This window comes from Arachis hypogaea, chromosome 6, assembly GCF_003086295.3.
Source record: "Arachis hypogaea cultivar Tifrunner chromosome 6, arahy.Tifrunner.gnm2.J5K5, whole genome shotgun sequence".
Taxonomy (NCBI): domain Eukaryota; kingdom Viridiplantae; phylum Streptophyta; class Magnoliopsida; order Fabales; family Fabaceae; genus Arachis; species Arachis hypogaea.
Window position 1 is genome coordinate 92,823,907 of NC_092041.1, and position 72,089 is coordinate 92,895,995.

Below are 72,089 nucleotides of genomic sequence, written 5' to 3' on the forward strand. Positions count from 1 at the left end.
GAGGACGAAAAAATTTTTCAGTCTATACCTTATGAACCAAAATCGTATTTAACCTATAAAAGTATATATCTTTGAGAATAAATATCACAAATAAATCATAATGTTTATAATAAAATATAAATTAAAGATAGAATCAGATTTTAATAATAAATTATATACATATATATTATTTAGCCAATTGTTTTATATATCTTCCACGAATTATAAATTTGTATTAGAGTAATGTTATATCACTAATAAAATTTATAATTTTTAGTCAATAATTAATTAATACCTTAAATCATAAATATTAAATTTTATACTCTAAATTTTAATAGTTAATTTGAGTGAGTTTCTAATAAAATATCTTTTTTTGAGTTATCTTTTTTTAAAATTTTTTTAAAAAATAAAATTAATTTTATATTTAGATATCTCATGCAAACAGATATTTTTATCTATCAATTATGTTTGAATATAATAATAAAAAAATAATTTTTTGTTTATTTATTGTGTAAATTTTTTTAAAAAAATATAAATTATAACTTCTCAAAAAAAATATTTTTTTTATTTTTTTAGTATTTTTATTTTATTATTAAAATTTTACCAAACACGTTAAAAAATAAAAAGAATTATTTTATTAAAAAAATATTTTTCTATCAACTTATAACACCCAAACAAATACTAAACTTTCATCGTAATAATATATAAATAACATTACCCAATATTAATAAAAAGCATTAATTACTACTATTTTTCAATATATTTTGTAGCGACCATAAGGGAATAATAAATTGATGATGACAAAATATTAATGAGCTTTGTTGACCAAAATAAAAAAAAAAAAATTGTTAACGTGTAGAGGTTAACAACTCTAGTCTCTCTATATAAGTATATATACATGCGTGTATGTGTTGTATTCAGTATATTTAGTATTCACAAATACAAGTACTGTTTCTTTATTTGTTTGTAAGAGATGGCAAACTTGCACATGAAATTTTCTCTAATAATATGGTTGATGGGAGTTTCCCTCTTAGTATCGCTCAATGATAGTGGATTGAGCACAGCAAGCCCTAATGGAAACCATGAAAATTCTCTGCAAACCAATGATGATGTTCATCATGTTGCCAGAAAAGTTTCAAATGATCCAAATCTGTTGTCGCATTACAATAAGCAAACTGAAATGTTATATCATATTCAAAGAGAAAGTCCAGCTGGTCCAGATCCACGTCATCATGGCGGGTTTATACAATCCAAAAATGTTGATCAGAAAATTTTAAATGATCCAAATTCTGTATCGCATTACTATAAGCAAACTGAAAGCTTATATCATATTCAAAGAGAAAGTCCAGCTGGTCCAGATCCACGCCACCACCACCCAAAAGTGTTGATTGAAATATCTAAAACTTCAAAATGACAATCATATCAAAATATTGAATCCAAAAAATGTGGATTCAAAATATGATAGCTATATCCATTCTTGAATAATGACATATTTAGTCTGCTTAGACTTGTGGAGCTTGTAAACATGCTCAATTTGAGCTTTCTTTATGTGTACTTTGATACTGAATTAATAAGCAAGCCTTATAATAAATTCAAAATATTAATAATAAACTAAGAACTCTATCATCATATTCCTATTTCAAGGGTAATTTTTTACTTTCTAACTTGTTGACACTTTTAGCCAATGATCATAAATATAGTCAAGAGGGGTTAATTAAATAATAAAATGAATGATAAATTTTTGCCAAAGAAAACTTCAATTTTTTATGTTTTATAAACAAATTTCAAGTTTTACATTACGTTTAATATTTTTTCACATTACCTAAAATAGAGATAATTAATGTGCTCTAAATATAACCTTAAATAGCAAATGCATTAACTATGGATGAACCTATGTACAAACTTGTGAGGATAAATGATTCCACTAAAAAAATATATCTATACATATATTTGTCTCTACTATAGAATTATGTTTGTCCCACACATTAAAATAAAAATGATCTTATGAAATTTTTTGTCAAAAATTATTTTATTGAATTTGATTTCACATAATAATTAAAAAAATTTATCAAATTTTAATCTGAAAATATAAGATAATAAAATATATATTAAATCAATTTAATAAAAAAGAAAATATTGTGATACTATTCAACTAGTGAATTTAGTTAAAATTTATATTCTTAATTTTTTTCTAGTCAAATTTAATATTTATTAGTAAACTAAAGAATTTTGGACTACATATATTTTTTCATGGTTATTATTATTATTTTAAAAGTAATTTTGGTCTTTCTTTTATTAAATACTTGAATAATTGTTAAGTAATTTATAAAATATACAATAGGGATAGGAGGAGTTTGGTGCATAATTCTTCTCCCTAAAATATCTTTAATCATGTATAATTCCTAAAAAAGTGTTTTACTATTTTAAATATTCAATAAAAAAATTCCTTGATTACATGTAATCTATTTATATTATCATCTTTATTAATCCAAGATTTACTATTATTACATGTATTTAATTTATAAAAAAAATAAACGAATAATAACATTAATACCTAAATATATGAGTCTTAATAATGAATAAATAAAAATGATGAGTTTGGAAATTTCAAATTAATTTGATGATAATCAAACATTATTAAAATAATTAACTATAAAATTATTAATTTAAATTTTAGTTCACATTTGTTAATTAATAATTTTGGTGTTTGCAGATCTTGTCATTGAGCATAAAAAAACCTAAAGCCTAAAATGGTTGGCAAAAATAATCAGCATGGTACAAAAAATGCTTTAAAATATGTGGTTGAATTATTAATGTGATATTTGGGCCAGATTTTGTTGAACAAGCCCAAATCAAATCCTTGGTGAAAGACCAACAAGCTTGGTCCGATTTTGAAAAGAAAAAGAAAGGAAAGAGAAGTGGTTTGGTTACCACTCTCTTTGATCGAATTTAAATTTGATTAAATGGAATTAATACTTGCCTTGGTAACTGGAAAGAGAAAGTTTGAAATTGATTTGATTGCTATTATTACTTTACACATTACTAGGCATGGGAAGTATAAACCTAGCTCATTTTAATTTCTTCCTTAATTCCATTGAATGTTTTTCTTTCTTTTTTCTCCTCTCTCTCTAGTTTCGGTCATGTCATAAAAAATGAGAGGAAGCAAGTTATCAGAGATGAAGCACTATAGCAGTGAAGCTATGTGCAAACAAGAGGCCAAGGTGATGATGACTCTTGCAAAAGGAAGATCTACAGTATGGTGTGGCTGAGATTTTTACTACATATGATAAGATGTAGTGAAGAAGTCTCAAGATCACCATGCCTAAAAATGGAGGAAGATCTGTTTCGGCCAGAGAAGAAGATTCCTTGGGTATGACTCGTCTCTACTCTTTGATCAACCATCACAGAAGGTAGCTACTGTAGCTGCGTGGAGGGAGAGACAGAAGATAGAGCAGATGGAGCTATCAAGCATCAAGGACTCATCAAGGGTCAGGAATCCTTCTTGGGGAGAAAGTCAAGATGGAAAGCCCGGATTGATGAAGCTTGGTAAAAAGGATTGAGGTAGAGGTAATTGCATGTTGGTTTTTGCATTCGGTTCTCCTTCTTCTCTCTCTGTCCGAACCGGTTTGATGTTTGAAGAAGAAGAAGTTGGCTCGATTCAACCATTTCAACCTTGGAGGCTTCCCCTTCTATAATAAGGGTGAACAGTCAAGGCTTGAGGCAAAGAGAAAAGAGTAAAAGCACAAAGTTCTCATAGCTACCCAAGCTAACAGAAGTTCTTCTCCTTCAATGTGTTTCATATTGTATTTTTCTGTTTAGTTTTGTCTGTCTTGAGTCTCATGGAAAAAGACAAACAGTGAGGTTTGTATGAAAAAGCCATAGAGCGGAAAAAGGCAGAGTATGCAAAATTAAAAGAAAAAGTCATAGATGTCCTAGAGGTCCTTTGTACATCTGTGTTGTGTTTCATGATTCTGTAGAAATCCCCTTGCAAGTTGGGTTAGCACTTAGCAGTTGAAAGCTTGGCAGGTGACCAAGTCAAGTTCAGGATTGGGGATAAATTCTGGACTTGTCCTAGATAGGAAGGGTAGTTCCTAGGGAAAATTGGTGTCTGTAATCAAAGATGATATAGTAAAATTCCATCGTTGTTGTGATGGAGACTAGATGTAGGCTGCATTGCACTTAGCGGCTGAACCAGGATACTTCTTGATGTGATTCTCTCTTTCTGTTCTACCCCATTTTTGATTCTGTTACATAGGAGACAAAACTGAAAAATATATTCTCATTAGTTACGAGACAAAAAGAAAATGTCTCTTGACTAGTGACGAGACAAAAAACAAAAATATCTCCTAAAGTATTGTAAATGGACAGAAAGCATTACTCAGTAAAAAAGAAGCTAAGATTCAACCCCCTCTCTTAGCCACTGATAACTATAAAAAAAGTTATTTAATATTTAATATATAATATTTTCATTTTATATATATACTTTATAAATATGTTTATATAAAATTTTTGTTATTCTTATGTGTTATATGTTTGTCCTTATGAAATTTTTGGATTTGTCATTGAATGGCCAATCATAAGGATAGATAGTTGGAAAGTCCGTTGTCCGAATGAATTGTATTTCTGAGAGTTAATTTGGTAAATTTTTTATTTTTTAAAAATAACTTATAAAAATAAAAAGATAATTTTTTTAAAAGTTATAATATTTATATTTGATAAATTAAATTAAAAATAACGTTTAATAAACACAAATAACAACAAATGTGTTTAATAAAATAACTTTTAAAATTTAAAAATATCATAATAGACATAAATATAAAAAATTTTAAAATTAATTAATGTTTGAGATTATATTAGACTTTTTAATTTTAATAAGTATAAGTTATTTTTAAAAAAATTTTATTTTAAATACTTTCAAAAAAATATTTATTTTTTAAAAATTATAAATACAAACACATAATTTTTTTTAATTTATCAAACTTAAAATAAAATAAAAAATTTTACCAAACTAAATTTGAGTATTTTCTAAGGGCATCAGTTGAAAGGTGAGATTATTCTGCATCCCGAGATTGTGAGACAATTACTATAAATCCAAATATTGGCCATAGTTGGATTAACAACCTATATCATATTACTACTACCAGTTCGAGCCTAACATCAACCAGAAGTTCTTGGTGTAGGAACCGACTCTAAGGTGCGTGGTGATATTGGACTCGCAGTATCATTGTTTGACGTTTCGGTAAAAAAAAGGATTATCTATCAGACTGCAACATGTTTATAATCTTTTCATTTCTCAAAAGCATGCAAGTGATGAAACCACCATAAATAACACTATTATCCAGATTTAAGTGTGTCAATTTGTTTTACTTGAACTTTGTTCAACTCAAACAATTAAATCATTGATCAACCTTATATTGAAGTCTCAATTCGAAAATAGAAATCGCTAATCTTTTGAATTGTTATTAAGATTTAAAATACTCATTACAATATTTTGGGTCTGTGGTCACAATTTTTTTTATCACGGTAGAATTTTTTACCGTGATTAAAAAAAACTATGGTCACGATTTTTGGAAAAATGATGACTATAGAGTATTTATAGTTACGGTTGTTTTAAAAATGATGACCTAAAAGAGTCTATGGTCACGGTTTTTAGAAGTGACTTAAAGGGGTATATGGTCACGGTTTTCTAGGGTGACCTAAAGAGGTCTATGATCACGGTTTTTCAAAAAAGGATGACCTAAAAAGATCTATAGTCATGGTTTTGGGGGGTGACCCAAGGGGTCTATGGTCACGGTTTTGGAGGTGGCCTAAAATGGTCTATGGTCACGGTTTTTCACCGTGAATAAAAGACATCTATGGTCACGATTTTGAGGGGTGACCTAAAAGAGTCTATGGTCACGATTTTACGAAAGGGTGACCTAAAGAGGTCTATGGTCACGATTTTTTTAGGTGACCTAAAGGGGTCTATGGTCACGGTTTTGGGGGGTGACCTTAAATGGTCTATGGTCATGATTTTTCAAAAAAAGGTGACCTAAAAGGATCTATGGTCACGGTTTTGGAGGGTGACCTAAAGGGGTCTATGGTCACGGCTTTTGGGGTGGCCTAAAATAGTCTATAGTCACGGTTTTTCACCATAACCAAAAGACATCTATGGTCACAGTTTTGAGGAGTGACCTAAAAGAGTCTATGATCACGGTTTTACAAAAGGGTGACAAAGGGGTCTATGGTCATGGTTTTTCGGGGTGACCTAAAGGGATCTATGGTCATGATTTTGGGGGGTGACCTTAAATGGTCTATGGTCACGGTTCTTCATAAAAGGGTGACCTAAAAGGGTCTATGGTCACAGTTTTAGAGGGTGGCCTAAAGAGGTTTATGGTCACAGTTTTGGGAGGTGACCATAAAGTACGGTTTTTCAATCTTTTTTTTAAAACCTCTCCCCAATTCCCTCCCAAAGTTCTCATTCCCTCACTCGTCGTTCTTCACTTAGGAGTAAAGGGTGAAGATAACACTTGGTCAGACCAAACCGGAATTCGGCCGGTCAAACTAAACCGAAATCCGGCCGGTTCAAATGAAACGACGCCGTATCGCTTAGAGAACATTAAGAAAGCATGTGTCTGCCCCAATCCCTAGAGCTTCCTTTCTCCCTATGGTCCAGTTGTCTCTCCACTGTCCAACCGGTCGCTTCCAACCCCTCTATACACTCGCGAATCACAAGCTTCTCTGCATCGTTCGTTGTAACAACCTGAATTTAGTAATGGAAGAACTATATGTAATTTAATTTACGTAATTTTTATTATAAATAATTTATGATTTAATTCAAGTTTTTATTTTCAAAAAATAATTTATTAAGAATGACTAAATTGATTTTATAAGTACTTCAAATTTAAATTAATTAATATTTTTGTCTAATTAATATATATTTTTTATAATATAAATTAAAAATAATTATTTTTACTCAACAGTATATTAATAAATAATATTTTTAAAATATTTTTAGTAAAATATATTTAATTTAAAATTATTATTCTATTCACTAATTTTTTTTTAAAATATCTATTTTATCCAAAATTTTTTTATAAAATTTTTAATTTCTAATCTTAATTTTCAAATTGAAAATTACAAAGCCTAAGGCTAATGCCCGAAATCCCTATTCCAAAATACAAACCCTCAAACCCCCCGCCCCCCTTTTCATCGTAACATACGCACACCCCTACGGAAACGTAGAGAGAGAAAGGGAAAACAGAGAAGGGAAGAGAGGGGGGAGGAAGGAGATGGCGCCGGCGAGACAGGTAGCCGCCGTCGCCGTTGATGCTCACAAGGAAGAGAGGGAGAGTGAGGGCGATCGAGCTGAGGAGAAGCTGAGAGTGAGAAGATGCAAAAAGGAGGAGCCGTCCCGCACCGCCATTGCGTCACCGGCACTGTCACGCGATGGAGGAGGAAGCTGTCGCCGTCGCCATCGTGCACGAGGGAAAGAGAGAGGTTCGCAGTGGAGTGAGAGGGAGAGAGAGACAGGCGCGAGGGAAAAGGAAGCTGGCGACAGAGATGAGAGGGACCTTCGCCATCACCGCTGGTGTGGTCGGAGTCGCAGTTGTCGACGTCGATTGAAGGTGTTGCCGTCGTAGTGGAAGAAGCCCAGAGAGAGAGATGAACAAGGCCCGAAGAGAGTGAGTGTTGCTGCCATCACCATTGGAGATAAACCCAGTTGTTCTCTTGCTGCCAGAGATAATGTTGTCAATGCTCTGGCTCAATTATGTATCGTTACTGTCGCTGTTTGGCTGTTGTTGAGGTTTCCTACCATCACTGGAGCTGTCGGAGAACCACCGTGGTTGTTGCCTAGGAAACGGAACGAGTGTGGGGTTTCCTTCCCTGTTCTTCAAACAGGTTTCAATTCAACTTTTCCTTCGGAATTTCATCTGTGTTTTGGTGCGAAATTTACAACCACAAACTAACCGGCAAGTGCACTGGGTCGTACCAAGTGGTACCTCAAGTGAATGAGAGTCGATCCCACGAGGATTGATGGACTAAGCAACAATGGTTAGGTGATTTACTTAGTTAGACAAACAGAAAATGGTGTTTGAGAGTTCAAAGCGCATTAAACAGTAAATTCAGAATATCAGAAGACAGGCAAGTAAATAAATTGGGAATAAAATATGGAGAAAGAAGTTAAGGCTTCAAAGTTATCTATTTTCCGGATTGACTTTTCTGATTAATTTATTTTAATCATGCAAGATTTAATTCCTGGCAAACTATATATGACTAAACCCTAATTCCTTAGACCTTTTTAGTCTCCTCTAAAATTCATCAACCGCCAATTCTTTGGTCAATTAATTCCAATTAGAGGGTGGAGTTCAATTCTAGTTTATATGCCACAAAAATCCTAATTATCCAAATATAAGAGGATTATATGTCACATATCCCGTTAAATTCAGATAATTAGAAATTTAGGAAAATATGTTTTCAAGCTGTTATTCAAATAAAGAGCTTTTCCAAGTTATAAAAGAACTCAATTAGAAAGAGGGTTATACTTCCGTTCCACCCAATTTCATAAAATAAAGAACGAAAACAATTCTTGAAATATAAATCAGCACATGAATTAAAATAGAAAAGCAATAAAATCAATCCATACAATAGACAGAGCTCCTAACCTTAACAGTGGAGGTTTAGTTGCTCATGGTTCAGAGAGAAAAACTAGGATTCAGGTAAACTGTAATTTACAAAATGAGATGGAATAATCCCCAGAAGAGAAGTTTCTTTTCTCTTTTATATATAATCCTAATTAATTTAAAATCTAATTTCTAAAATTAAAATAATATCTTTTCCTATTTAAAAAAATAAAATTTAAATTTAAATCAGAATTAATTAAAGATCTTCGCATTGTAACGTGGGGACCACATGGCTTCACTAGGATCCACGCCTAACTTGGGAAAGAGCTGCGCCTTACTTGGTGTGTATGAGTAAGGCCTGCACCTAACTTGAGTGCACCTGCGCCTAACTTGAAGGAACCAACCAATCTTGCGTGTTGTTGTTGTGTCTTGCGCCTAACTTGAGAAATCTCAACTTAGGCGCAGCCTTGGCAGCGTGTTTGGAGAAGAAGTATAAACTATTATACATCGTTGGAAAGCTCTAGAAGTTAGCTTTTCAAAGCCACTGAAACCATGTCAATTGGACCTTTGTAGCTCGAGTTACTTAGGTTTGAGTACAGAGAGGTCAGGATTGACAGCATCATTCGCCTTCTTCTCTTTTTCTGCAGAAACTCCATCAAATCCATCCGAATGCTATCTAAAATAAATAGAATTGCACACGACTCAAAGTAGCATCCATATTGGCTAAAAGATAATTAATTCTTGATTAAACTCAACAAATTAAATGCAAATTCACTAGGAAAAAGTAGGAAAGATGCTCACGCATCATGTTTCAGATATAACTAGTATTTTTCTTGAGTTCATTTGGTTAATTGTCAGACTCTATGACATGCTTGTTAATGGGTGATTTTGCTGAGAATTGACTGCTAAAATTATTTGCAATTTCTTTTTGTTTATGGATATCACTGTTGGAGCTGTTTGGAATTGTTTGATTGAATTATTGACTGTATTTATGATTCGCTACTTTACTGCATGTTTTTTATGAATATGTTGCTGGAGATATTGGGTTAATCGTGTGATTGTGTTGAGAATTGGAAATACTCTACGTTGCTGACTGTTTTGTTGGAAAATTACTGCTGTTAGTTGTGTTTAGGTTAGAATGAGGAATTTTTTGTTAGAATTGGATATGTTGGATTGTCTGCTTGTGATTTACTGCACTTTAGACTAATTTTTGCTGAGAAAATGATGTTGACATTGCGGGATTATACTTGGTTACTGCTGGTTTTGGTGACTTTCGATGTTGAAATTGTTTCGGTGATGTTGATCGCATTAATTCACTGCATTAAGGTTGTTTGTGCTGTAAACTTGCTGCTGTTAGTTGGATTAGAGTAGAATTAGGATTTTCTGATGTTAGTTCATACATAGATAAACATGTTATGCTTCTTGAGTTAAATTTTAATTTGTTTGGATTGGCTTGATTGAATTGCTGCTGAATTACTGAGGTATGTTACTGATTTATGCACAATTGATGCTGATTTTGTGAATGGAGGTTGAATGAATACTTGGTTGTGATATTTGATTTGTTTAATGCCTTTTCACGCTAAGTGTTCGAGAAAAAAATTTCTTAAAAATTTTTTAATGAAATTTTTGGTTTAATGCTTGAAATCAATGTTTGTTTGCATGTGATTGGTATGCATTGATGTGATTGTAAATGTTTATTCTTGTTTATTTGATAGATGCTAAATTTGTATTGTTCTTGCTGACATTACTGAATTCATGTGAAAGGCTGCTGATTTTAACATTATTCTTCTTTTATCTCATGTACCAATTGTTTGATTATATGCCTCTATGCCTATTTTGTATTTTGAATTGTATGTTGTAGCTACCATATGATTTAGAATGTTTGATTTTCTTTGGCATGATTCATTGCTGAGATGAATATTTGTAGCTACTAATTCTTTGGCATGTTGTAAATCTTACTTTATAGTGGTGCTTATAATTATTCTCATTTTCTTTCCTTGGCATTATTACACTATTACTAGTACTAGGGTGAAATCTTACTTTGAGCAAATTTCTAACAGAAAACAAAGACTGAAAGTTGAAACTAATAATTTCATAATTTGCCATCATCCATTTTAAGTGTGGATGACTTGTTCAAATCACAAGATCCTCTAAGGTATGGGTTATGCAATGATGAGCCTTTATGTTGGGGAGAAAAACAATAAGGCTATATAAATAAAGTGGAGTGGATCTTGCTCTTCATAATTATAGTGATAGTAGTACCGTCCTACAAGCCAGGCTAATAAGTAATAATTGAGTTGCTACAAAAGTTACTGTTTTTCTTTCTTCTATTACTAGCTCAGACTAATCCTTGATTCACTACAGAATGTGTTGAGGAGATGTAGTAGCCTGCTACTGTCAGGTAATGTATGGCATATTTGACACAACTTAGTAAAATATATTATTTAGATTTACTTTATCTAATATAATAACTGTTGTAAACTTGTTGGTTGTGATTATATATGAGACAATAACTGATTCTGTTAAATGGCGGAGTCGTTTAGAGCTTTAAATGAGAAAGTTCTAAGTCTACATGCTTTGGCGATTGGTAACTACTTTTTTCTCAAATAATGCAACCAATTTTTGCTTTGGATACAACTTTTAATGTATACATGATGAGCGGATAATTTGTATGCTTTTTGGCATTGTTTTTAGTATGTTTTTGATATGATATAGTTAGTTTTTAGTATATTTTTATTAGTTTTTAGTTAAAATTCACTTTTCTGGACTTTACTATGAGTTTGTGTGTTTTTCTGTGATTTCAGGTATTTTCTGGCTGAAATTGAGGGTCCTGAGCAAAAATCTGATTCCGAGACCAAAAAGGACTGCAGATGCTGTTGGATTCTGACCTCCCTGCACTCGAAGTGGATTTTCTGGAGCTACAGAAGCCCAATTGGCGCGCTCTCAACGGCGTTGGAAAGTAGACATCCTGGGCTTTCCAGCAATATATGATAGTCCATACTTTGCCCAAGATTTGATGGCCCAAACCGGCGCTCAAAGTCACCCTCAGAAATTCCAGCGTTAAACGCCGGAACTGGCATAAAACTTGGAGTTAAACGCCCAAACTGGCATGAAAGCTGGCGTTTAACTCCAGAAAAGGTCTCTACACGAAAATGCTTCATTGCTCAGCCCAAGCACACACCAAGTGGACCCAAAAGTGGATTTTTACGTCATTTACTCATTTCTGTACACCTTAGGCTACTAGTTTACTATTAATAGGATCTCTTGACATTGTATCTGTACCTTATGACCTCATGACACTTTACACGATTTCTTTGTGTACTTTCCACGGCATGAGTCTCTAAACCCCATGGTTGGGGGTGAGGAGCTCTGCTGTGTCTTGATGGATTAATGCAATTACTACTGTTTCTCATTCAATCATGCTTGCTTCCATTCTAAGATAATACTTGTTCTTAACCCGGATGAATGTGATGATCCGTGACAATCATCATCATTCTCAACCATGAACGCGTGCTTGACAACCACCTCCGTTCTACCTTAGATTAAGTAGTTATCTCTTGGGTTCTTTAACCGGAATCTTCGTGGTATAAGCTAGAATTGATGGCGGCATTCAAGAGAATCTGGAAGGTCTAAACCTTGTCTGTGGTATTCTGAGTAGGATTCAATGATTGAATGACTGTGACGTGCTTCAAACTCCTGAAGGCGGGGCGTTAGTGACAGACGCAAAAGAATCACTGGATTCTATTCCGGCCTGATTGAGAACCGACAGATGAATTCCGCTATGCTGTGACAGAGCATATGCAATCGCTTTCACTGAGAGGATGGGAGGTAGCCATTGACAACGGTGAAACCCTACATACAGCTTGCCATGGAAGGAGACTTGCGTGTTTGAAGAAGAAGACAGTAGGAAAGCAGAGATTCAGAAGATGGAGCATCTCCAAACCTCAACCTATTCTCCATTACTGCAAAACAAGTAATCATTTCATGTTCTTTTGCTTTTCACAATCAATCCTGATAATTTCTGATATCCTGACTAAGATTTACAAGATAACCATAGCTTGCTTCAAGCCGACAATCTCCGTGGGATCGACCCTTGCTCACGCAAGGTATTACTTGGACGACCCAGTGCACTTGTTGGTTAGTTGTGCGGAGTTGCAAAAGTGTGATTGCAATTTCGTGCACCAAGTTTTTGGCGCCGTTGCCGGGGATTGTTGAGTTTGGACAACTGACGGCTTATCTTGTTGCTTAGATTAGGACTGTTTTATTTTTGTTGGTTTAGAGTCTTTTAGTTGAGTCTAGTTTCATATTCTAAGTTTGGTGTCAATTGCATGCCTTTGTTTTTCTTTTAATTTTCGCTTTTTGCATGTTCCTAGTCCCTTTTTGATTCATAAAAATTCTAAGTTTGGTGTCCTCTTTGTGTTTTTCCCTTAAAAATTTTCGAAAAAATTAGTGTTTGATTTTCTAAAAATTTTAAGTTTGGTGTCTTTTTGTGTTTTTCTCTTTCCTATTTTCAAAAATCAAATCTTTTTCATAAAAATTTTTCAATCATATCTTTTTAATTGCTGTTTTCAAAATCTTTTTGATTAACTAATTGATTCAGTTCTCAATTTGCTTTGATCTTGTTTGCTTTTTGATTTTCGAATTATTTTTTTTCTTTTTCTTCAATTTTCTTTTATTTTATTTTATTTTATTTTTTTTCGTTTAATTCAAAAAAAAACAAACAAAATTTATCTCTTTGCAATCATTATCATTTCCCTTTTGTCCATTATGGACTCAAGTGGGATCAATCAGTCCAAAAGGACTCTGGGGTCATATGCTAACCCCATTACAGCTGCATATGGGAGTACCATCTGTATACCTCCCATCAAAGCAAGCAGCTTTGAACTAAATCCTCAACTCATTATCATAGTGCAGCAAAACTGCCAGTATTCCGGTCTTCCACAGGAAGAACCTACTGAGTTTCTAGCACAATTTTTACAAATTGCTGACACAGTACATGATAAAGAGGTAGATCAGGATGTCTATAGACTATTACTGTTTCCATTTGCTGTAAAAGATCAAGCTAAAAGGTGGTTGAATAACCAACCTACAGCAAGCATAAAGACATGGAAACAGTTGTCAGACAAATTCCTGAATCATTTTTACCCTCCAAAATGGATGACACAGTTAAGACTGGACATCCAAGGCTTTAAAAAAGAGGATAATGAATCCCTTTATAATGCCTGGGAGAGGTATAGAAGTATGCTAAGGAAATGTCCCTCTGAAATGTTTTCAGAGTGGGTACAATTAGACATTTTCTACTATGGGCTTACAGAAAAAGCTCAGATGTCTTTAGACCACTCAGCTGGTGGATCTATACACATGAGGAAGACAATTGAAGAAGCTCAAGAGCTTATAGACACTGTTGCTAGAAACCAATATTTGTACTCTAGCAATGAGTTCTCTCCAAAAGAGGAGGTCATGGCAATAGTCACTGACCCTAGTCCTCAAGAACAGATAACTGAGCTTAATCAGCAATTGCTCCTGATGACAGAACAGTTAGCAGACTTTAAAGAGATGCTTCATGAAACTAAAGTTGCTAACAAGAGCATAGAACTACAGTTGAATCAAGCAAAACAGCAATTATCTAAACAGATAACAGATGAATGTCAAGCAGTTCAATTGAGGAGTGGGAAGACCCTGAATAACACTGCTCAAAAGAGTAAAAAGCCAAACAAGGAACAATTGACAGAGGACAACCAAACCACTGTTCAAAATCCCTCTGAGGACAGTAAAAGCCCAGAGAGGAATGTCATTGGCGTTCAAACGCCAGAAAGGGAAGGAAAGCTGGCGTTAAACGCCCATTCCTTGCCCAGTTCTGGCGTTCAAACGCCAGAAAAGGGGAAAAAGCTGGCGTTAAACGCCCAATTTTCACCCAATCCTGGCGTTCAGACGCCTAGGGAGAATCAGACACCTGAGAGTGCTGACAGTAATCCCTCTAACAAGGCTTCTTCAACCACTTCTGTAAGGAATAAACCTGCAGCATCTAAGGTTGAAGAATATAAAGCCAAAATGCCTTATCCTCAAAAACTCCGCCAAGCGGAGCAGGATAAGCAATTTGCCCGCTTTGCAGACTATCTAAGGACTCTTGAAATAAAGATTCCGTTTGCAGAGGCACTTGAGCAAATACCTTCTTATGCTAAGTTCATGAAAGAAATCTTAAGTCATAAGAAGGATTGGAGAGAAACTGAAAAAGTGTTTCTCACTGAAGAATGCAGTGCAGTCATATTAAAAAGCTTACCAGAAAAGCTTCAAGATCCAGGGAGCTTTATGATACCATGCACATTAGAAGGTGCCTGCACCAAGACAGCCCTATGTGATCTTGGAGCAAGCATTAATCTAATACCTGCATCCACTATCAGAAAGCTTGGGTTGACTGGAGAAGTCAAACCAACCCGGATATGCCTCCAACTTGCTGATGGCTCCATTAAATACCCATCAGGCATAATTGAGGACATGATTGTCAAGGTTGGGCCATTTGCCTTTCCAACTGACTTTGTGGTGCTGGAAATGGAGGAGCACAAGAGTGCAACTCTCATTCTAGGAAGACCCTTCCTAGCAACTGGACGAACTCTCATTGATGTACAGAAAGGGGAAGTAACCCTGAGGGTCAATGAGGATGAGTTCAAGTTGAATGCTGTAAAAGCCATGCAGCATCCAGACACACCAAATGACTGCATGGGCGCTGACATTATTGACTCTCTGGTAGAAGAGATCAATATGGCTGAAAGCCTAGAATCAGAGCTTGAGGACATCTTCAAAGATGCTCAACCTGATCAAGAAGAACTAGAGGAGGCAAAGGAATTTTCGAAAATTCCTCAGGAAGAGGATAAGCCTCCCAAGCCTGAACTCAAACCACTACCACCATCCCTGAAATATGCATTTCTGGGAGAGGGTGACACTTTTCCAGTGATTATAAGCTCTGCTTTAAATTCACAGGAAGAGGAAGCACTGATTCAAGTGCTAAGGACACACAAAACAGCTCTTGGGTGGTCCATAAGTGATCTTAAGGGCATTAGCCCAGCTAGATGCATGCACAAGATCCTATTGGAGGATGATGCTAAGCCAGTGGTTCAACCACAAAGGCGGCTAAATCCAGCCATGAGGGAGGTGGTGCAGAAAGAGGTCACTAAGTTACTAGAGGCTGGGATTATTTATCCTATTTCTAACAGCCCCTGAGTGAGCCCTGTCCATGTTGTTCCCAAAAAGGGAGGCATGACAGTGGTTCATAATGAAAAAAATGAACTGGTTCCTACAAGGACAGTCACAAGGTGGCGCATGTGTATTGACTACAGAAGGCTCAATACAACCACCAGAAAGGATCATTTTCCTTTACCATTCATAGACCAAATGCTAGAAAGACTAGCTGGCCATGATTATTACTGCTTTTTGGATGGCTATTCAGGCTACAACCAAATTGCAGTAGATCCTCAGGACCAAGAGAAAACAGCATTGACTTGCCCTTCTGGCATGTTTGCCTACAGGAGGATGCCTTTTGGTCTGTGCAATGCACCTGCAACCTTTCAGAGGTGCATGCTCTCTATCTTCTCAGATATGGTAGAGAAATTTCTGGAAGTCTTCATGGATGACTTTTCAGTATATGGAGACTCATTTAGCTCCTGTCTTAATCACCTAGCACTTGTCTTGAAAAGGTGCCAAGAGACTAACCTGGTTTTAAACTGGGAGAAATGTCACTTTATGGTGACTGAAGGAATTGTCCTTGGGCACAAAATTTCAAGCAAGGGAATAGAGGTGGATAAGGCAAAGGTAGAGGTAATTGAAAAATTACCACCACCTGCCAATGTTAAGGCAATCAGAAGCTTTCTGGGGCATGCAGGATTTTACAGAAGGTTTATAAAGGATTTTTCGAAAATTGCAAAGCCTTTGAGTAACCTGTTAGCTGCTGACACACCATTTGTGTTTGACACACAGTGTCTGCAGGCATTTGAGACCCTGAAAGCTAAGCTGGTCACAGCACCAGTCATCTCTGCACCAGATTGGACATTGCCATTTGAACTAATGTGTGATGCCAGTGACCATGCCATTGGTGCAGTGTTGGGACAGAGGCATAACAAGCTTCTGCACGTCATTTACTATGCCAGCCGTGTTCTAAATGACGCACAGAAGAACTACACAACAACAGAAAAAGAGTTACTTGCAGTGGTTTATGCCATTGACAAGTTTAGATCCTATTTAGTGGGATCCAAAGTGGTTGTGTACACTGACCATGCTGCTCTTAAATATCTACTCACAAAGCAGGATTCAAAACCCAGGCTTATCAGATGGGTGTTGCTTCTGCAAGAGTTTGATATAGAAATAAGAGACAGAAAAGGGACAGAGAACCAAGTAGCTGATCATCTGTCCCGAATAGAACCAGTAGCTGGGGGGTCCCTCCCTTCTACTGAGATCTCTGAGACTTTCCCAGATGAGCAACTCTTTGCCATTCAGGAAGCTCCATGGTTTGCAGATATTGCAAATTATAAAGCTGTGAGGTTCATACCCAAGGAGTACAGCTACGTGCAGAGAAAGAAATTAATTTCAGATGCCAAGTACTACCTCTGGGATGAACCATATCTCTTTAAGAGATGTGCTGACGGAGTGATCCGCAAATGTATACCCAGAGAAGAAGCACAAAGGATCCTATGGCACTGCCATGGATCACAGTATGGAGGACATTTTGGAAGTGAGCGAACAGCCACTAAGGTCCTCCAATGTGGCTTCTACTGGCCTACTCTCTATAAAGATTCCCGAGAGTTTGTGCGTAACTGTGACAGTTGCCAAAGAGCTGGTAACCTGCCTCACGGATATGCCATGCCTCAACAAGGGATTTTAGAGATAGAATTGTTTGATGTATGGGGAATTGACTTCATGGGGCCATTCCCACCATCATACTCAAACACTTACATTCTGGTGGCAGTGGACTATGTATCTAAGTGGGTAGAAGCAATTGCTACACCCACTAATGATACAAAGACCGTACTGAAATTCCTCCAGAAAAACATTTTCAGCAGGTTTGGCATTCCCAGAGTGCTAATCAGTGACGGGGGCACTCATTTCTGCAATAAACAGCTACACCTTGCTATGGTTAGATATGGAATTAGCCACAAAGTGGCAACTCCGTATCATCCACAGACAAATGGGCAAGCTGAAGTCTCTAACAGAGAACTAAAAAGAATCCTGGAACGGACTGTGATAGCCCGAAGAAAGGATTGGGCAAAGAGCTTGGATGATGCTCTGTGGGCATACAGAACAGCATTCAAGACTCCTATAGGAACCTCTCCATACCAACTGGTGTATGGGAAGGCCTGTCATTTGCCTGTGGAACTGGAACATAAAGCCTACTGGGCAACTAGATTCCTAAACATGGATGCACAGTTAGCTGGTGAAAAAAGACTGCTCCAGCTAAATGAGCTAGAGGAGTTCAGACTCAATGCCTTTGAAAATGCAAAAATTTATAAGGAAAAGGCAAAGAAATGGCATGACAAGAAGTTGTCAACCAGAGTCTTTGAGCCAGGACAAAAAGTCCTGCTCTTCAACTCTAGGCTCAGACTGTTTCCAGGAAAACTCAAATCCCGGTGGAGGGGTCCGTATGTGATTACAGGAGTGTCACCATATGGATATGTTGAGCTTCAAGATATTGATTCTGACAAGAAGTTCATTGTTAATGGACAGAGAATCAAGCATTATCTTGAAGGAAACTTTGAGCAGGAATGCTCAAAACTGAGACTTGAGTGATTCTCAGTGAATGTCCAGCTAAAGACAGTAAAGAAGCGCTTGCTGGAAGGCAACCCAGTCATTAGTAGGTTGTATGATTTGTTCTTACAGAGGCAAGTATCAAAAATGAAGGAATTCACAGAGTTACAGAAGGATTCAGCTCAAAAAGCAGAGAAAATGAGCTTACTGGAGAAAAAACGCCAGTAAGGGGCATTTTGGGCGTTAAACGCCAGAATGGGTACCATTCTGGGCGTTTAACGCCAGGAATGGTGCCATTTTGGGCGTTAAACGCCAGAATGGGCACCATTCTGGGCGTTTAACGCCAGGTGTGCAGCATCCTGGGCGTTCAGAAAAACGCCCAGTGATAAAGGTTTTCTGGCGTTTAACGCCAGCCAGGGCACCTGGCTGGGCGTTAAACGCCCAAAAGGGGTGCCAATTGGGCGTTAAACGTCAGAATGAGTGCCATTCTGGGCGTTTAACGCCAGAAAGGTGGGGGGACCACAATTTTGTTTTCAAATCAGATTTTTTTCAAACTTTCCTTTTCTCACTCATATTTTTCTACAAAAATACATTTCAATCTCTCATTATTCACTTTCAAATTTTCAAATATCTAAAATCACTCTTCAAATCTCTCAAATCATTCCCAAATTTTGTTCAAAAACTCACTCTTCTTTCAATTTCTTTCCATATCTCCTCAAATCTCCTTTCAAAATTTTCTTTTTTTTTTCGAAAATCTCTTCCCCCCACTCTATAAATAAACGTTTTCTCACCCCTCATTCCCCACACCATTCGAATTTCCTCTTCCTCTCTCTCTCTCTTCTCTTCTTTCTTTTCTTTTTGCTTGAGGACAAGCAAAACCTCTAAGTTTGGTGTGCTTTTCCGTGATCACTAAGCCAAGATTTATCAAGATCATGGATCCTAAGGGAAAACAAACCAATTTAAGAGGAAAGAAAGAGACTAATCCAAAGAATCTTTGGAATCAAGAGAAGTTCTTAACCAAAGAACATGAAGACCATTATCACAAAATAATGGGTCTGAGGTCAGTGATCCCGGAAGTTAAATTTGATCTGAAAGAAGATGAATATCCGGGGATCCAAGAGCAAATTCGAAACAGAGGATGGGATGTTCTGACCAATCCTGAAATAAAGGTTGGAAGGAACATGGTTCAGGAATTCTATTCTAATCTGTGGCTAACAGATAAGCAGAGAATGACTGGAACTGCTTACCATACCTACAGAACCATGGTCAGAGGGAAAGTTATGTACTTCCATCTGGACAAAATAAGAGAAATCTTCAAACTACCTCAACTGCAAGATGATCCTGATTCCTTCAATAGGAGGATGGTGAGAGCAGATAAAGGGTTGGATCAAGTTCTAGAGGACATATGCCTCCCTGGAACTAAGTGGATAACCAATTCAAAGGGTGTCCCAAACCAACTCAAGAGGGGAGACCTCAAGCCAATTGCAAGAGGTTGGCTAGACTTTATTGGGCATTCCATATTGCCCACTAGCAACCGTTCTGAGGTCACCATCAAGAGAGCAGTGATGATTCGTTGCATTATGCTTGGAAAAGAAGTGGAGGTCCATCATGTGATTGCTTGTGAGATCTACACAATTGCAAATAAGAATTCCACTGAAGCCAAATTGGCTTACCCAAGCTTGATCTCCTTGCTCTGTAAAGAGGCTGGGGTGAAGATGGGAGTAGATGAGTTCATACCCATTGAACACCCAATTACCAAGAAGTCAATGGAAGGACAAGTGCAAGACAACTCCATTAAGAGGAGGGCACAGGAATTCCTCTCTGAATTCCCAAGAATTGACTACTGGACCAGCCTAGAAGCATCTATCTCCAAGTTGCAAGAGACTATGGAGCAACTGAAGGAAGAACAGCAGAATCAGAACTGCATGCTCTGCAAATTGCTGAAGGAGCAAGAGAAGCAGGGGCGTGAACTCCAAGAGTTGAAACGCCAAAAGCTCTCCTCTCAAGCTGAGGGAGCATCCACTTCTCAAAATCAAGGTTGTTGAGTCCTAACTCTGTGAAAATCTCTATCATTAGGAGCCTATGTTTTTGCGTTTTCTTTTTCCTTTGTTTTGTTTTCTATTTTTATTTTTTTTAGTCTTATATCTATTTTTGAGTCTTGTTCTTAATTCATAATTAATAAAATTTAAATTTTATGCCTTAAAGATATGAATGTCCTATGAATCCATCACCTCTCTTAAATGAAAAATGCTTTAATCACAAAAGAACAAGAAGTACAGGATTTCGAAATTTATCATTGAAACTAGTTGAATTAGTTTGATGTGGTGACAATACTCTTTGCTTTCTGAATGAATGCTTGAACAGTGCATATGTCTCTTGAATTTGTTGTTTTGAGAATGTTAAAATTGTTGGCTCTTGAAAGAATGAGGAAAAAGAGAACTGTTATTGAGGATCTAAAATCATTAGACTGATTCTTGAAGCAAGAAAAAGCAGTGGATACAAAAAAAAATTTCGAAAAAAAAAAGAAGAAGAAAAGAAAAAGAAAAAGAAAGAAATAAAGTTGTGATCCAAGGCAAAAAGAGTGTGCTTAAGAACCCTGGACACCTCTAATTGGGGACTCTAGCAAAGCTGGGTCACAATCTGAAAAGGTTCACCTAATTATGTGTCTGTGGCATGTATGTATCCGGTGGTAATACTGGAAGACAGAGTGCTTTGGGCCACAGCCAAGACTCATACACTAGCTGTGTTCAAGAATCATTATGCTCAACTAAGAGAATCAATAACACTATCTGAGTTCTGAGTTCTTATAGATGCCAATCATTCTGAACTTCAAGGGATAGAGTGAGATGCCAAAACTGTTCGGAGGCAAAAAGCTACTAGTCCCGCTCATCTAATTGGAGCTATGTTTCCTTGATATTTTGGAGTCTATAGTATATTCTCTTCTTTTTATCCTATTTTGATTTTCAGTTGCTTGGGGACAAGCAACAAGTTAAGTTTGGTGTTGTGATGAGCGGATAATTTGTATGCTTTTTGGCATTATTTTTAGTATGTTTTTTATATGATATAGTTAGTTTTTAGTATATTTTTATTAGTTTTTAGTTAAAATTCACTTTTCTGGACTTTAATATGAGTTTGTGTGTTTTTCTGTGATTTCAGGTATTTTCTGGCTGAAATTGAGGGTCCTGAGCAAAAATCTGATTCCGAGACCAAAAAGGACTGCAGATGCTGTTGGATTCTGACCTCCCTTCACTCGAAGTGGATTTTCTGGAGCTACAGAAGCCCAATTGGCGCGCTCTCAACGGCGTTGGAAAGTAGACATCCTGGGCTTTCCAGCAATATATGATAGTCCATACTTTGCCCAAGATTTGATGGCCCAAACTGGCGCTCAAAGTCACCCTCAGAAATTCCAGCGTTAAACGCCGGAACTGGCATAAAACTTGGAGTTAAACGCCCAAACTGGCATGAAAGCTGGCGTTTAACTCCAGAAAAGGTCTCTACACGAAAATGCTTCATTGCTCAGCCCAAGCACACACCAAGTGGACCCAAAAGTGGATTTTTACGTCATTTACTCATTTCTGTACACCCTAGGCTACTAGTTTACTATTAATAGGATCTCTTGACATTGTATCTGTACCTTATGACCTCATGACACTTTACACGATTTCTTTGTGTACTTTCCACGGCATGAGTCTCTAAACCCCATGGTTGGGGGTGAGGAGCTCTGCTGTGTCTTGATGGATTAATGCAATTACTACTGTTTCTCATTCAATCATGCTTGCTTCCATTCTAAGATAATACTTGTTCTTAACCCGGATGAATGTGATGATCCGTGACAATCATCATCATTCTCAACCATGAATGCGTGCTTGACAACCACCTCCGTTCTACCTTAGATTAAGTAGTTATCTCTTGGGTTCTTTAACCAGAATCTTCGTGGTATAAGCTAGAATTGATGGCGGCATTCAAGAGAATCCGGAAGGTCTAAACCTTGTCTGTGGTATTCTGAGTAGGATCCAATGATTGAATGACTGTGACGTGCTTCAAACTCCTGAAGGCGGGGCGTTAGTGACAGACGCAAAAGAATCACTGGATTCTATTCCGGCCTGATTGAGAACCGACAGATGAATTCCGCTATGCTGTGACAGAGCATATGCAATCGCTTTCACTGAGAGGATGGGAGGTAGCCATTGACAACGGTGAAACCCTACATACAGCTTGCCATGGAAGGAGACTTGCGTGTTTGAAGAAGAAGACAGTAGGAAAGCAGAGATTCAGAAGATGGAGCATCTCCAAACCTCAACCTATTCTCCATTACTGCAAAACAAGTAATCATTTCATGTTCTTTTGCTTTTCACAATCAATCCTGATAATTTCTGATATCCTGACTAAGATTTACAAGATAACCATAGCTTGCTTCAAGCCGACAATCTCCGTGGGATCGACCCTTGCTCACGCAAGGTATTACTTGGACGACCCAGTGCACTTGTTGGTTAGTTGTGCGGAGTTGCAAAAGTGTGATTGCAATTTCGTGCACCAATACATATTCATAGTTAAACCCTTCTTGGATTGTATACTTAATTATCATGCAAAAACCATGATGTAATCAAAATTGAAATTGAAAAGAGATAATTTATTAAGGGGAGCAGATTCAACTCAGCCAAACATTTATTGAGTTTAAGGCATGTATACTATTTCTAAAAAATGTACCCAGGTAGTTGTTTCATTTTAAGAATATTCAAAATGAATAAGCCTTTTGAAAATAATCTGAAGTAATTACATGCTGCACTATGTTTATTTGCAAGTTATTTTTTCTATTAGGCCAAATGCACATAAAATGCAAAATAAAGAATGCATTGCAGAGGCTAAAAGTGTTTTCCTATAGTGATATTTAGTTAACCTATAATTGATTTATAAAGTCAACTGCATTAGCGTGTGTAGAGGCTGGTGTGTTTTCCTGTTATCCATCGATGTCTTATTTGCAGGAAGGTGAGAACCCTGCAGAGGAAGCCAAGAAAAGCAACCATGTGTAGAGAAAAATCGAGAAACGCCAGAAAGATCGTAAGCTTGATCCTCATGTTGAAGAGCAGTTTGGTGGTGGGAGATTGCTGGCTTGCATTGCTTCTCGACCTGATCAATGTGGCAGGGATGACGGGTAATGCATATAACTATTGCTTGTTTGGGTTGCCCTGAATTTTGTCTAATTTGATTCTTGATCTGTTACTTATTTCATTCCTTCTTGAATGCTGCAGGTATATTTTGGAAGATAAAGAGCTTGAATTTTATATGAAGAAAATCCAGAAGAAGGGAAAGGGTGCTGCCTGTATTCTCATGCTTGTATTTTGGATGGGATGGAATAGGTATTATAATGACTTTAGTTATCTACATGTAATATTTTGATGTGTTGTGTACATTTTGAAAAGAGATTTTATCTGGTATTACATGTAATGGACAAATTACACTCAATTTTGATTTGTGTTGTTTAGACTAAAAACATATCTAGCTTATAATGAAACTCTTATGATTTAAATTTCTTGAATTTCTTATTTTTAAATTTATTTGGTGATTATCATTGTTTTGGGATGTGATTATGCTTTAAAAAAAATTAAATCTCATAAAACAATAGGCTATGGTCACAGTGATAAGGCTATAGTCACGGTTTTAAGGTGGGGTGACCATAAAGGCTATGGTCACATTGAAAAATTGCGACCATAGATAGGGCTATGGTCACGATTTTAAGGTGGAGTGACCATAGAGCTATGGTCACGGCAAAAACTGTGACTATAGATAAGGCTATGGTCATGGTTTTAAGGAGGGGTGACCATAGAGTCTATAATCACGGCCAAAACCGTGACCATAGATAAGGCTATGGTCACGGTTTTAAGGAAGGGCAACCGTAGAGGCTATGGTCACGGCAAAAACTGTGACCAAAGATATGGCTATGGTCACGGTTTTTATGCGTGATCATAGATTGCCCTATGGTCACGGTTACAAATTGTGGCCTAAAGTGTCAGAATTTGAAAATTGTAACTGTGAACGTAGAAACCATGACCATAGGTAAAAAAATCGTGACCATAGACCTATGGCCACGGCAGAATAGGCCACGGTAAAAAACTGTGACCATAGGTCCAAAACCGTGACCAAAGATCTGTGGTCACCCTTTTCACTAGCTATGGACTGTGACCATAGGCCTTTTTTTGTAGTGATTGTTGGCAAACTCAAGTCTCCATTTGACCTTCCTCATTTTCGTCCACTACCCTTAGCTTTTGATTCAATCCAGGTCTCCAACCTTATCTAGAAATTATCTACTGTAATTTAAATGAACTTGATTTTATAGAATTAATTTTGAATAGAAATGAGTTTGTTTATGATTTATGTTTAAAAACTCTATATCAAAATTGAGATTGATAGCACGTATATTGTTTGGATAATTTTAAATCACATTTGGATAGATGATTACTAAAACGGATATGATATTTATTTCGCTTGATTTTTGTCAATCTCAACACGGGTATTGACTCAAACTTGTATTAAAGATCTCAATTCGAAAAGCAGATATAACTCCTCTAAAAAAAGTGCTCGACCTGAGATTTTACCAAGCGCGTCGAAGATACAAGAATTACTTGTGAAGTAATTACAAAAAGAAATAAATTAATAATCAAAACACTCATCGGAACAAACAACATAACTATAAGTGCATAACAAAAGGGATCAATGAAAATGTGAACAAGAAGTTTAAATCAATAAGAAAGAAAGCTAAAAGAAAATAAATGGGCTAAAGAAAAAGAAAGAAAGAAATAAATTCAAATTTAAATTCAGACACTCACATGCACTTATACTCTATAGTTTTTTTGGATGCCAGTTTGACTTAGAATTTTTAGAGTTTTAGTGTAATTTTAAAGTGTTTTCAATTGAAGTCTTTTAATTCTTCTTGACTTCTCGATTTATAGACAACAATGTTGGGGACTGAGTGTTTTTCTCTTTCTCACGATCTATCTTTAATTTTTCTTGGGTTCTTCTTGTCCACGATCTCACCTTGACCGGCCGCTAAAGATGTTAGTTTCCAAGTAACAGCCCCATGTTCTTTATTTACCATGAGCCAAATAATTTTCTCATGTATCGTTTAACAAAACTCTACTTGAGCCATTTTTGGCTCATATCATGCATGGTGTAATCGACATTTTAATTATTGTGGTCATTTCGTACAAGGCGTTGAAATTTTTCACTAACAAATTGCGCCTCAAAACTTATCGTTTCAGAAGTAAAATGATAAATTTTATTCAACATGTGCTAATTATGTGCTGCTTTTCAAATTTAGAATTTGAAAAGATAGTTACGCAGTTTTCGAAAGGGCGCGCACATTTTCCTAGGAATATGCAACGTCTCCTAGCCTCTTAATTAAACATTTTCAGAGAAGCTACTACTTATTTACTGCTTTCTCTTTTATTATTCACATTAAAAGAGAAAATCCCTCTTTCTTCAAAGCTTTTCTCACCATTTCCATGGATTCCCAATCTACTCAACAACAAAACGCCTCTTCGTCTGTTAATACTGCTTTTTTTACTTTTGCCATAGTTGTTGTGACTATCACCATTACTTTTACCACCGCTCCGGCGACCTTCGATGCTTCATCTTCTTCCATTCCAACCATTGTTTTTGCTACAACCACTTCTGTTCCTGGTATCGCAGCCACTGCTTAGTTCTTACCTCAACAACACAAGGAGGACAATGATGTTCAAATTGTAACCCCTCCTCCTCTAGTAGTTAGTGTGGCACAATTCTATAATGATGATGGTACCTTGAGAGCTTCCAATCCAAACGTTGAAACCACAAAACTTTACGGAGCCAGATATTCCTTCCTTTAATGCCTACTGGCATCTTGTATTCATTTTTAGGGTCACTCTCTACTAAAGAACAAATTGACTGTATTTCTTCTTTCTTTCCATCCCCTCCTGAACATCTTTTTATTTTCTATAAAAATATCAAGGCCTCTTATTTTGCCAATCAAGTTTATAGAACTGCTCTTCCCAAGGAGTCTAGTTCTCTTTTTTCGACTTGGATGTCGAAATTAGCTCCTACTTATAAATCTATATGGAAATAAGTAGAGATCACTTCTGTTATCAAACTAGCTACTTTCGATTTATCATACATTACACCCCTTTTAGGAGCTAGATTATACTTTTGGTGTCCTGCCACTAAAAATTTACTTTCCATATGGGATGATGAGACCCACTCTGATAGAAATGTATGCTTTAACTGGCATGCCTCCTGATGGGGAGTGTGTGTCATGGTCTACTGAATATCCTGATGATATTTTTTACATCAATTTTAACTCGAGTGCTATGTCGGATTTTATTCAAAACAACATGGGCTTCGATGATGATTCTACCACCGACAGCGAACAAGTATCCTTTTTGTTTTTATGGCTCAATGCTTTTGTTTTTTTATCCCACATCAATCCAGATCCAGAAAAATAATGATCTTCCTTTAGCCATCATGCTTCATCATAAAAAATACATTGACTTTACTTCTTTGATCTTAGGACAACTCTATGAAACTTTATCTCTGGTAGTTGGTGAGATTCATCAAGGAAAAACTTCTATTAAGTCTTTTGGTCAATTCTGAGTTGTGAACCTATCGTTAAAAGCTGTCCTTGAATCTCGACTTTCAACTTCATCCTCCAACATTCCAAAAACTCCCATTAATGGTATTTGACTCTCTCTCTCCTATCCTAGTTAAAACCAAAAACTTCCATTAATGGTATTTTCCTCTTCGCTAACAAAAAATCCAACAAGTCCTCACCTGCCTTTGGATAAATAGACCTTCTCCCTCAAACATGTCCAGTTTGAACTGTTCATACTTTCCAATGGGCTCGTCAGTAGTCATGTTGATCGAGAAAATCATTTCTTCTGTTTCAAGAAAGTTTGATGAGACCTAGAAAGGATCGGAATGCACTTTCAACTCATGTTGGTCTGCAAACTTTAATCGAGTATCCTCAATAGCCTTTTTTTTTCAAATCCCTGAAACGTATACAATTATTAGTATAATGATCAAGACATTGATGAAATTTACAAAACTTCTTATTCCTAATTTTAGAAATAGATGGCATTCTTTTTTCTTTGGGAAGCGCAAGTTGTTTATCTTTTAAAAGCATGTAAAGATTTTGTGCAGCTTTTGTTAAATCGAAGGAATAACTTCTTCCTCCTTGTAAAGGAGTTTTGTCTTTTGCTAGATTAAGAGATCAACACACATAAGGAGGTCCACCTTTTAATTTTGCAGTAAAAGCAGACTCATTATTCGACTCCTTTTCATTTATACAATCTACATAAGTCACTTATTTATTGAAGAAAGTCTTTCTTCTGCTCGACTCATGCTCTTCTTTTTCTTTATTTAATTTTTCAACCTTGTTGGACCCTGTTAGCCAACTGAACCAAGTCAAGAAACTGCTGGTTTACTAACTTCTTGCGAATATTGAAATCGAGACGATAGATTACCATCTTGACTACTTCAGCTTCAGGAAAAAGAGTGAAATACTTGTTCCTCATATTCTTGAATCGTATCAAGTAGTCATCAATTAATTCTACTGTTTTCCCTTTTTATTGTAAATTAATCAGATAAAGTTATTTTTAATTCTCCCCTCAAAAACTTATCATGAAAACTTCTTTCTAAATGAATCCAAATATGGATATCGAGTTAGGTTGTAAATTTGAAAACCAGGTAAACATATTTTTTGTGAGGGAATATGGAAAATATCTCATTTTTAGATATTCATTACCAACTAATTCTCCAATGTTGACCGTATAATGAGTTATATGCTCAACAGTTGATTCTCCACTCTCACCTGCAAATTTAGTGAGGTACTTTGGAATTGACTCCTTTGGGAAGTTCAGCTTGTAGAACATAGTCAGAAAAATGAGAAATAAAATAAGGTTGATTTGTTACTCCTATGTTAAATCCTACTCTGTTCAAAATTTGCTTTACAGCTTGGGTTATATTTTGACCATAAGCTTGAGCAGTATTATTTGCTCTCATCTCATTCAATACCCTATTTGGATCATCTCTCCTATTCAAAACTATTGAAGGATTATTTGCATGAATCTCGCCTATCGGAGGTACAAATGGTCGATTGATTGCCTTTGCAATATCATCGACCCATCGAGCTACTTGCTCTATTCTTGTATTATTATTTTCAATCATTGGATCTAAAATTGTAGTCATCTGGTGGGTAAGTATATTAACTATGTTTTGGTGACTATCTTTAATTTGTTGCCTGAATACAACTAAAGATTTGATTGTGTTAGGAGACATTGTTCTGACAGGAATCTATCTCAATATTTCTAAAAATATAGATCATGTCCCACATTTGTTTACAACCTGGAAGGGGCTGCCCCTGTGCCTTGTGTCAAAAAGAAGTTTGACAACATTACAGTGGGTTGTAAAGGCATAGGTATTGAGCATAAATATGGATGATTATTTATCAAGTATTGGTAGGCATTATAATTTACCATATTAAGACTGGAACTACTTGGTATATCTATTGGAGGGTATCTTGGAGGAGGTCTAGGGTTGTATAGAGAATTATTTCTTGTTGTATTTGCACCTCCTATGCCCCCAACATTAGGATTTTCCAAAGTTGGAGAATAGTTTAGTGGCAACCCATACAGAGACCATGTAGTAGCTGTAGTTGATGGGATTCCTTCTATTATTAGAGGATGCATCCAACGACTTATAGTTCCTACTGATGGGGCAGCTTCTGCCTTTGGACTGCTTATATGTTTTCCCAGCATCATTTTTGATATATTAGTAGAAGTGGAAGTCCTATCGGACATTATTAATTTATTACTGTGTAATCGCATGCAAGATTTGACACGTTTACTCAATTTCGATGTCCCGTTGGGCGTGCCAATTTATTTCGCTTGATTTTTGTCAATGTCAACACAAGTATCGACTCAAGCTTATATCAAAGATCACAATTCAGGAAACAGATACGACTCCTTTAAAGAGGAGGCTCGACCTGGGATTTTACTAAGCATGTCAAAGATACAAGAATTACTTCTGAAGTAACTATAGAAAGAAATAAATTAATAATCAAAATACTCAATGATTGGAACAAACAACGTGACTATAACATGGATAACAAAAGGGATCAATGAAAATGTGAACAAGAAATTTAAATTAATAAGAAAGAAAACTAAAAGAAATAAATGGACTAAAAAAAGAAAGAAATAAATAAATTCAAATTTGACTTCAGACACTCAAATGCACTTGCACTCCATAATCTTTTTAGATATAAGTGTGACTTGAAACTTTTTAGAGTTTCAGTGAAATTTTAAAGTGTTTTCAATTGAAGTTCCTTTAATTCTCCTTGACTTCTCTATTTATAGACAATAATACTGGATGATTGAGTTCTTTTCTCTTTCCCACGATCTAGCTTCAATTTCTCGAGTTCATCTTGTCTACGATCTTCCTTGACCACTAAGGACCTTAATTTTCAAGTAATAGCCTCACATTTTTTATTTATCATGAGCCAAATAATTTTTTCACGTGTCATTAACAAAATTCGATTTGAGCGATTTTCGACTCATATCATGCATAGTGTAATTGACATTTTAGTTATCATGGTGGATTCATACAAAGCGTCGAATTTTCGTACTAACATTAAATTATAATGTTATCCTTTTAAGCGTATTTAATTTTTTTGATACTTTTTTTCTAGTATGTTTTTTATATAGTATTATTTTCTAGTATTTTTTTAGTATACTATAATTTTTTTACTATTATTATTGGTTAATTTTTTATTTAATTTACTCTACCTAATGGGATCAATAATTTATATTATAAAAAAATAATAATAATAAACATAATACATAAGAACCACAATTTTAAAATTGTACGATATAAAGCTAAAAAGATAAAAAAAAATAATAAAATAAATAATAAAAAAAACTCATATAAATAGAAATAATAAAAACTCTATAAATAAAATAAGAATATGTATAAAAAGTAAAGTTGGTAAAAGAAAATAATTTTTTTTAGTGAATAGTTGAATACTAATAAGTAAAAGTAAAAACTAAAACTTTTTACTTCATGTGAACGTGGGTTAGAGTACCGAATCACATTTGTTTTCACAAAATAAAAAAAAATAACCAAATAAGAAATTGAAACGTTCAAAAAATTTGAACGTACTTTTCATATTTCAAACGCCAAATAAAACATACCCTTATAAGTCATAGATGTCTTCCTTTGATTTTTTTCCAAAATAAAATAAATAAATTTTTAAATCCTAAAACAAATTATTTACTCACCTACGTATTTTTTAGTTGCATGCAAATCAGAATATTTTTAGATGATCAATCCTGCTAAATAACGAATTAGGTGCGAGTCAAGTACAGTTAACTATTAGTTGGGTTATAAAAAAGTCCAGAAAATACTGAAAACAACGAAAACATGTAATTCACTCCAAAATGTCAATTTTACTACCACAGGAAAAAACAAAAACTATCTGAAACTCTAATCACTTCACTTCCTACTTCCACATCTTTCTTCCCAAAAAAAAAACTCCTTCTACAATGCTTCCCTCTGCCGTGCACGTGTTTCCTTCTGCCGTGTGTCTGCTTCCCTCCACTGCATCCTTCGCGTCCCTTCGCCACGTCGTTGCCCCTCTTTTGTGTGCCTCTTTTCGACGTGGTCAACCTCTCCATCGTGTTCGTCTTCCTTCACACAACCATGGGCGACAGAACCTTGAGCACCCTGCAAAGGAATACGATGTCATTTTTTATCGGTTTTGGATGTTATTTTGTTTATGGTTTTGGATGTTTTATTAGAACTTTAGATATTGGTAATTGTTATGTTTTGATTTTTTATGTTTCTTGATCTAAAATGAAAAAAGAAACATAAAAAAATATAATAAAAAACCATCTAAAATTAAATGATAAAAACATTCAAAATCATTGTAAAAATATATTGAAAATTAAAAAAAAATATCCAAAATGTAACAAAAAGAACATTTAAAATTATTGTACAAAAACTTCCAAAAGTGATCCGAAAAAGAGACGCATAAGAAAAAGAGAAGAGAAGTGAAAAAATAGGAGTGCTCATTTTTTTTAGCATAAAACTAAATTTTAAAATTTTAAAATTTTAAAATCGGAATTTTTAAAAAAATTAATTGCTTGGCTGCATATAAATTAGAGTTAGTTTCTAGATTTTCCCTTAGATAATTTACATGCAAATTGGTGTACTCCTCTCCGATTTTGCACACAAATCCGGATATCCCTCCCCGATTTATGTGCGTATGAATTTTAATTTCCTTTGTTTCTCTCGTGTTGCGTTTGTTCTTTCAACATTAGGGGCAGAGAGAAAAAGAAGCAACATAGGTGCAATCATTATAAGAGTAGACTCATTCACTTACCCATCCAACACATCCCCATTTGTATGTCAATAGGTTTAGCAATTTTAATATTTTATAGAGAAGCTAATGCTTCAAGGTCTTTCGTATTTTTGGGTATTCCATCTAGTTCAAAGAATTTTTTTTTAATTTATAAAAAAAAAATTGCCGTGTTCACTTATTAAAATATGAAGCATAATATATGACCCGAAGGTACACAAACATTGTTCAGTGTTAAATATTCTGGCATGAATCCACTATCTCAATACAATCACTCCTATGCATACCTCGAATGATAATACTAACAACTCTCCCATAAACTACATAAGATTACGTTGTAGAATATTTCTGTACATTCTCATACATATCAGCCAGAGTCTTGGAATACCTACGTTACCTAACCAATATGGCCAATATTATAGGCAGCAAAATGCTTACCATGCATCAAGGCCTGAGAGAAAGCAAATTGCCTATATTTAGGGTCAGTGAAGTGCAGACACAATTGGCACAAGCTGGAGACGAATTCAACGAGGCCAAGCGGATTTGAGAACAGGCATGAAGTGTTTGGAGGTTGGATTAGCAAGGAGTTGTAATTAGACCCCACCATAACCACCAACAGAATAGCACACAATTCCGTCGATTTTTCTTTTCTTCTTCTCAGAGGGGCTCTCTGTGTTCGTTCTGGTTATCTCCATCAATTTCGTCTGGCAGACTGGATCTTTGGATATATGTTCGGAAATCTTCATCAACTTCGTTGGGCGAACTGGGATCTTCGGATACATGTCCTGAAATTTCCAGAGACTCGTGTGCATACCACCCCCCAACTGATCTAAAACCTTGTACAGACTCAAACCTGTGCTCAGGAGTGTGCTGCTGATTGAATCGGCCTGGTAGCTTTGAATGCGTTTTATGGCAATCACCGCAAAGATCAAAACCAATTTCTTCCTTACAGTCAATGCATTTGTATCTCTCCCCAATTATCGGATACATCTGTAAAGACAATCCACAATCATTACAGTGACACATCAGAAAACTACTAAAAGGAAATCATTAAAACATGAAGAAATACATCACATTCAGCGAAAAGAGGAATCTCAGAAAGATCATATCTTGACATCGATGGATAATACATAAAGTTAACTTGTGCTCCTGCTTATTCTATAATGCAACGAGGAACCCAAGGTTTTTAGTTGAAATGGAAAAACAATAGGATGATTATATTGTCTATTTTATATCTTGTTACACAGGATTCATGATAACATGAACTATTATATAATACACCCTCAGTTTTTACAACCCTGATGATGATTATATCACATCAATGTTGTGAACTATGCTTGGATTAAAAGAAAGAAGAGTTGTCTAATTTATTTTTATTATAATTTTGGCAGAAAAAAGGCTCTAGAAAACTAGACCCAAAACCAACCACATCAGTCGATAGAGAGAAGGCAGCAAAAAGGGCAAAAAAAAAAAACAATTAGAAAGAAATAAAAAAAAAGGGGCATTATGCCCTGTGCCACTCAATCGAGAACCAATGGTATAAATAGAGGGGCTATCATGGTCATGCCAGACACGAGTCTGCCATGGTGCCACCACCTTTGCTAGCAGTGTGCAAGACAAAGGGGACATAGACGGTGGCTATCAATGTGGCTTTTTGAGCAAGAACGACGCATTGGTGCTCTACAGCAATAATCCCTAGCTGCAGCTGTAGGTTTTGAGATGATGTGGTGGTAGAAATGGTGGTGGCAAGGAAAGTGACACGCTTGTGTGTGATGGTGCATGGTGATTATGATCAAAGGTACATGTTAAATGGAGGCTGTGATAGGGATGCTTGTGGGCAACATTAATGTGAGTGATGACAGTATCGCTGATTTGCATTAACTATGTACGTGATGCGGTTTATGCTTATGAAAATGAAGTGCTCAGTGTAAACTAATAACATGGAGCAATGTTAGATAGATAAAGACACCAATATCCACACACTCAAAAGAACATGAGACCCACTAGAATTTTCATCCTATCATTCTTTTATCTCTTAACTCCGCCTATGTTACACCTATGGTACATAGCTGGTCCCAAGTCCGGATAAAAGAGAAGGGTTGTGTTAGGCTTTCGACAACCAACATAAAATTTAGTCGAATATTCATCACATGAATAAAAGACATTATTGCGCTAAAGCTAGATCGTTGCCCGGAAGCAACGCGCTGTATAGCTCGAGTATAGTGTCAAATGAGCAAGAGCCGCTACATCGGTTCCCGGGTGTAGTGTTAAATGAGCAAGGATTACCGCGTTTTCGTGAACACATGAAGGTAAATAAGCTAGTTCACAAAGAAAGGGGTAAAGGTCGGAACAACAGAAAGTTGAGATTTGGAACATGAAACATAGACACTCTAATAGGAAAATCTATGGAGGTGGTGGATACCATGACAAGGAGGAAGATTAAAATTATGTGCCTACAAGAAACAAAATGGGTGGGCGCAAAGGCTAGAGAGTTGGATACCTCAGGGTTCAAACTTTAGTATACAGGAAATGTGAAAAACAGGAATGGAGTAGGTATTATCGTGGATAAACAGTGGAAGAAGGATGTAGTGCATGTCAAGAAGGTGGATGATCGGATCATCTCTATTAAACTTGTGATGGAAGGAGGTACTTTTCATGTAATTAACGCCTATGCATCACAAGTGAGTTCGGACAAACAACACAAGATAAAGTTTTGGGAGGATCTAGAGAGTTTGGTCCAAGACATATTTTCGAGAGATAAGATTTTCTTAAGAAGAGATTTAAATGGTCATACTAGAAGAGAAATGACTGGGTAAGAAAGTATTCACGGAGGCCATGGTTTCAAGGTGGTTAATACCGAAGGTAAAACTATTTTGGACTTCTCCTCAACCTTTGACATTCTCATCACAAATACATGTTTTAAAAAGAGAGACGAACATCTTTTAACCTATAGGAGTGGCATGACAAGCTCTCAAATCGACTTTTTCTTGTTGAGGAGAGTTGACCAGAATTTTTACATTAATTGAAAAATTATTACGGGAGAGAGTTTAATAACACATAGGATGCTCGTCATGAATTATCGAGTTGAGCAAAAGTTGAGAAAAAGATATCATACGAAGAACTCAAGGACGAGGTGGTAACGAATGAAAAGTGAGGAACAAAGAAGCTTTCTAAAATGGATAAGAGAAGAGACAAAGTGGGAAGGAGATGGAAGCACAGAAAAGATGTGGAAGGAAATGACAGAAGTAATTAGAAGAACAGCAAAAGAAGATTTTGGTGAATCTAGAGGGATAGAATCAAGAGACAAGGAGTCATGGTGGTGGAATGCGAGAGTACAAGAAAAGATAAAAGCAAAAAGTGAGTGCTTTAAAGAGTGGTATTTGTCCCGCAATGCAGATAACTGGAAAAATACAAGACATCTAAGAAAGAGACAAAAGTGACTATAAGTGAAACAAAAACAAAAGCATATGATGGTCTCTACCAATCTTTAGACACCAAGGAAGGAAAAAAAAGTATATATAGAATCGTAAAGAATCGTAAAAGAAGAACAAGAGACTTGGAGCAGGTTAAATGTATAGAGAATAAAAACGGAAAAAATTTGGCTCAAGATGAGAAGATCAATGAAAGGTGGAAGAGCTACTTGTATGAGTTATTTAATGAAGAACAGAAAACTCTTCCAAGCCTTGGTCGGTTATACACGAGGGAAGAAGATTAAAACTTCGACTACTATCGAAGGATTCGAGATTTCGAGGTAAAAAAGGCTCTAAAGCAAATGAAAAATGGCAGGACAATAAGACCCAATAATATTCCGATTGAAGTTTGGAAGTGCCTTGAAGAGAAAGGCATCAGTTGATTAACCAAACTTTTTAATGAGATTTTAAGGTAAAAAAAGAATGTCAAATGAGTGGCGAAAGAGCACCTTGGTACCTATCTACAAGAATAAAGAGAATATACAAAGTTTGAAAACTATAGAAAGATCAAACTTAGGAACCATACCATGAAGTTATGGAAAAGGGTGATAAAACGGATGTTGAGACGAGACACAAGTAACAGAGAACCAATTTAAGTTTATGTCAGGCAGATCCACCACCGAAACTACATACCTGTTAAGAAGGATGATGAAGAGATATCGTAGTAATAAAAGGGATATACATAGTGTTTATTGATTTGGAAAAAGCGTATGATAAAGTACCAAGGAAAGTCTTATGGAAGGTTTTGGAAAGAAAGAGAGTAAGGATTGCATATATTCGCGCAATTAAAGACATGTATGATGGGACTACAACTAGCGTGAAGACTCAAGGTGGTATGACAGAGAAATTTTTTATTGGTATTAGAATACACCAGAGATCATCCTTAAGTCTGTACCTTTTTACATTAGTCTTGGATGTACTCACAGAATATATCCAAAAACCTGTGTCATGGTACATGCTTTTTGCCGAAGATATTGTCCTTATAGAAGAGTCAATGGAAGACCTAAATAAGAAGCTAAATTTATAAAGAGAAGCTCTAAAAGTGTATGGTTTGTGCATAAGCCATAAGCCATAGTAAGACGGAATATCTGAAATATAAGTTCGACAACCGAAGAAAAACTCCTAATATAGAAGTGAAGATTGGAGAACACATCCTACGAAAAGTTAAAAGTTTTAAGTATCTTGGGTGCATCATCAGGATAATGAAGAGATTGAACAGGATGTAAATCATAGGATCCAAACAGGTTGGTCAAAATAACGAAGTGCGTCTGATTTTATATGTGACAAAAAAGTGCCTTTAAAACTTAAAGACAAATTCTATCGCACTACTATCACACCGGCTATACTTTATGGTACAAAGGGTTGGGCGACCAAAGGGGAACACGAACATAAGTGTGACAAAGATGAAGATGTTGAGATGAATGAGTGGTCATACGCGTTTGGATAAAATAAGAAACGAAAATACAAGAAAGAGTTTGAATAGCATCTATTATGAAAAAGATGATAGAATCGCGTCTCAAATGGTTTGGACATGTGAGAAAAAGACCGACAGAGCACCCAATTAACAGGGTGGATGAGATAGAAGATGAACAAGGGGTGAAAGACAAAGGAAGTCCTAGAAAGACCATTCATGAGGTGGTCAAACGAGATCTACATGTAAATAGTTTCTCTGTTGACATGATACATGATAGAACTCAATGACGTCGTTTGATCCATGTAGTCAACCCCACCTAGTGGAACAAAGCTTTGTTATTGTATTCTTTTCTCTCTTCTATCTACAAGACTGCATTTGGAAGGGAGATTGAGATTGAGACTGGGAGATAGGGAGATTGAGATTGAGACTAGGAGATAGAGACAGAGACACTGAAACTAAATTAAGTATTTATATTGTGTTTGGTGTAAAATATATTAGACTGAGTTATATCTCAATATTATGTTTAGTTTAAGATAAATATAGAGATTAAAAGGTAAATTTGAAATTTGAAAAGTTAAATGAAGGTATTTTTGAGAAAATTGTTATTAAAGTTTCAGTTTCTGTCTTCAAAAATTTCAATCTCTTGTGTCCCCATTTTTTAGAGGTACTGAATTTGTGTTTTAGAATTGAAATTTTAGTTCCAGACTCTAACTACCGAACATAATACCGAGTCTCAATCCCCCAGTCTCAATATCAGTCTCTGAAAACAAATGCTACCTAAGTTATACACTAAACATGGGTTCAAATATCTTTTCCTAATATCTGGATGATTCGGTGTGCATGCATCAGCTTATGTTATAGCTTTAGTCTGTGTGTGCGTTTGAATAGATGATAAGGTGTGACTGATCCAAAGATTGAGAAAATCTAAGACCTTTTGAAAAGGTGGTTATGGAGTTCAAACTAAAAAGCTGTTACAAACATACCTACTAAATTTATAAAAATATGAGCTAGTTTCAAAGATAGAAAGGGGCGGAATTGGAAAAGAGCATGTTAATAATAGAGCAAAACAAAACCTAAAACAAAATGTAAGATATTAGGAGATTTCATTTTACCCCACAAAAATCACATCCAACTCCTATGTGAATTCTTGATGGAAGACCAGACAATTCTGCTTCACCATTTCCTGATGAACCTGAAAGCAGACAATACATAGTAACGCTGTCACAAATATATCAAATAAATACCAAGATACATCATGAGTTAACCACTGTTCTAAAATTTGATCTATTTCCTTTCATTTCCAAGAAATTCTCATACACGTAATTTTCTGTCCAAAAAACTACTAAAGTTGTTAAATGTGTGTGAGCCTGAAAGATGGACAATGAACATTATTACACTACTATTTATTGAAATTTAAATGATAATTAGAAGAATAGGATAAATGATCATTTAACTCTACATTATTTGGTCATTGAAGATCAAGTTTTATAAGCTATTTAGCTCAAAAGTTTAAACTACTAAGCAAAGGCACACAAATGGTTTTGTCTCGGTGAGTATATTATCTTACACCTGCGCAATATTATCTAACAAATGGTGTTGTTTATTTTTGGTTGAAATGCGTGGTAAATATGGTAGACTACATAGGGAAATATTGCTCTTTGCAGCTTGCTGAAGAGTGATGAATTAGACAGATTAAAATTAGTATTTCAACTTGTACCTAAAAGACAACAAAAATTTATTGGTAGGCTTTTCCACCAAAGACTTACTACTTTTAATTAAATCTCACATAATGTCATCTAAGAATTTCGTAAGTTGAATAGAAATCAATAATCGAAGCTTTGTTGAGCTCCTTGTAGCAACAAAATTAAGAAAAATTGCATCTTCTTCTTATTATCACTTAAACAGTGAGTGTTGCTCTGAGAAATAACTGATTTTGATCTTTAAAAAAATCATCAAACCTTAAGCCCCCTCTGAATGGAGACAAATTAAAGACAAGAAAGATAAGCGTAAGTTATTAAACAAGAAAGGAGATAAGTCTAACTTAGCGTCTAGGCAAACCTTAGGGAAAATCTGATAGAAAACAGGCCTCATGATGGCCCTTTGATTAGCTAGGATTAGAAAGGAATAAGGAGTTAGGAAGCTATGCATTGGTATCAAAGGAATTGCGAGAAGGGTTTCACAAATACCCTCATGAATTGTAGTTTATTGTTCTTGTGCTAAGCTCCTTGATCCAGAGCACTCTAGTAATGCACAGATGTTGTGTCTCCCACTCTCCCTTCAGTTCTTCAATATCTACATCACCTGTTCTACTCCCAACCAAGTCACTAACCCCACATCATCATCACCATGCATGTCTTATCCCCAATCCGCTAGAACCTCAACCATCACCATCCTCACGCCACTACATTTACTTGCAACACCTTCACCGCACTACCATAGTCATCCCTCTCAACCCCACCTCCACCTCCACCTCACATGTGCATCTACCATATCCCTCACTTCACAGTTGCTGCCGGTGCGTCACTTTCACCACTATCACGATCACACCGGCGCCCCCTTCTCCACTCCCATCCACCTTCACCCCACCAAAGCCGCATCACCATCAACCCCACACTCACCCTCACCATTCGCCACTCACCTCCATGATTCGTGATCTGTAAGTTGTAAACTTGTAATAAGCTAGATCTAGTTGGTGGTGATGGCCGAATGGTTGTCGTCGTTGTTGTTTGAAGGGAAGAAGATGAAGAGAGAAGAAGATGTTGGTGATGGTGGTTGTGGCTTGGTGGCAGTGGCAGTTGGGGTCCCGTGAGAGAAGAAAGAGGTGATGGTGGTGGAGATCGAAGGGAACGAGAAAGGAGAGGATGAGAGAGTGGAGGAAAGAGTGGCAGTGCAGGTTGAGGTATTGTAGTTGATGTTAATAATGATGAAGGACCTAAAGAAGGACCTAACTCTAAACGGATTTATTGAAAATTTTTAGTCATATGTAGAGCTCAATACATGTTTGATCCATATAGTTAACTCACCTAGTAGGATAAGACTTGGTTATTTCTGTTTCAATTTGATTTCTTATAGTAAAAAAAAAATCATCTTTTTAGTATTGCCAGTTTCTATTAATTACAATTATTTCTCTCCCAGTGGTTTGACTCAGAATTGCATGATTCCAAAAATGTTTACAAAAGAATAAAAAGTAGGGAAAAAATACTTACAAGATGAGATCTTAGGTTTGACTTTGACTTGGCTAAATTGAGAAGCATCTCTTCGCTTTGCATATTCTTCTGGAAATTGTTCCTTCAAAAAGTGATCAAGGGCCAAGCAAACTTTTGGAAATCCTCTTGGATGCAAACTTTGACAAATTTGGCATTTAAGCACCTGATCGTCTATGTTCATCATGCAAACTTCACAGAATACTGTACAAAATGAGCAAAAAGTGAATAAGCATATGTAATTAACTTTTCTGCTACTGATGACCTTAATTCATTATAAATGGAAGAAAACATTTAATGCATCGAGTACCATGACCACAATTAAGAACAATAGGATGAAAGAGCAATTGCTTGCACTTTGTACAAGTCACATCTGCAATTGTTATTTTCTGTTGCTGATTGTGCTTGTCATTCTCGGGTACTTTTTTTCCTGCAATGGAAGTTGTTCCCATAACCTCAGGCATTCTATTGGATGTGTCTTCATAAATGATGGCACCTTCTTTTCCTTCATGATTGGAAGAGCCTGATTGTTCCTTACATTCACAAGTTTCCAAGTTGCTTGAGTTGGATGAGGGATCTTTAGTAGCGGTAGAATGTGAACTCTCAGGATTATCAATTTTAGCTTGTGATCCACATATATCATCATCAAATTGAGGGGAGAAATATCCCAATTCCTTTTCTTCCTCTGAAACACAAGAAGAATTAGTATGGTCAAACTCAAACTTTACACAACAAAGTAGACAGAAAGATATTTCTCTTTCATGATAAATGCAATTTTAAATGACAGTTGCATCAAGATGGAGGAAGAAGAGATGGAATTAGAAAAGCAGGGAAAGAAAATTCACATATTAAAGTTAAGGTTAAGGTTAAAGTTGTCTATACTTATTTTTGCATAATCTGCATGGGTACTTAGTTATCATGTTCTCTTCATAAACATATAGTGGGTTTAGAACTTTCCTTGTGCTCTGCCCAAAAGAAAAGACCTCCTAAATACTCCAATCAATAAATTCTGAATGCAAGGGAAGAGGCTATCATTTTTATCCCAAAATGAAAACAGAATGCAAAACAGCCAAGCAGTAATAAGAAAAGTATCGCTCAATCCACTCATCAGTCAAAGTCTTGTGATGATAAACATAAGAAATCTTCTTCCAAAGTTTGCAAAAGGCAACTACAACAGTGTAGCAAGCAATTACAATTTACAACAGCATTCAGCAAGGTACACTATTGCAGTGGAACTTCCATAGCCCATATAACATACATTTTTTTTATTTTCGTTCATTGTTTGCTACGCTGTAATGTCTAGCTTATCACAATAGGTTAGGATTAGATTAAATCAAGGGCTTAAGGTGTTGCCACCTGAGTGCATATCTAAAACGGAAACATCAGATAGTGTAGTTCTAGAAAGTAATGTACCTTAAATCTAGCCAGTCATAATCATGTAACCACAAATCGAATATATAAATTGCGCTTAGAGTTTAAATTGGCTAATCTGTATAAGCCTATAAGGCTCATGACACTTATATTTGTGAATATGCTGATAGAGAAGTATTTAGAAAAAGAAACATACCAAGCACCTGATGTAACCTCCTCTTGTAAGCATCAGGATACAGCTTAAGAAGCAAAAAGTGAAGCATTTGACAGATTGTTGGAAAGTGATAGTATGATTGTCTACAAATCGGACAATGAGACTCGCGTATAACATCCATTGATTTATGGACGCACCAGAAACAAGATAGATGACCACACGCTGTGAACAGGGGTGAAAAAATCAATAAAAATGTGAAAATCTATCACATAAAATTACCAAAACCTTAAATGTAGCTTTAGAAATTGATGCATCATTACCGAGTACAATGGGCTTGTGCAACAGTTCTCTGCATTATAGAAGCAAATTCAAATAGTGCAATTTGATAAAGAAAATAGAACTAAGACATCATAGACCAACTTAATGCAAAGTCAAAACAATCCAGCGTTTCTAGACAGGAAAATGCTATGATGCACCAAGATAAACTTGGTATATCGTAAAACTAAGATAAATAACACAATGGTATATATCTTAGCACATAACTTATAACCAATAACTTTTATTAGATCTTCAACATTGAGATCATCTTGGTTCATCATACACTAAGTTTAACTTGGTGCATTTATGTTGTTCCTAAATGGAAGAAAAACCAAGATTCAAAGTCCAAATAATTCAGCCAAATCATCGAAACCTTCCACGGTATAATGAAGCTGCAAGAAGCATACATTGGTCAAACTTAAACTGCAATAATACATTGACTTTTTTTCTTTTTCTTTTGGGGGTAAATAACAATAAAATCATCACTATAACTTATCAAAATATAGACTAACCTTTGTTCTTATTCTTATTCTAATAAATAGGGTTTAATTACTACCATCGATCGAATTTTGAGATAATACAAATGCACTTGTACAGAATCCAGTTCCTTAAAATAATCTTACTCCAAATCGTTAACATCAACTAAACTTTAAAATCAGAAATTACAAAAAATATGAATGGAAAAAAAATGCCGAGAAAACAAAGCTTTCGATTACGAACAAGCTTTCAATTAAAATAAGGAGTAAAAACAAATCAACTTGGACAGACCACAAAAATGAGGATTAATAATGAAATAAACAAATAACAATAATCATAATAATATGAATAAAGAAAAGAGGGTGTTACAGGCAAACACAGCAAACAAAGGAATCAGAGATTTCGTCTTCATGTTGCTCGCTTTCCTTAATGGCTGCGTTGGCTTCCATTCTCGTAAGATCGATAAACAGAGAAGGAATGGATTTAGATTAATAAAAGGTTCCACTTTGTTATTTATTTTCGATAATTAATAATAGTGGATGTTAGAAGAGGTATCTAGTTCTTAGTATCTTACGGCCTTCAGAATTTCATATCACAGGCGTATGTTGTTGGCGGCCCAATTAGATTGTAGGATTTTTTTTTTCTTCTATTATAAAATAAAATAAAAATTTAATTTCTATAACAAATAAGTGTAATAATTCGTGTCATGATAAAATAGAAATTATAATTTTAAATTATATTAAAATTAATTTAAATTATAATTATTTAATTAATAAAAAGATAACATGTCATGCATTGTTTGTTTTTTCTTAATCTGGTATTAAGTGTATCAACTCTAATGTAGTTATTAATCGTTTTTATTAACATACTTGTTCATACCCTGATCCAATAATAAAGGCCCAGGTCCAAACGAAAGGCCTAGTCCAAAGGATTGAGCCTTGCTGAGCACCGACCTTCGTACTGAGAAGTCGGTCTTGACTACGATTCACTCTAAAGAAGTCGGGACGGAGAATAGTTGGCAGATCAACATCAATTCAAACAAGTAACTGCCCCTAAAATCTCTCTAACCACTTATAGGAGCCGTATCTTAACCTCCCTAAGATAAAGGGACGGTTATCACCCTAAAAGGGTGGCACTACTTCAGCGGTGGTTATTGGCTCACCACTATAAATACACTGACACTCTTCAGGTATCTCTAAGCCCAATACATTCTAGACCTGCTCACACCCTTGCTAACTTAGGCATCGGAGTGTCTTTGCAGGTACCGCCCCACATTCACTCACGTACACAAGTCGGAAGGAGGCTTAGGCGCACAAACCTGCTCGGAGGCCTCCCTCTGCTGACGATCGGGCCGGCCAATACAGTCCAGTCCATTAATCTCCAGTTACCCACCGTAACATTGGCGCCGTTGCCGGGGAACCGAGAGATCAACCAGTGATGGCGGACAGATTCCCTGAGGAAGGACATGTGGAGACAGATTCTGAACAAGAGAATCAGGAAACTGGAAACAATAACCCAGATATGGTCCTCCACCAGGAAATCAGCGACCGTCACAGGGAAGGCACCTCTGGAGTAAAAAATCCAAAGGTAAATTCCTCAGAAGGCCGCGAATCAGAAAAGGATGAACCATCCCATGCAACCGAACTCATGGGATTGGTCCACGTCCACCAAAACCGTTTGGAGCAGTTAGAACAGGAACGGGAGCGACAAAGGGAGATTGAGAAGAACCTAAAAGAGGAAACGGAACGACGGAAAGAGTTAGAAAGAAAACTCTTGAAGTTGGAATCCTCCCTCAAAGGTCGGAACTCCCGCGACGAGCGTGAAGAAACGCCCTTAGGAGGGGAGGATCCCTTCAGCGAGGATATAATGAGGGCAAAAGTTCCGAGGAACTTCAAAAGCCCGGACATGGACTCCTATGACGGAACCACGGATCCGAAGCATCACCTAAGCAATTTCAAAAGTCGGATGTACCTGGCTGATGCTTCTGACGCAACACGCTGCAAAGCCTTTCCGACCACTCTGTCAAAGGCAGCAATGAAGTGGTTCAAGGGCCTCCCTCCAAGGTCAATCACTAGCTTTGAAGACCTATCAAGGAAGTTCTTGATGAGGTTCTCTATCCAGAAAGACAAAGTGAAACATGCACCAAGCCTCCTAGGAGTAAAGCAGGAGGTCGGAGAGTCCCTACGAGCCTATATGGAAAGGTTCAACAAAGCATGTTTGGAGATTCAAGACCTGCCCACCGAGGCAGTAATAATGGGGTTAGTCAATGGGCTTAGAGAAGGTCCCTTCTCGCAGTCCATATCCAAAAGACACCCCATCTCCTTGAGTGATGTGCAGGAAAGAGCTGAAAAGTACATCAACATGGAGGAAAATGCTAAGCTGAGAGACCTAAGTTGGCGACCTGGGCACCCTCCCTCAATAAAAGAGAGGGAGAGGGAGACCAAGAAGAAGGAAGAACTCGGTCTCGACAGGCCAAGGAAGTACCACTCTTACACTCCTCTAAAAGTTTCAATAGTGGATGTGTACAGAGAAATTTGCAACACTGAAAGGCTGCCACCCCCCAGACCCATCAAAAATAAAAAGGGGGGGAAGCCGCAGCGATTACTGTGAGTACCATAAAATATATGGTCACTCCACGAACGATTGTTACGACCTTAAAAATGTAATAGAAAAGCTGGCTAGAGAAGGTCGGCTTGACAGATATCTCATAGAAAGGTCGGACAGTCATGGGAAGAGGAAGCGAGATGATATCGACAGAAGAGACCCACCACCGCCAACTCCTGAAAGACATATCCATATGATCTCAGGGGGGTTCGCTGGAGGGGGACTCACAAAATCCTCTCGCAAAAGACACCTCAAAAGAGTCTACCAGGTTGGAGAAGAGTCACCCGACCTCCCTACCATTTCATTCACAAAAGAAGATGGGCAGGGAATAATCCCTGGACACGATGATCCAGTAATAATAACTATGATCCTAGCAAATGCCCATCTCCATAGAACCCTAGTGGACCAGGGAAGCGCGGCGGACATCCTTTTTAAGCCCGCTTTTGACAAGCTAGGGTTGGATGAGAAAGAATTAAGAGCCTACCCCGACACCCTATACGGATTGGGGGACACGCCAATAAAACCACTGGGATTTTTGCCCCTCCACACCGCTTTTGGAAAAGGGGAAAAATCAAAGACTCTGAGTATAGACTTCATAGTCATTGATGTCGGGTCAACATATAATGCTTTAATCAACAGAGCTACCCTTAATCGACTCGGAGCAGTGGTATCCACTCCCCACCTCTGCATGAAATTCCCGACCTCAGCGGGAATAGCAACGGTAAGGGGAGATCAGAAATTGGCAAGGAAATGCTACAATGAGAGTTTAAATCTGAGGGGAAAGGGCAGAGAAGTCCACGTAATAGAGCTCGGAGGTGCAAGGGCCAGAGAAGAGTTGCGACCACAACCGGGAGGAAAGACGGAGGAGATACAGGTCGGCAAAGAGGAAGGAAAAATACTCACATAGGAGCCAACCTAGGGGAAACCCTAAAACAAGGGTTGACTAAGCTCCTAAGAGATAACTCCGATCTCTTCGCCTGGAAGGCCTCCGACATGCCCGGGATAAATCCCAAGCTCATGTCACACAAGCTCTCGGTCTACCCGGGATCCTGACCTGTTCAACAGAGAAGACGCAAGCTCGGCCCTGAACGAGCTCTCGTAGTGGAAGAACAAGTACAGGCACTTTTAGAAGATGGCTTCATCAGAGAAGTCAAGTACCCAACATGGCTAGCTAATGTAGTGCTAGTTAAGAAACAAAATGGTAAATGGAGAATGTGCATTGACTATACTGACCTAAATAAGGCATGTCCCAAGGACCCTTATCCACTGCCAAGCATTGATACCCTAGTAGACTCTAGCTCGGGGTATCAATACTTATCGTTCATGGACGCCTATTCGGGATATAATCAAATCCCAATGTATGAGCCAGACCAAGAGAAGACATCATTCATCACACCCAGAGCTAATTTCTGCTACGTGGTCATGCCATTCGGATTGAAGAATGCGGGAGCCACATATCAAAGGTTGATGAATAAAGTGTTTTCTTCTCACCTCGGGAATCTAATGGAAGTATATGTCGACGACATGCTGGTAAAGACCAAGAAAGAAGTCGACCTCTTGTCCGACCTGTCACGAGTCTTTGACACCATAAGGTTGCACGGGATGAGACTAAATCCCGCAAAGTGCGCTTTCGCGGTGGAGGCAGGAAAATTTCTAGGATTTATGCTAACACAAAGAGGGATCGAAGCCAATCCCGATAAGTGTAGAGCCATCCTAGAAATGAAAAGCCCGACTTGTTTGAGGGAAGTCCAGCAGCTGAATGGCCAACTTGCAGCCCTCTCCAGATTCTTGGCAGGATCGGCACTAAAATCTCTTCCTCTGTTCTCCTTATTGAGAAAGGGATGTCAGTTTGAATGGACTCCTGAATGCGAGGAGGCGTTCCAGGAGTTCAAAAAGTTTTTAAGCCAACCTCCTATTCTGACTCGACCAGTATCTAGAAAAGACCTCGTCCTGTACTTATCCGTAGCGGACAAAGCTGTTTCATCAGCACTGATAAGAGAAGACGAGGTCGGACAACATCCAGTTTATTTCATCAGTAAAGTTCTACAGGGCCCTGAGCTAAGGTACCACAAACTAGAGAAGTTCGCCTACTCCTTAGTAATAGCCTCACGAAGGCTACGACCTTACTTTCAGGCCCACACAATAAGAGTCCGTACGAACCAACCCATGAAGCAAATCCTCTAAAAGACGGATGTTGCAGGAAGAATGGTTCAATGGGCAATAGAGCTCTCCGAGTTCGACTTAAGATATGAAACTCGGACAGCGATTAAAGCTCAATGCCTTGCTGACTTCGTTGCAGAATACGCAGGGGATCAGAAGAAAAAACCAACTACATGGGAACTCTACGTAGATGGATCCTCCAATAAAACAGGAAGCGGCGCAGGCATAATATTGGTAGATGAAAGAGGAACCCAGATAGAGGTTTCCCTAAAGTTTGAATTTCCAGCTTCAAATAATCAGGCAGAATATGAAGCCTTGATTGCTGGACTGAAGTTGGCAGAAGAAGTCGGTGCAACAAGGGTGATGATATACAGTGACTCACAAGTGGTGACTTCCCAGATAAGTGGAGAGTATCAGGCAAAGGACCCAAATTGAAGAGGTACTTGGAGAAAACTCTGGACCACCTTGGGCGCTTTACAGAAACCGAGGTCAAACACATAACTCGGGATCTAAATAGCAGAGCGGACGCCCTATCCAAGTTAGCAAGTACCAAACTGGGAGGGAACAACAGAAACCTGATCCAAGAAACCCTCCAGGAACCCTCAGTAGTAAAAACATAAGACAAACAAGAAGTACTTGAGGTAGTCGGTTTAAACCTCGGATGGATGACCCCTTGGTCGAATACATGAAATTCGACATCCTCCCTAAAGAGGAGAAAGAGGAAAAAAAGATTCGAAGGGAAGCACAACACTACACCCTGGTGAGAAATATTCTCTACAGAAGGGGAATATCAACACCATTATTAAAGTGTGTACCGACCTCAAGAACTGCCGAGGTATTAGAGGAAGTACATAGTGGGATCTGTGAAAACCATCTCGGAGCAAAGTCACTAGCCAGGAAAATAATCTGAGCTGGATTCTACTGGCCGACCTTGCAGAAAGATGCCACAGAGTTTGTGAAAAAGTGTCAACCATGTCAAATGCATGCAAATTTCCACGTGGCTCCACCAGAAGAGCTCATCAGTATCACTTCTCCATGGCCCTTTGCAAAATGGGGAATGGATTTATTAGGTCCTTTTCCCCAAGCACCAGGACAAGTTAAATACCTGATCGTAGGAATAGATTACTTCACAAAGTGGATAGAAGCAGAACCATTGGCCACCATCACTGCTCAAAGAAGTCGGAAGTTCCTCTACATAAATATCATTACAAGATATGGGATACCTTATTCCATTACTACAGACAATGGAACCCAGTTCACCGACTCTACCTTTAGAAGCCTAGTAGCCAATATGAAAATCAAACACCAGTTCACCTCGGTGGAACACCCGCAAGCCAATGGGCAAGCCGAGGCAGCCAACAAAATCATACTGGCAGGGCTAAAGAAAAGGTTACAAGATGCAAAAGGAGCCTGGGCAGAAGAGCTCCCACAAGTGCTATGGGCTTACAGGACAACTCCCCAATCCGCCACTGGAGAAACACCCTTCCGACTAGTTTATGGCATAGAAGCCATGATACCAATAGAAATCAATGAACAAAGCCCAAGGGTAATTCTCCACGACGAGATCGGGAACATACAGGGGCACAAAGAAGAACTCGACCTACTTCCCGAAGTACGAGAACAAGCCCAGATAAGAGAAGCAGCGCTGAAACAAAGGATGACTACAAGATACAACAAAAAAGTCATTCGAAGAACATTTGCCCCGAATGACTTGGTCTTAATCAGAAACGACATTGGAGTCAACAAATCAGGGGAAGGAAAACTCGCTGCTAATTGGAAGGGACCATACAAAGTCAATGAAGTCTTAGGAAAAGGTTATTATAAAGTGACCGACCTGAACGGCACTGAGTTCCCAAGGTCGTGGCATGCTTGTAATATGAAAAGGTACTACAGTTAAAAAGCGAACTCTACTCCCTGATGTACTCTTTTCCCAACTTCATGATTTTTTTTCCCAAAATCAAAGGGTTTTTTCTGGAGAAGGGTTTTTAACGAGGCATCATAGTAGAGGCTAAGGGAAAATAGGCTATTAAAAACCCTTAGTAGCAATAAAGTACATCCACAATCAATAAAGATCTTTTTTCATTTGCAATATCTCTTATAAACTCCTTTCTATTTTCTAAGTCTTTCTACAAAACGCGCCGACTTAAGCTCGACAAAACGTGAAAATCTCATGAACCGACCTAGATGGTCGTCAGGATAAAACGACGAGGTACAAGTCGGTGTAAAGAGGTTATAAAAGTTGATCGTGGAAAACTCGAAAGACATTCCGACTTATAAGTCGAAATGAAAAACCGAGTAGAAATGAAAACGAATCGCAAAAATAACCTAAATCATAAGAACTCAATAAAACAAAATTGAGTATAAGGAATAACAAAAAAGAGATTAAAAAGCCTAGGAAAAAGCTTAAAAGCTGTCCTAAAATCCTTAAAGCGAAAAGGTTCAGAAAGACAGACAAGCCAAAGAAAAGATTTTCAGAAAAAGATCAAGGGGACTTCGAAAAGTCAAAACCAGAAAAGCATGCACGCAAAAAGGTAGCTGAAAACCCTTATATCAAAAAGGGTATTTTTTGTTAAACAAAACCCTTATCCAAAAAAAGGGCAATAATAAATATTTTGTTTACGGCCTTAAAAGGCCAGAAGAAATTGTTCAGTTACCACTACCACAAATATAAAGAGTTTAAAAATGGGGGACCCACAGGCCGGGCCCCCAAATAGCCCACAAATCATTTTTTAGAAAACGGAGTAGACAGATCACCACCACCGGAGTCAGGAGGAGTGCCACCAGGACCGTGAAGAGAGTCATCCATAGGAGATAAAGAGGAAATGGGAGGAATTGCTGAAGAACTCGGAACATCCTTTCCACGAGGAGGAGACTCAATGATCCTCTGCCCTCGAGTCTTCAACTCTGATTCAGAAACGATCACAGGGACAGGGGGATCAACTATGGCTCCGTCAATAACAACTTTGTCAGGATGTAAAGGAGAAAGATCCAAGTCGGGAGCAATAACTCTGACTTGCTCCAGGAAGATCCTCCAAGACTCCTCGGCGCCATCAGCAATAGAGTCCTCCAACTCATCATATGCCTTTCGAGAATTCAGCAGATCATTCTTCACAGACACAAGATCATTGAATAAACTTTGATAGCTGGCCTGCGCTGCTTTCCTCAAATCCATCTCCATGTTGCATTGGGCTTGTAAAACCTTCCCCTTCTCCCGGAGGGCATCTCTCTCCTCCTTCAACTTGGCGACTTCCTCCTTCAACTCCCTCTCATGCTCTTGGTATGAGCGAAGCCTTCCTTCCAGCTCTTCGACCCTCGAGGTCATCCCTAAAGAGCTGAGAGGAGCCTTCTCAAAGATATCCAAGAGTTTGCTACAAACCCCTGCCGCCTTGAGACTCTCCTCAACCATAGTGGTAAGGTGGCTCCGAACAGACACATCATCCATGCTTATACGAGCATGGGGGTAGATGTTCTTTCGGACGAATGCAAGAGCATCTGCCTTAACCTCACCAGAAGAGCCAGACTCTAAGGTCTTGCGCTTCTTCTTGTCTGGCTCAGGGGAGGGTCGGACGACGGGGGGCGGTTGAGAGGAAGCTGAAGAAGAAATCACAATGGGCTTGGAGAGAGTCCCAACGTTCCGAGGAGGAGGAGGAGGAGAGATAACCCGGGTACCACCAGTCCTGGCGCGAGACTTTGCTTTGGCCTCCTGGACTCTCTGGTAAGATTCCTGAGCATTCGTCTTCGCCATTTCTGAAAAATAAAACAATAGCTAATGAATTAAACAAGTCGGAAAGTTCAGTTAACGAGTCAGGAATCTAACAAACAAATGAAAGCTACCTAGCTGTGCTTGGATAAAGGTCGGAGACCCTTGGAGAAACCTTTTAGTGTCCAAATATGGGGCCCTCCCCCACACTTCTCGGAGGAACCCCACAATGGCGGCCTCTACTTCATCCAGGTCATCTAGACCATATTTCTCACAAGGGGAGGCCTCCAGCCAGTATAAAGGAAAGCGAAGAGAAGAATTATCATCCAGGAAAAATGGGTGGTGACCCTCTACAGCTTGCACTTTGAAAAAATAATTTTTAAAGTCGTGGAAGGATTCGTCAAAAAGGGTGAAGATTCTCCGACCTTGTATGGCTCGGAAGGAAACCCATTGTTGTTTATTGTTTAGCCCACTGAAAGGCTTAGTCATGTGGAAAAGATAAAAGAAAATCCTCAAAGAGGTCGGAAAGTCCAAAGCGTGACTTATAAATTGATAAATTTTCAAAAAACTCCAAGAGTTGGGGTGAAGTTGGGTAGGGACAACTTGACAGTGGTGCAAAACGGACATCTCAAAATTCGAAAAAGGAAGAAAAACACCCAAACGGGTGATCATACATTCATACATAAAGAAAAAATAAGGGGCCGCCTCATTGGCCCTCCCAAAACAAACCCGGTCTTCTGGACCCGGGACTACCAACTCATACTTTGGCTCGTCCTCCTCAGAAGTACAAATTCTGTGGTGAGTACGAAGGTGGGTGATAAACTCAGCATCGACCAAGGGTTCCTCCCCTAGGACCGTGACATCAACCCATTGAGAAAGAACATCTACGGAAGCCATTTCTTTTCTTATAAAGGGTAACAAAAACCTACAAAAGGAAAAGAAAAGGAAAATCAAAAACACGGTCTCTAAAGGGAGGAAATATGGAACTAAAGTCTACAAACCAACCTATCTATCTACAAAATAAAAGCATGCAAACATAAGGCATGTTACGAAAGAAGAAAGGCTAACCTTTATCCAAAAATGAAGGTTGGAAAGAAGCAGAAGTCTCCGAAACACAAGAGCGCAGCACGAACGAATGAAGAACGAACAGAAAAATTAGAAAAATCGCAGAAAGAAAATAATGAAAGAGAGGGAAAAGTATTTATAAATACTCTAGGGGCATAATGGTAAAAACGGGGCAGTTATTAATAAGAGTGCACCGTTACCAAAGCCATCAATCCCTAGGCGCATCCCTAACGGACACGACGCTTGAATAGACGTAACTGTCAGAAACAAAAGGTCGCAAAAAATCATGTCGGTTTGAAAACCCTCGTCTCCTCCAAGAAAGTCGGCTACGAACCCGAGTAAGATACTCGAACCCAAGTTCTAAAGAGATCTTGGGCTCGAGTAGGGGCACTGTTCATACCATGGCCCAATAATAAAGGCCCAGGTCCAAACGAAAGGCCTAGTCCAAAGGGTTGAGCCTTGCTGAGCACCGACCTTCGTACTGAGAAGTCGGTCTTGACTACGATTCACTCTAAAGAAGTCGGGACGGAAAATAGTTGGCAGATCAACATCAATTCAAAAAAGTAACTACCCCTAAAATATCTCTAACCACTTCCAGGAGCCGTATCTTAACCTCCCTAAGATAAAGGGACGGTTATCACCCTAAAAGGGTGGCACTACTTCAGCGGTGGTTATTGGCTCACCACTATAAATACACTGACACTCTTCAGGTATCTCTAAGCCCAATACATTCTAGACCTACTCACACCCTTGCTAACTTAGGCATCGGAGTGTCTTTGCAGGTACCACCCCCCATTCACTCACGTACACAAGTCGGAAGGAGGCTTAGGCGCACAAACCTGCTCGGAGGCCTCCCTCTGCTGACGATCGGGCCGGCCAATACAGTCCAGTCCATTAATCTCCGGTTACCCACCATAACAATACTCTAATAGCAAGCACATAACAGCGCGACGAGTTTGTTCTTTATGTTGTTGAGTGGCCACTAAATTTATTTATTTATTTGGGTTTAGGACTGTTTGTGGACTTGGTTATAATAGAGAGCAATTAGACCTCAATTATAATGAATTTCATGATCCTAGTCAGAAGAAGAGGGGAATTGATAGGTAGATTTATAAAAATATGTGAGGTTATTAAATGGGTGGGTTAGGGAGTTCTTTGCTATGGTTGTGTTTGGAATTGGATTAAATGGATTGTGCCTATATTTTTTTTTTGTAATATCTATTAGTTTAATTTTTTATCATATATTAAAGTTAATTTTAAAATATTTATTTAATACACCATATGCTAATATTAAGAGTATTTTTTAAAAAGATATATATGTAAAAATAGATATAATATGATTACAGATATAACATAAATAAATATATTAAATAAAAGGTTAAACCAATATGCTTATTGATGTATTTGGTAAATTTTGTAAATTGGAGAATAAGTATGTATTCGATTGCTTGGTAATCACGTAGATAACTGAGTAATTGGATTGCATATTAATTTCACAGTGTGCATTTTATTTTTCCTCATTTCTAAATAAAAGCGAAAATTAAGAGAAATAGGTAGTAATATATCATGAAAAAGGATAAAAGATTTTGCATATAAATAGATAATTATTACAAAATAAAATCTTATTGTGAAATATTAAACTTTCACATACTACAAATCATAAAGATCAACTACAATGTAATGACCACTTCTATCTATTTTTGACCATGATATAAGTTCTCTTTTTTCGGTCAATAGTCCATTAACATCTAATTGAAAAAAAAGAAACTGAATTAAAAGTATCAAATTAAGGACAAATAAATGAATAATATAATAAATTATTTATAAATTAAAGAGATTTATCAATTTATTTTATACTAAACGATAAAACTAACAATATATTAATGAAAAGATATACCTTAAAAAAAGTCACATTACAATTTTAAACATTTGCATAAATTAAATGTTAAAATTTATGTTATCATTAAAATGACGCTATTATATAATTTCTTGGCAAAAATTAAAATAAAAAATAATTTTGTGTAAGTTAATACAAAAATTAACTACGTATCAAATAAGTTAGACTGTTCATTTGTTTGTTTCAATATATTAATATGAGCAAGAAATTGAAATAATTGTGAGAAATTTTACGATCATCGACCGTATTTACTATACGTGACTCCTTCTTAAAAGTTATTATTGGAAGATAAATTTTGCTTGATTCCTCAGTCACAAAATTTGAGAAGACATAGATTCTCCCCTCAATCAGTTCATTCTTAAACATCTTTGCCAAATAATTCTTGATTGAATAATGAATTTTATTACTGTAAAACAAATCTATCTATCTACTTAATATACTAAAACTGGGTTTTTCCCCAATTAATGAAGGTGAGGTGTCGATCTCTCGTGACTCCGTTTTCTCTCCAAAATGAACTTTTCTATTCTCTATTCTAAACTATTTTATAAAAAAATATCTTTATTGTAATTATATTATAATTAATATTTAATGAATAATACATAATTATACTTATTTAGAAACATATCTTTATTATAATTATATCAAATCAATATTTAATACATTATTAAACTACTTATCAATTGAAAATACTTTTAATATTTTAATAATAATAATAATATATGATAATGATATGATAATTGCACCGATCGTAGTAATCATGATAAAAATATTTGAATCTAATCATAAAATGATCAAATTTTATGATATTAATAACGCACATTAATTTTAAATATTTTTAGTCATTTTAATTATATTAATTTAAAAATATTAATATAATTCTAATTCTTATTTATTATCCAATAATAATAATAATAATAATAATAATAATAATAATAATAATAATAATAATAATAATAATAATAATAACAACTTGAAAAATTCGTATATAAACTATTTCAATTACACGTGTATTATTATTAAAATTCAATATGTTCCTAAATATAAGTCTTGAAAAACACGATATCGCACGGGCTATTAGTGTAGAGTTGTTTAGGTTTGTTTAAGAAGATATAATAGAATTTATATTTCTAAATTTCAAGACATATATTTTTATTTCAATTTGTGTATATCAGGTATAATATTCTTATTCATTGTCCGGGATTTCTCTGATTATGATAGAAGATAATGATTCTAATCATATTATGAAAAATTACATAATTTTAACAAAATTAATATATGATGTATAATTACTGTATATAATAAAAAATTACTTTAATAATAAATAATTTACATATTTATTTTTGTTTTACTAAAGTTTATATATAGTATTTTTCTGTGGTACATGAATCTAAATTCGAGAGTCAACTCATAATTTTATATTTATTATTTTTCTTTTACTACTTCATAGAATAAGAATATATTCTTCATTTTTCATCAAAGTTGATCCTTTTAAGATACAATTTATAATTTTGATACACTATTAGTGTAAAGTAGTTTTACACAAAGGTTCAATGACGTAATATTATATATTATAAAAAATAACTATCTTTTATATTGATTGCATTCACCTAAATGATAATCCAAAAAAAATAGAATTAAAGTTTATTGAAAACTCTTCAAATTGATATAGAGATTGTAATATTTGAATTTTTGTAGAGACAGTTATAATCATTCAAAGTTTGGTGTAAAAATTTAAAATTCTGCAAAGTTGCAGAATTTTGTGATTTCTGGTATGTATGCACACAAAGCCTTGTGCGCATGCACACCCATGCAAAACTTTAAACCTGTTCGCACGCACAGACCTGTGCATACGCACATGCAGAGGAAGCAACCTGTTTAGAGCGCTAGCACAGCCTCTACGCGCACATACCCAATGAACGTTTACAACCTGTGCGCACACACACGTTGGGAAGGGCAATCTGTTGAGGGCGCGAGCACGCCTTGAGCGAGCAAACAAAATTGTAAAATTTGGTACCTGTGCGTACGCACACCTCTATGCGTAAGTTTAAAACGTGTGCTTACGCACTCTCCTGTGCTTTCGAGTCCTCTTGGGCGTGCGCATGCACTCTCCTGTGTGTACGCACACGCCCTGTTTCTCAAACTTAAACTTTGTTTTCAACTATTTCACCTTCCCAACAAGATTGTAAGCTTTTGTGACACCATTTTAAGATTTTTGGGCTTATTTTCGAGCATTGCAACATGGGGGAAGTCTTAGAAGAATTTAATTGGGTTTTACTTTAAAAAGCTAGCAAATGAAGGTTAGGTTTCTGGTGTACTGAGGATGAGTTTGGTGGAGTGAGAAAGAAGGATGGTACTGGAATTGAGGAACTGATGAACTAATGAGTTTGGAATGAAAATTATGAATTGATGATGGTTGTGATGAGTCGAGGACTCGAAGAGAAATGATGATCTTGATGGTTGTTGAGAGTGTGCAGGGCCTATATCCCTAGCGTAACAAGTTTCTCTGCTGCATAAGTATATGTTATTGAGAGTGTACAGGGCCTATATCCCTGGCATAGCAGATTCCTCTGCTGCATGAGTATATGTTGTTGAGAGTGTGCAGGGCCTATATCCCTGGCGTAACAGATTTCTCTGTTGCATGAGTAGTTATTGTTGTTTCCTTCTCTGCTACATGAAGTGTGCGGGGCCTATATCCCTGGCATAGTAGACTCCCTACTACATGAGTGTGCAGGGCACTATATCTCTGGCGTAGCAAATTCGCTCCTGCATGAGTGTGCATGGCACTATATCCCTGGCGTGGCAGAAAAGGCTACATCCAGAAGGATGTGTCGGGTTGGCATTTACGGACTGACAAGTGATATCACGAGGCAAAAGGACAGGCATTCATCATATGCATCTCTTATGTGCTTGCTTGCTTTGATTACTTGGGCTTGCCTAATTGCATAAAATGTCTACTTGCTTCTTGAATTACTTGATTTATATGAGTTTTACCTGTGTTTTTCTTGCTTGTATTATTTGTGTTTGTCTGGTGCTGAGGAGGTTCGGAAGGCAGTGGCGATGGGATCGCATAGAGGATAGGTTGGTGAAGGTTGTGGGATAGAAGAGAACTGTTAGACTAGAGAATCCTTTAAGTTAGTTCACCCTTTTATTGTGTTAAGGTTTTAGATATGCTCTACTGTTTTAGTTATGCCTAGAAATTGAATCTTGTTATGGATATGAAGTCTAGGATTGCCTCTGGTGTCCCGGGGTCTTATATCTTACATCACTGGGCACTGTTACCATACTGAGAACTTCCGATTCTCATACCATATTCTGTTGTTATTTTTCAGATGCAGGTCGCAACCCAGCTCAGTGAGTTGCTTTGGATGCTGACAGAAGCGGAGGATCCTATTACTCTTGGAGTCTTTTTGATTTGTTTTGTTTATATATATAACTCTCACTTTTGTATTTTATTTTTGGCCTAGAGGCTTGTAATTGGGAGAAAAAAACTTGTATAAGTTAATTTTACTGCTTGGTTTTGTATGTCTGTGTATAGCTAACCAGCTTAAACTCCGTGAGCCGTGGCTAGATTCCTATGATATTATATTATTATCTTTTGTTATATTATATCTGATTTTTTTGTGCTTTAAGTTAGAAGCTTCGTTAATACGTTTTGTGCTTTTTAAATCCTGTTTTTGAGCTATATCCTTCATCGGGCTTTTAGATATATTAATCCTTCTATATATTATATGTATGAGCTTTAGAACTGTTGTAACCTCTTATTAACCTTTGCTTTACGACGCGAGGTAAGATTTAGGATAATTAGAGTGTTACAATAACACCCTTTTTACTTTTACACCTTTGTTCCATAGGATTAAAATCAATTTTCTAACCTCTTATTAACCGTTATACACATGACTTTCATTATCATTTAGTGACTAAATTTTCAGGGTTGCAGTTTTTCATTTTTATCCACTTTTAGTGACTTTTAAGACTTGAAACTTAAACCCCAAGTGCTCCAAATAATTTAGTGGTTTCATACAATTTTCAGAGGCAAATAAGTTTCATATATCACTCAAATAATAGTCCAAAAATAGAGAAGCATCACTAAATTTTCAAAATTAAGAATCAAGCACAAAATCACCACACCCCAAGTGTTCCAAATAATTTAGTGGTTTCATACAATTTTCAGAGGCAAATAAGTTTCATATATCACTCAGATAATAGTCCAAAAATAGAGAAGCATCACTAAATTTTAAGAATTAAGAATCAAGCACAAAATCACCACAAAGTGGCTCATATAAACACCGAAAACAAGCACAAACATACTTTAACTAATCCTAACCCTTACCTCTTATGTAATTCAGTTAGTAAATATTTCTCACACTAGAAAACGTGCACACAAGGGCAGAACACATAGCTAGTGGTGGTGAGTTTTGTTTTTGGCCTAAAATGTCACAAAAACGTCGAAATTCAACCACTTTGAGCTCGAATCTCTCTAACTCCTTAGGCGTGCTCCACGGGTGCTTCAAGAGGAGTTCTCTATATATGGAGGAGAGTAGGAATTCATCATATCTACTATTTTTAAAATAGAAAAGGAAAGGAGAAAGAATAAGAGTTTACCTAGCCAAAATTTTGGTATAAAGGCAAGCATTAGCGTAAACAGGCAACAATTTGTGCTTGTATGGTTTGAGTCCTTGAAGAGCACATAAAGGGCAATGGAATAAGAGTTAAAATAGGGACCGAGACTCAGAGAATAAGTGCAATAATTTTCTCTCTTTCTCTCTCAAGAATTCGGTTAAAAGAGTGTAAAAATGTGTAAAGTATTTTGTGAATTTTGTGGCCAATGCTTCCTTAAATAAAAAATCAAAGTGTTGCTGAATTTATAATGGTAAAAGTGGCTACAATTTTTGTGGACAAGGGATGGGCTTCAATGAATAAGGGGCATGAAAATGAGGAAGCTTGGTCAGCGCTTGCGTGTCGAGCTTATCCACAGTTAACCGCAGTTAGTTACTCGAGGTTAAAAACACAGCAGAGAGGGATAAAAGGCTGAGATAGTCTCCGTACAGAGGCTAAGAAGGAGATACAAGTTACTTGGATGCCAAGTAAGAAGATTTGGGGTCTCTAGAAGTTGTTTGCAGAATACTAATCAGAAATTCGGTTCGGATAACTTTTACGGTGCAGTAAAATAATTAATGGCTAATATTTATTCTTAAAAGACTAAATCATGAATGAATGCTAATATAAGTCTTGAGGCACATTTAGTTGGGTAGAAATTATTTTGACCACTGATTCCGAGATTTTTCGGTTACTAGAGTTTTTTTCGACACGCGTACAAAACGTCACTAAAAGTAAATTTCCGGCTTAAAAAGTCTCTAGTGAGAAAAACAAACTAATAGTAAACTAATATTTATTGTTTACTAGTCAAACTTGATTTAGTGAGATTAATTACCCCCATAAAGTCAATTTTGGACTTTATTAATGGTTTTTTTCTATTTAATTTTTTTATTTTTACTAGCCTCACTATTTCTTATTGATCTGTGGTTCGAAATTTTGTGAAATAAATTTTAAAAGAGCCAGAAAAGTCTATTTACTGAAAATTGGGTTCTTACAAAAAATACTATAAAAAATTATAAATTGTACCTTAAAATGATCAACTTCGATGAAAAATGAAGAATACATTCTTATTCTATGAAGTAGTCAAGAAAGAATAATAAATTAAATAAATATAAGTTGACTCTCATATCTAAACTCACGAATCACAAAAAACATTATATATAGCCTTTATTAGAACAAAAATAATTATATAAATTAGTTATTATTAAATTAATTTTTTATTATTTACGTTATATGTCATATATATTTAACGTAATTGAATAAACCATTATCATATCATATACATTTCTATCATGATTAGAATAAAAGATTTTTGTTTTAATTTTTTATCGTAGATATCAATATTAATTTGTCAAAAATTACGACTAATTTAAAATTATATTACAATAATTGAAAATTAAATTATTGATAATTAACATAATTATGTATTAAATACTTATTTGATCTATAATTATAAAAAAATTATTGACAATTAACATGTATTAAATGCTAATTTGATGTATAATGATTGACAATTAACATAATTATGTAGAAAATAAAATATAACAACTAAAATTAAATTTGTTAACTAATTGAAGCTAGATAAACAACGTTTGGCAATTATTTTAGCATTTAATTATCATCATCATCATCATCATCAATTGATATCAATATAAATGGGTCACTATTAACGTAACAACTTGTCACTAATAAAATTATTGCATAATAAATGAGAATTAGAATTGTATCAATATAATTAAAATGATTAAAAATATTTCTGATTGATAATTAGTTTAGTAATGTATTAAATATTAATTTTATATAATTATAATAAAGATATTTTTTAAAATTAGTATAATTATACATTATTCATTAAATGTTAATTGTAATATAATTGTAATATTGTAATACAATTATAATAAAGATATTTTTCTAAAATAAATTTAAAAGAGGAAATAGTGCTTTCATTTTGGTGGAAAAATGAATTCATGAGAAATTAACATCTCACTTTCATTAGTTGATAATGTATTAAATATTGATTTTATATAATTTATTTAAAGATATTTTTCTAAATTAGTATAATTATGCACTATTCATTAAATGCTAATTGTAGTATAATTGTAATATAATTATAATAAATATATTTTTCTAAAATAAATTTAGAAGAGAAAATAGTGATTTCATTTTGGAGGAAAAATGAATTCACGAGAAATTGACACCTCACTTTCATTAGTTGATCATGTATTAATTTAATTTTATATAATTATAATAAAGATATTTTCCTAAATTAGTATAATTATGAATTATTTATTAAATGCTAATTGTAGTATAATTGTAATATAATTATAATAAAGATATTTTTCTAAAATAAATTTAGAAGAGAGAATAGTACTTTCATTTTGGAGGAAAAATAAATTTATGAGGAATTGACACCTCACTTTCATTAGTTGATAATATACTAAATATCGATTTTATATAATTATAATAAAGATATTTTTCTAAATTAGTATAATTATCTATTATTCATTAAATGCTAATTGTAGTATAATTATAATATAATTATAATAAAGATATTTTCTAAAATAAATTTAAAAGAGAGGATAGTGCTTTCATTTTGGAGAAAAAATGAATTCATGAGAAATTGACACCTCACTTTTATTAGTTGAGAAAAATCTAATTTTAATATATTAAGTAGATTAAAATATCTTTATTTTTTACAATTCGTTTCTTTTTTTTGGAGTTTCTATGAAGTTCGCCGTTCAGCATATAGCTCAAAGTTCGTCAAAGCTCTTCGCATTACTTTAATTTATACAAAGTTTGCCTAAATTTTAGGTGAACTTGATGTTATTCTCGAGGTACAAAACTTTGATAAATTTATTTCTACTTTTCTATAAATATCATTGAGTGAGAAGTTTTCTTGTGTTTTATGTTGAAAAAATATTTTGTTACACTTAACATTTAATAATAATTATATCATTAAATTTGATTTAGTATAAAAATAAAAATAAATAAATAAACTCAAAAAATAGTGATAATTAATTTTATTATATTAGTTAATTAGTTAATAATTAAATTAAACTTAGTTTTCTAATTAAATACAACTTAAATTATTAGTGACTTTTTAAAAAATATTTAAGATAAAAATATTATTTATATATTAATATACTCTATTAATTATGATCTTGTTTATAGTAATTATTTCGGTTAAAAAAATTATTTATACCATAAAGACTATAATAAGTATATTTTATAGTTAAATATAAGATAATAAAAAGTAAAATAATTGTTTAAGAACATATATAAAAAAATAAAATTTAGTCATCTTAAAAATAAAAAGAAAGCCATTATAAATTATTTTTTTATTATTTTAAATATTATATTGTGTGAAATTATCTATTTATTATTTTAAATATTATAATAAGTGATTGTGTATATTTCTAGTTCTTATCAATATGTATAGATAGTTCTAATTTAAAATTTTAAATATATTTAAACAAATTTGGGTTGGTCGAATGATTAACTTAGTCGTCCGCTTAAATAACTATTAGAAGTTCGAATTTCGTCTCATATGTGTAGCAACTCATTGGCCCTCTTAAATGAAACTCAAATTCAAGATAGATTAGTTCTTAACTTGTTGGGTATTGTGGGAAGTAAAAAAATATATATCTATACCTAAATTTTATTATATTTTTGCTCCCACAGCTAAATTTTTCTGGATCCATCACTGGACCTAGGTATTAGTTATGTGATGATGAGGACATACATTTAATAAGGTTTAGCATAATTGTTGGGCAAATGTTATTCTCTGGAGTTATTTGTTTTTTCGGTCGACCTATTGTTGGAAATACATGTATGCTCCTAAATCCAATTTGTCATTGGTTCTAGTACAAGTAAGAGATTGTTGGAGATAAGTGTGTATGTCCAACAAAATACTATCATGAATTATTATTATTATAATGGCTCCATTATTATTATCGCACAGTAATGGAAGTAGTTCTTTAATTGAAGGCACCACACCAATCTCGTTTATGAACTTCTTCATCCAAATAGCTTCTTTAGCAGCCTCACTTGCTGCTATGTACTCAGCTTCAGTCATTGAATCAGCTACAGTAGTTTATTTGGAACTTTTCCAACTCACTCCACCACCGTTTAAAGTGAAAACATAATCTGAAGTAGATTTGCTATCATCTTTATCTGAGACAAAAATTGCGTCAGTGAACTCTTTTGGTATAAGTTCAGAATCTCCATAAATGAGGAATTGGTCTTTGGCTCTTCTTAAATATTTAAGAATGGATTTAACCACCTTCCAATGTTTCTCACCGAGATTCGCCTGATATTGATTGGCTACACCTAGCGCATATGCAGGACGTGTACATGTCATGGTATATATGATAGCTCCCTCTGCACTAACATATGGTATTATACTCATGCGTACTTTTTCTTCAGGAGTGTTAGGACAATCTTTTTTGTTAAGAGTAATTCTAGTCCCTATTGGTAAATAGCCTCTTTCGGAATTTTTTATGTTATACCTTTTCAATATGGTATCAATATACATAGAGTGTGAGAGTTCGAGCAACATTTTAGATCTATCTCTATAGATCTTTATTCCTAAAATATAGACTGCTTCTCCCAAATCTTTCATGGAGAATTATTGAGATAGCCAAATTTTAGTATTTTGTAACACTGGTACATCATTTCCTATTAGTAATATGTCATCAACATAGAATACTAAGAAAATGACTGTACTCTCACTAAATTTTTTGTAGATGCAAGGATTCTCTTCATACCGAACAAAATCAAACTTTTCGATCGTCTTATTAAAGCAAATGTTTCAACTTCTAGAAGCTTGCTTTAGCCCATAAATGGCGTAGTTCAGCTTACAAACTTTTCTATGATCAGACTGGAGTGTGAAACCTTCAGGTTGTGTCATGTACACTTCCTTTTTGAGTTCTCCATTAAAAAAAACTGTTTTCACATCTATTTGCCGTATTTCATCATCATAGTATACTGCTATAGCAAGTAGAATCCGAATAGATTTGAGCATTGCCACAAGAGAAAATGTTTCTTTATAATCTATTCCCTCCTTTTGACAGTATTCCTTGACAACTAGACGGGCTTTATAGGTCTCTACCTTACCATCTACTCCAATCTTTTTCTTATAAACCCATTTGTAACCAATAGGTTTTATATTCTTTGAGGATTCAACCAAAGTCCAAACATTATTGATCCTCATAGACTCTATTTTGGATTCCATGGCACTTTGTCATTTTAGACTTTCAAAATTTTGCACTGCCTCTTCATAAGTCTTAGGATCATTATAATCATAATTGATTCCATTTTCCATATCATCTTGCCCCATTAGGTTTAGCCTCAATGGTGGACGATGTTCTCTTGTGGACCATCGAAGAGGTAGTTCTTGTACCAAATTTGGAGGTTGCTGAATTGGTTTCAAAGGTAGTTCAAAGATTGGTTCATTAACCTCTCTTTGAACTACTATCGGTTCGTTATCCTCAACTCTTGAAGATGATAAATTTGGTGTTAGTTTGAGTACATCTAAAGTTGGTTGCTCAACTTGTATTTCATGTTCTTGGGCTTGTACTATTTCATTGGTTTCTTGAACTTCATCAAGTTCTATTTCTTCACCTTGTTTTCCTTCACAAAGAAATTCTTTTTCTAAAAAAGTTTCACCTCTTGCCACAAACACTTTGTGGTCAGAAGGGTGATAGAAATAATAACCCATTGTTTCTTTAGGGTAACCAATGAAACTACATTTATCAGATCTAGCATCAAGTTTATTACTTTACAATTTCTTAACATATGTTGGACATCCCCAAATTCTAATGTGTTTGATATTTGGTTTTCGTCCTTTCCATATCTCATATGGTGTTGAAGAAACTGCTTTAGTGGGTACTTTATTTAGCAAATATGCCGATGTTTCTAAAGCATAGCCCCATAAATTTAATGGAAGATCAGTAAAATCCATCATGAATCGAACCATATCTAGTAAAGTTCGATGCTTCCTTTCTGAAACACCATTGTGTTGTGGAGTACTAGGAGGTGTCCATTGAGAAAGAATCTTATTCTTCTTTAAGTACTAAAGAAAATTATCATTTAGATATTCTCCTTCTCAATCAAATCTAACCACCTTAATGCTTTTACTTATTTGATTTCCAACTTCACTACCAAAAAATTTGAACATTTCAAATTACTCAGATTTGTGTTTCATAAGATATACAAAGCTATATCTAAACATATCGTTAGTGAAAGTGATAAAATAAGAATATCCTTCTTTGACTTGAATTTTCATTGGTCCACAAATATTTGTATGTATTAGTCCAAAAAATTCTGTAGCCCTTTCTCCATGTCCCATAAATGGAGTATTAGTCATTTTTTTCTTTCAGACAGGATTCACAAGTTACATATGATTCATAATCATATTTGTTAAGGTAACATTCTTCATGTAACTTAGAAATCATTTTTTCCCTATATGACCTAGTCTACAATGCCAAAGATATGATTCATTTACTTGATTATCCCTCTCTCTTTTGAGAGTAGAAATATGCATGATAGAATTACCATTTAAATCAGAAAGAATATAAATGTCATATTGGAGATAGCCATTTACATATAAATCATCACTATAATAAGTAGAACAACTGCCATTTTTAATATTAAAATAAAAACCACATTTATCCAACATAGAAATAGAAATAACATTTACAACAAAATTAGGAACATAATGACAATTCTTCAATACTAATGTCTTGTCCGTAGGTATTGCTAAAGAAATAGATCCTATAGTTACAGCAGCAACATTTGCTCTGTTCCCGACTTGAAGCTAAGTTTCTCCCCTCTTCAACCATCTACTTACTCATAGTCCCTGCAACAATTTACAAATATTATGAGCACTTTCGGTATCTAATACTCATATAGAAGAATTAATAGTAGCTAAAGAAATCATGAAAATAATTTTCAAACATGTCTCACCTTCTTCCTTGGTTTTTAAAGAAGTAAGGTACTCCTTGCAATTTCTTTTCCAATGACCTCTGCCTTTACAATAAAAGCATTCAACATCATTTTTGTCAGCTTTTTCTTGTTTGTCCTTGGATTTGGTCACACCACCCTTAGGTGCCATGGGTTCTCTTTTAGAATTATTCTTTCCATTTCTTTTTGCTTTCCGCTTTCCTTTCTTCTTAAAAGAGCTACCAACTATTATAGCAACTCCTTTCTTTTTCTAAGATGTAATTTGATTCTCATAATCAATTAGCATGTTGAGCATTTTATGAAGATCATAGCTTACTTTAATCATATTAAAGCTAACAATAAATTGTGAAAAAGTTCCTGAAAGAGATTGCAAGATCAAATCTTGTGAAAGTTCTTTGCTCAATTTGCATCCCAACTTCTCAAGTTGTTCAATAAGATCAATTATCTTAAGAACATGGGGTCCAACAGGAGAGTCCACATCAAGTGTGTATCTAAACAAAGTTTTGAACAATTGATATTGGGCCGTCTTACTTTGTGCACTATATATCTTCTTAATTAAGATGTTCAACAATAGTTGGTGGATCCATATCCTGATGTTGCCTATGAAGATCAGAACCCAGAGATGCCAAAATAATGTATTTGGCAATAAGATAATTTTTCAAGTACTTCTCATAAGATTTGGTTGCCTCATTATCAATACTTCCATCCTCTTTAGGAACTGAGACCGTAACAACAGGCTTATCAATTATATCAATTAGCCTTTCATGCATGAGAACAATTCTCAAATTGCGATACCAATCATCATAATTGGCTCCAGCCAATTTGTTATCAAGTATGCCACACAGTGATAAAGCAGACATTATTCATGAATCTAAAAGAAAAAATAAATATAAGTACGTATTCACACATACAAATAATACTTTCTACAATAATTATTATAAAAAATTAAAAAATCTTTATTTGTTAAAAATTAAGTGTTAAAAAATATTTAAAATCATGAATGAGTATCTTAGTTGTCAAGTCATTACTCATACATTTTTAAATAGATGATTAAATGTATCATATACAATTTTAATCTCAAATAATTACCTGGTTATCACGTTATTATTTAATTGAATTATATTTTATACCCTTAAGTTATCTAGATTCAAGTAAAAATTAATTCATTTCCTGTATCAAATACTTATATAAATTTTATCCTTGAGTACGAATCTCTTAATTGTTAAATAGCTCCTCGTAAATAAAGTAGAAAGTTTATTTATCCTTTTTTTTTAGTTTTATTTCATAAATAAATAAAAATAATAATAATAGTATGTTTCTTAACATACGTATAGTTTTATTCCATATAAATTTATGATTTTGACAATAACATCCCATGCCATGGATTATGAATCATATTCACTATAATAACAAAACTTAAATTAATCCTATTAATTTGCCAATAAAATTTTAAACACAAAAGGGTCATGACTCTGATACCACCGTAGGATTACAAGTGTTCATAACATGCAGCGGAAGTAATAAAGTAATCCTATTAATATATTTTTTGCTTAAAACTTTATTGAAATAAGATCGGTTAGATGCCAATACCTGAGTACCCTAGTGAATAAGAAACTTTCTCCTTCGACAGTATGAAGGTAATATATGTATTCACACCGAGACTGATCCTTGTTATCAACTCCTTGACCAATGGATTTAACTGAGAAATTTCTTGCAACTCTTTGCACCAACAATTCTTCACTAAGAATTGGAATATTTGTGTATATGGTGGTAGAAAAAAAAGTTATGTCTTTTTCTTTTACCACATACATCTATATAGTATGAGATTAGTAACTAATTTTAGGATCAAATCTTATAAATCAAATTACAACTTAATTTAAAATAGAATCAGTTAGGATCTTGTCTATATTTAAAACTCATCATAGAATAAATAATTAATTATTTAATATTCTCAATTATAATATTATTATATTCATAGTGCTAGCAAAGAATATAATAATATTTCATTTGAATTAATATAATTATTTATTTGATCAAATCAAAATAATAATTAAATAATTATTTACCAAGGATTAGAATACTCGTTAGTGTGTGACAGCATAGGTTCCATACTAAACGGGTAGTAAATTAGTCATACTAAATTTACTAATCAATGTTGGTGTCTAGCAACCCTCCTTGATGACCTGATAGTATGAAGTAATAATATTTTTACTAAGAACCCAAGATGAACAAAAAATATAACTTCTTCTATCTTTTCAACTTTTGGCTAACTTTTAGAATACTATTTGATTGTCAAATTCTAACTTGTTACCATTATTATAATGAATTATGAATGACTTAAGAAACTCATTTCTTAATTCATTCAAACTTCCTTGGCCAAGGCATTGTTTGTTTCATTCATTATAATTATAGAGCTCAAACTCATTATCATGGTTGATGGGTTCTATATTGACTAATCATTAATTCTACAAGTATTTAAATCATACCCAATGTCCATTCAACTAGCACCGTAGGGTATTAGGTGTCCGGAATCAAAGTATAATAAATACATTGTCAATTACTATGATAGTCACAGATCAAAAGAAAATTCTAATATTATGTTCATCATAAGAATGACAAATATACGGTAACTATAACCATTAGGAATTCTTAGAGTGAGTCAGTTCAATGGTAATAACTCTATATATATATATACCCGAATCACTAATGCCCCAATTTTAGCGATTCTATGATTAAGAACAATTTAAATTAAAAGTAATATCTTATTATTACTATCTCTATCGTAATTATTCGTTTCTAATTTTAATTAAGAACACTATCATAAATTATAAAAGTTTATTCTTATAAAAAGGAATAATAATAATTCATGATAGTATTTTGTTGGACATACACATTTATCTCCAATACCTATGTGGAGGGACTTCTATGGACATTGTTGATGATCCCTCTGAAGTAGAGCAACTAGAACAAATATTAAAAGGTTGATGGTTGACCTAAATATATCACCTGAGGATAGTCAAGAGGGATCAAATGTCGAGGATTTTAATGATGGGATGTTGCAAGCAGATTTTGAAAGCCATGAAGATTCTACGATCAGAGACCCAATAACAGATCCCTATCAAGTTAACCTTGTATCTGATGGTGAAGATGTAGATGCTGAACCCATGGATATTCCTGATGAGGAGGAAGAAGAGATTAACTACTTCACATACTCACAACTCGTGCTGACACATCCTATTATTTTTTTACTATTCGATCATCCCACTCACTTTGTCGCATTAAATCTCGATGCAATAAATCAAGATTGTTCATTTGGTCAGCGAGGCCCCAAGGATGATCCTACTAATGAGTTTGAGATTGGACAACAATTTGAAAACAAGGAGAAAGTTATTATGGTAGTTAAGATGTATAGTATTAGGAGGACTGTGGAGTATAAGATTAAAGAATGACCATTGAAATATATTGTACAGTGCACTCAGTTTGGGTTAGGTTGTCAATAGAGTATATGCATTTCTTATCGCCAAAAGCAAAAAAAATAGGAGGTGAGTAGATACAATGGTCGTCATTCTTGCATGCAAACATCAATAGGCCAAGACTATAGAAGATTGGACTCAAAGGTGATAGCCTAATACATATTCACAATGTTCAAAGAAAATCCAACGATCAACATAAGAGTCCTGTAAGGATCTGTTGAGAATCACTTTGGTTAGGATATATGAAGATTGGGAGGAATCACATAACGAACTTTCTAGGTGATTATTTGCAATGCAGATGTACTTATCTAGTAAGATTCATTATATTGCCTTTAGTTACATATGCTTAATTAAAAATTGATTTGTTCTAACAACTATGGTCATTTAGGTACTTGGTGCAACTTGTAACACAATCATAATGTGGTGATGTTGACAGTGCCATGTTTCATCGGGTGTTATGGAGATTTCCTTCTTATGTAGAAACTTTTAAGCATTGCAAACTACTTATGTCCATAGATGGCACTCACTTGTATGGTAAATACAGTAGTACTCTATTTATGGGCTATGGCTATCACACAAGATAGAAATTCAAACATATTATCTGTTGCATTTGTTGTGGTCGAGAGAAAGACAAAAGCGGCTTAGTCATTTTTCCTATCTTATCTCGGCAGTATATCACACCTCAGCTAGGCCTGTTGGTGATCTTAGACAAGAACAAGTCGATTGATGCTGCATTAAATGCTGATAGAAGTGGTTGAAAACCATCGCATACTTTTCAAGCCTTTTATATAAGACATATTGTGCCAATTTCTTGATGCACTTCAAGAAAAGGGCTTGAAGAAGCTACTTATAAATGCAACATATTCGAAGTTGCGTAGGAAGTTTGCTCACTACTTTGGTCAATTGAGGGTAGAGAATGTGACAATCACGAATTGGCTAGAAGAAATGTCACATTTACAATGGACACGGTATGCTAAATTGCTAATGAAGGTCGCAGGTTTGAGCACATGACGACAAATAATCTATGAGTGCATCAATGATGTCATGAAAGCTACTGAAAATTTTCCAATAATAGCTCTTGTCAAGTCGACTTACTTCTGGTTGGATGAGTTTTTTGCGAGGAAAGTTCAAAGGCTCAAGCATAGCTTCAAGTGGGTGCGGAATTCTTACAGACACCAATAAAGGCTATTGAGTTCAACTCGAAACACGTGAACAATATTTACTAGTTTGATCATTTGAGATCAACCTTCCCTATTGAGGAGTTAGCAGCAGTACCAAGCTTTAGGCAGCAGAATTACCAAGTATTAAGAATTAAGTGTAATTATGAATACTTCCAAACTCTTCACATTCCCTGTCGTCATGTTCTAAAAGAATTAATTGCACTCTCTATATCGCATGGACATTTTGGGTTTACAAGATGGAGTTCAGACCGATTGGTCACGAGGATGGCTGGCCAATATATGATGGGCCTTGTATTTGGCCCAACCCTTGACTAATGCAAGTCAAGAGAGGTTGTCCTGTTTCAACTAAGATTCGTAACAACATGGATGACATGGAGAAGACTACCAAAAAGAGGTGTGGATTATGTCATAGGGTAGGTGACGAACAGATTTCTACTAGTAAAGAATTTCATAAAAATAATCACGTTGTAAGTATAGTTTCTAAACCAGCAAAAAATCCTTTCGTACAAAATTTTTTGTTGTCACGAGTAACAAAACCCCTAAAAAGTAATAACCGAAGTATTTAAATCTCGGGTCGTCTCTCAAGGAATTACAGGGAGGTGTATTTATTATTGGTTATGGAAACAGATATATTTTTGGGTTTTTTGAAAGGTTTGAACAAGGAACTTAGATGGCAAGAAAATAAATTAATAATTAGAAAAACTCTTGGCAAGGTATGAAAACTGGAAATCCCATCCTAGTTATCCTTATCAGGTGTGATGAGAATTGTTTATTGCTCCCACTTAGTTAACCCTTACTAAATAAAGGAAAGTCAAGTGGACTAATCAGTTTGATTCCTCAAATCCTAGTCAACTCCTATGGAAAGACTAGCGTTAGAGGAATCCAAAGCAATAAGCAAATTCTAATTTTCAATCAGCACCTAAGTTTGATAACTCAAGTGCACCAATTACTCAACCAAAGCAAGGGAGAAAAATCCAAATTATTTATATCAAAAATAGAAGAAAGCAGTCACAAATCTGAAATACCTTAATGTGTATTAAATAAGAAAATCAATCCTAACATGGAGTTCATAAACCAAATTGGGAAAATAAATAATTAAAGTAATAGAATAAAATAAAGATAGAAGAGAAAATAAATTAAAGAAACATTGAACCGGAATGAAGAAACAATCCTAAACTAAGAGAAATCATAAATCCTAAGACAGAGGAAAGAGCCTCTCTCTAGAAACTACATCTAAAACCTAAAAATTATGAATTATGAGCCTCTCCTCTGAATGAATGGATTCTCCCACTTTATAGCCTCTAATATGTGTTTTTTGGGCTTGGATTTGGGCCAAAAAAGAGTCCAGAAATCGCTGGGGACGTTTTCTGCAATTTTCTGCACGTGGCACCCGTCACGCGTGCGCGTCATTTGGAAGTTTTTCTTGTCACGCGTACGCGTTAGTCACACGTATGCGTCGCTTGTGCTTTGCGCTAGCATGCGTTCGCGACATCCACGCATGCGCGTCGCTTGGGTTCTGCGCGAGTCATGCGTCCGCGTCGTCCATGCATGTGCGTCGCTGCCATTTCTGTCAAAACTTCATTTTCGCGCGTTCCTTCCACTTTTGCATGTTTCCTTTCTGTCCTCTAAGCCATTCCTGCCCTATAAAGCTTGAAAATACTCAACACACAGATCACGGCATCGAATGGTAATAAAGGATAATTAAAATTAATAATTTTATGGTCTAGGAAACATATTTTCACATATATTAAGGAATAAAGAAGGAATTGGAAAACCATGCAATTTATATGAATAAGTGAGCAAAGACTTGATAGAAACCACTCAATTGAGCATAAGAAATATCATAAAATAGTGGTTTATCAACCTCCCCACACTTAAACATTAGCATGTCCTCATGCTAAGTTCAAGAGAAGCTATAAAGAATGAATGGGGAAAGTAAGACTCATGAGATGCAACCTATGAATGCAACTATATGCTATGATGATTCTACTTACTTGGTTAAAAGTAAACAAGTTCTTCAAGACAAATATAAATCAAATTCCACTAATTCAAATCATACAATAAGAAGCAATTAACTTGTAAGAAGATAGCTCATGAAAGCAGGGAACATAGAATCAAGCCTTGAACCCTCACTGGTAGTGTATATGCACTCTAATCTCTCAATTGTCTAGGGTTAATTCACTCTACTCTTCTCTAATCATGTTTTCTAAACTTTGTTCTTCATCTAACCAATCAACAAATATTTAATGTACCAATGCAAACATCATGAGGTCTTTTCAAAGTTGTAATGGGGTCAAGGCAAGGGTGAGGATATATGTATGGCTAAGTGAGCTATAAATTGAATCTTT

The 72,089-nt window shown here is 35.5% G+C and overlaps 1 protein-coding gene across 1 annotated transcript; it reads right to left on the reverse strand.

Annotated features, from left to right (window-relative positions):
- Positions 1–31,873: 31,873 nt before the first annotated feature.
- LOC112696957 (E3 ubiquitin-protein ligase PRT1) lies at positions 31,874–42,724 on the reverse strand. Its single transcript, XM_025749918.3, has 7 exons — positions 42,472–42,724; positions 41,628–41,656; positions 41,350–41,529; positions 40,093–40,467; positions 39,786–39,986; positions 37,692–37,771; positions 31,874–32,685 (listed from the first exon to the last, which is right to left on the reverse strand). The coding sequence occupies exons 1-7, from the start codon at positions 42,549–42,551 to the stop codon at positions 32,353–32,355; spliced, it is 1,278 nt and encodes a 425-aa protein (XP_025605703.1). The 5' UTR covers positions 42,552–42,724; the 3' UTR covers positions 31,874–32,352.
- Positions 42,725–72,089: the final 29,365 nt, after the last annotated feature.

Coding starts and splice junctions, on each gene's coding strand:
- LOC112696957 (XM_025749918.3), bottom strand. CDS start 42,551: ATGGAAGCCAACGCAGCCATTAAGGAAAGCGAGCAACATGAAGACGAA. Junction 41,657..42,471: donor TTTGTTTGCTGTGTTTGCCT/GTAACACCCTCT, acceptor TCTATAATGCAG/AGAACTGTTGCACAAGCCCA. Junction 37,772..39,785: donor CAAACCTAAGATCTCATCTT/GTAAGTATTTTT, acceptor GTCTGCTTTCAG/GTTCATCAGGAAATGGTGAA.